Source organism: Rhipicephalus sanguineus, chromosome 8 (genome assembly GCF_013339695.2).
Source record: "Rhipicephalus sanguineus isolate Rsan-2018 chromosome 8, BIME_Rsan_1.4, whole genome shotgun sequence".
Taxonomy (NCBI): Eukaryota; Metazoa; Arthropoda; class Arachnida; order Ixodida; family Ixodidae; genus Rhipicephalus; species Rhipicephalus sanguineus.
Genome location: NC_051183.1, coordinates 60,771,165 through 60,837,308, shown reverse-complemented (window position 1 = coordinate 60,837,308; position 66,144 = coordinate 60,771,165). Strand labels below are relative to the sequence as shown.

Here is a 66,144-nt window from a genome sequence, read left to right as displayed (position 1 = left end):
CCGCCAATGTGTCCGCTGCTTCATTTAGAGTTATTCCAGTATGACCTGGTACCCAAACCAAACGGACAATACGTACATAATTGGGCATATATGTATATAATTCTGACAGGCAGCTCGATGCCTTTGGTACTGTCAAAGCAGCGCAAACTGACCGGTCAATATAACCACTGAAGAAATAGATGCCGGGAGTTTGCGTAATGCCAGAATAATTGCCATTAATTCTGCCTGGAATATTTGCGTAAAATCGGGCAGTCGAAGAGAAAATGGCCAGTTTAATGCTGTTGAATAAATGCCCACTCCTGCCTTCTCATCTGCAACGGAGGCATCAGTGGCTAAGACTGAACTTATCCGTAGACTCTTAAGGTGGTCTTCTTCCTTACAATATATATATTGTAAGGAAGAAGAGAACAGAGGCAGGCAGCACCCTTGCTGCGGGCCGGCTGGTCTTATTCTACTTCGTCTTTCTCCTCGTCGCCCTAGCCGAACATATATATATATATATATATATATATATATATATATATATATATATATATATATATATATATATATATATATATATATATATATATATATATATATATATATATGGTGCATGCCGGCGGCTACGGCAAAAACCAGCCGAGACTGTCGACTGTCCATATAACTGCTATCGCAATAAAACAAGAACACAAAAGGTCGACTGGGCGTAGACGTTCGCGCGCTTGTCTGTCGAGACGACACGAGCGCTAACACGTGATTCCCTTCCATCAATAGGGACGCTGAGAGCTCATCGCCTGCCCTCGCTGGATAACTCTGGCGGAAAGAGAAAATAATGTCACTACCCTTAGTTGTATTCTGGTGGCTTAGCGGCTGCAGCATCAGCTTGAGAAGCTGAGTTCAGTCAACGTTTATTATTTCGCACGGTGGTGTACGATCGCAGTATCTTGTGTCTTAAAATACACAATACATTCTTCAATGTATCGGAAATACAGATACTGATACACGTCTTGCGAAATGTATCGCGATACACATACAATATACCCAATGAGTATCTATGACAGTATCAAAGATACGTACATGTATCGTCGATACTGCCCAGCTCTGCGTGTAATGGATACCTCGTAGCGTACATTCCGGATAACAAAGCATACGCCTCGCAAAATTGCGGTAAAATTCTGCACCCTATGCTTTGCATAAGTATTTGGCGTCCTAAGACCGCCGCTGCTTCGAGTACATGATAGTACAACGCAAAAAGATGGATAACCTGCATCGGTCACGTTTTTCTTCTCGCTTTCTATCCAGGGTCGTCTGCTCCCATTTTCTGATTACAGTAACTTGCATTCTGCGGCTACCTTTGTATCCATTTACGGGGTAGCGTACATCCGCTAAGGTGTTGCGACCCTGTGCTCAAGGACGCGGGTTCGATTGTAGCCCACGACGGCAACGCATTTCTTCGGGCTTGAAAACGGCAACCTGGGCGAGTTGGTAATAGGGAATAGTCTTGCTATTAGGGTAGCGCGACCCGCACGGAGGAAGAAAGGAAACGGACACGAGCGCTCACTGACAACTCGTTTTGTTTCTTTCACACATTTATTGAATAAACACACAAAAAAGATCACATGGCGCCTACATGTCGTGACAGGGTGTCCTTTGATTACGCCATTCAAGCATCCTGATTACTTCGTTATCATGCAAAGCGATAGAGGTCTGGCTGACGCACGCAGTTTACTTCCCATGCATGTGGTAAGACTCCACATTCTCGCGGTTGATTTGGTTATTTGGTTACAAAATCTCGCGATCGATTTGTTTATTACGCTTAAGTTAAACAATTTTCTAGCAGAACTCGTCGTTGGGCTAGTTAGTGCATTGCATCACGGAAATAGACCCAGCCGAAAACAGAACACAGGAAACGGTGAAGGAGACAGGAAAGCGACTGGACTACCATATGTTTATTCACCAGAGCGAATCTGGGCCTTCACTGTAAGCAGTGCAAATGTAAACCGGTACTGATTGAATTGAGAATTTCGGGCCGAAGTCATGAAATAATGGCATGTGAAGAACTAGAGGCCTTTTACATTGCGATGAAGGGCGAAGCGTGTTGCAGTGATAGCTCTGTGGCATTGCTCAGAATGGAACAAGATTTCCTTTAATCTTTTTTATAATCTCGAGAAGCAAATGAGGATGCGAAGATGACACACAGTAATTGCATGCCATGTTTTGTGTTATGCCTATTTGGTTAGTTCGGTTGATGTGAAGCGATTGTGACATGACCCTGCGACCGCATGAGTGTATATATTTGAGCCTCGCTTTTGTGATTAAAGAGTTGGTAGTCTGGCCGCTTTCCTTGTCCTTCACCGTTTTCTTTGTTCATGTTTTCAGCTGGGTATATTTTCTTGAAGTAATAAAGAAATCAATCGCAATGTTCTGTAAGCTTTCCACGTGCACGTGAAGCAAAGCACGTGTGTTATCCAGACCTCGATCACTTTGAATTATAAGGAAGTCGAATTTTAATTGGTGTAATGAAATGACACCCTATCACGACATGTACGCGCCATATCATCCTTTCTTGTATTTATTAACCACTCGTGGGAAAGAAATAAGACCAGTTATCAGTTAGCGCTCGCGTGTGTCCGTTTCTTTTAGTTCTTCGGGCTGCCACCATACTTAGGCCGCGGCTTCAGTGGCACTTGTCCTTCTCTTCCTCGTACTTTCCGTTTCTCTTTTTTTGTTTAAAATATCTTCACAATAACCAGACAAAAAAGGTAGTGTGTATTGTTTGTTCGGGGTTTTTGTTAATGAGTATACTAGTGAAGTCACTGCCGACTCCTGGCGGTAACGTGAGTGCATGAACGGCAGTAGGCCCATAGCCAGGGGGGCCCTAGCCGTCCCCCCCCCCCCCCGTAAATTTCGAGGAAGGGGGTGTTTTACCGAAAATAAATATAGTGGGTGTTTTTCTAAAATAGTCAAGGTTTTCAACAAGTGCCGACCCCCGCCCTTCCCGAAAAAAAACAGAAACAAATTGTGGCTACGAGCCTGAATGGCAGTGAGGTTTCCTATTTACGAATGTTCAAAAATACCCCACAAGTGCCACTTATTTTTAATACGTCATACAAAGTTTCGTTTACCTTAAGATGTAGGATACCCTTAAGTCCATAATCACTGACGCTGCAGCGACTGTCGGCGGTAGGAGTTTATTCCAAAAAACTACCCGTGAATTATAATTGTGACATGCATACACTAATGGGAAAGGCAAATGCCGTGCGGCTGTGGTAATGGTCAACTATAATCATTTCACAAATATAATTCAAATAAGCTAAATGGAACGCCGAAATTGCAGAAAACTCAAATGCTTCCACACCATGAAAACGTTCAAAATAGTCACCCTTGCTGTCAAGTCATTACAGATTTCTATGGAAAACAAACCGTTTGAGAGTTGGCTTGAAAACGTTACAAAAGCTTGAGCGTTGCACCAAGAGGGAACATAAGGAGTCAACAGCGGTGCCATTTCAATTTGCCTGTGCTGCATTTAAAATCGTGCGGCGTACACAACGGCTCCACTTTGTTTTGCAACAGGCAAATTATTCACGCGCGGCTCAATCGTTACGTCACCATGTTTTCGTAAGCTTTTCTGTGATCGATATGCCAGCTGCATGTAGAACAATTGAGGAGTACGTGACGCAGGAAGTGGCAAACCATGCATTGTAAATCATAGTTTGGCTGGTAATAAACTGCGTTCTGCTGCTATACAGACACCACAGTGTTCCTGGGAAGTCTGCGGGGGAGCTGTCTCCCGTGACTTCGTTGTTATAATAATAATAAAAAAACGTTTCCGAGTACTGAAAAGCAGCTACCGTGTTGTGCGGAGTCTTCTAGGACCAGTAATCCATTTGAATTCGAATCCATGTGGCGGTAGCTCGTTACATCACGGGATCGCTAGCTTTCCGTGGCTTTGCCCGCATAATGGGCATGAACGTTTGCGATCAAACGGTGTCTGTGGCTTAGAATACGCATATGATAGTGCTGCAGGCATCCTTGGCTGCTTTCTTTGTGTAATTTCGCGTATTCATTTCTTTGACTATGTCAAAAATGCGGGAAGTTTGCACTAAACTGTAAAAAAAAGCCCAGGTGGGAGTGAAATGCTTGTCATCTATAGCGACCCCACCAATGGGAGTTTTTTATACTCCAGACTGCAGGAGTAAAAAGCTTTTACTCCGGCTGGCCAGAGTTATTGAGTGGTGCCTCCGGAGTATTTTTTGCTGTTCTTTCACTCCGGATGGCCATTGTTCTTGCGCGGCATCCTAGGAGTATTTTCGCTGTTCTTTCACTCCGTCAATCCGGGGGTGTTTCGGGGCACCTCCGGAGTATTTTACGAACTTCCTTACTCTGCCCGAACATAATTTCAGCGAGATGCAGCGCGAGTATTGTTTGTTTGCTCCACTGTTGCAGTTTCTTTACTCTATGCTGATCGTGTCACGCGTTGCTTACATGAAGGAATTCTCTTGCGAACGCTGCAGAGTCACTCTGTATTTTTTTCCGCAGAGCTCTTGCAGACAAAATCAAGAGAACACTTCCTATTATTTCATTTATTCATAATAAGCTGCAGTTTTCGGTTCATGATCCAGCATTTGGGAAAGCATTATAAGAAGAAACAAAGATGGAAAAAGCCACCAAAAGACAAAGCAGAAGACACATCTCGCGAAATCAACGGCACTCAAGTTTTAAGCTCAGCGTGTCGAAATGGAGCCCAGAATGCTGCAAAAGAATGCACAACAAACGAAGGCAGCATAGTCGTCGGAAACTATCCACGAAGGACCATCAATCAGATCCACTAACGACGCAAGGGTTCCGCTCATTGCTTCCTGCATAATTTAGAAAAAAAGCAGTACATCAGAACTGTAAATCATGCCACAGACACGAAAACTGCGGACGCTGAATCCACAGATACTCATTAAATCCCATACAGGATTCCAGTCCATGAGAACAACCAGGTTCTTACAGCATAGTCAATACTAAAATTAACGACGATTTTTGACAGAGCAGCTCTAATTAAACGGACCACACAAAAAAGACAATATCACAAAGAAGTCAATATCAAGAAGCAGATCCCATGTACTCTGGTGTCAGCCAGCCGCTCTGTGATAAAAAGACACCTCCGCACCGCGAACGAAGTGCAGAACGCACGAAACTTTTCCATAAATTTCTAAATTGATACCTCTGCTTCTGCTCAATCTTTGAAAACCATTTTTTTTCAATAAAATGAGCGAATTTTGGAACTCTCGACGACACTGTCAAGAATACCGCTCCCGATTAACTTGCTAATTTGATAAAATATTGTTACTGATCATTACGGTTGCATTTTTATCCGTGCTTATTGCCCTACTTCTCTCATATTAAACGCTTACAGTTTGTATGATTAAGACGGCTCCATAAGAAACGCGCACCTCTATTCTGCTTTGCGAAAGAGGCTTCGGGGCAAGTTTGCGTTCTACCTTTCTTTCTTAATTTGCTGCGCCCGCTCTGTCGTGAAACTTTTCGTTATGGACATTTTTTTCAATATAGTTATTGCAGGATCATGTATAGTTTCCAAACGTACAGCCTCGAGCAAAAATTAAAAAAAAAAAGTTTACTCCCACTTAACAAAATCAATTAACAATAAAAGGCACAAACATTACGCCACCTATGCCAATTGCATCTTCCGTACATACTGACAGAAATGAGGGAATGACGACCAGTGTACTCAACACACAGGTCCTTGCAAACGTCCGGCAGGAGGCCACGGATGGTGTTGCATGCCGAGGCGTCACGACGTGTGCACCAGAATTCCAGGAATTTCCTTTTTCCTTCATTTGCTCACGGCCCAGCGTCGTTGCATCGTCCAGGTCGGAACTATGTCCCCTCTTCGAGCACTGTCCGTCAGAGAGAGAGAGAAGGGTTTTAGTCACAGAGACACTCTACTTGAAGGTAACCATCGTGACAGTTTTAGCTATCTGGTCTCCCCCTCTACCCCTCCCCCTTCACCAAAAAAGCTACATACACGGCCTTGGCAGCAGGACAGAAAAGACGAAAAAAAACGCAGCAACGTAATTGTACCATCCACCTCAGCAACACGGTAAAAACTGCTAAATTCTGAAGAAGCTGCCCACTCTTTCTTCATCACTTTCTTTCACTACCATTTCCGCTTCCCCCAACAAAGCTGAGCCGTGCTCTCTAATGGGTTGCAGAAATACGAGTTTTTTCTTATCATCATACCACCATTACTACAATAACCCCCCTTCCAACGAAAAGTCAAGCGCTCCACAACCCGTTTTTGTGCCAAGCGACCACTGCCTTCCTTTCGCATTCCCCGTCCCACCCAACCTGGTCTCGTCAGCCCCCTCCCTCCCTTTCTTGTTATGGATGGACCACATCCTCCGAAGTGTCAATTACATTTCTATGTTGATATCTGGGATACCACTTACATACCAAAATAATTTTTTCACCAAAATGAGCTCGTACATGCGTTCTAAAAATCTGTACCAAACACCTTTCTCTAGCTAAATTCGCTAAATTTACAAAAAGGTTATTGTGAGTTCAGTTGTTCATGCTCTATTAGTTCAGTTTACGTCAAATATCATGAATATTTACAGGTAATGATAGACCTCGACCTGGCGTTTGCTAATATAGAAAGTGGACAAAAATTACGTGTTATTTATACTAACCAGACCAAAAATATCTCTTTACCAATTAGGTTCGTTTAAAATACTTAATAACTCTTTATTGAATCAACCCACAACTATGATGTTTTCCATTAATGCATATCTCTAGAGTCGCTCCGCGCTGCAAATATTACAGTGGTGTGTTCAAAGTTTCCGCAGTTATTCATATATTTTTTTTTGAAAACACGTGGTCCAAACAACGCGTTTTAGAAATTTTCACTGGATTGTTTACTGCCATCCTGTAATGCTAGCCTAGTCTTGGTAACCTGTTTGGTTATTAACATAACAGTACGAAATCTTAGCATTTTTCGACGAAAGTGATGCACATAATTCAAAAAGAGCCCACTCAACAGTTTTGCGCCGCACCCGCGACCGTCCGCTTGTTTGCCACTCGGGAGATCACAATGCGTCGTTTGCTGCACGGCACCATCACACGATTAAGGTTCCGGCAAATTGCTGCTATCGACGACAACGTTTGCTGACGCCTGTAGTCGCTTGCAATGTCCACAAGATGCACGGAACGATTTCCTTTTTCCGAACGCGGCCGAAGGCTTCGCACAATCCTCGCTGCACATCGGTTCGAGTGGCTTGGCCTGTACCATGTTGGTGTTTATAAAAGGGTTCGATTTCAATAAATCGATGACGCTAGGTTTCCAAATGATACAAAAAAGTTTATCGACATATTTACAGTTGTTAGAAAGCTAAAAAAGGATCCTTCATCTATCGTTGCTTGAACGTCTTTGTTCACTCCTCGGCCGCTGACTCCATCCACGATGGCTACATTTCTGCCTCTTGCCTTCTTGTTAGCTGCACCGTCCGGTCCAGCAAAGGGTGGTACAAGCCTGTTCATCATCCCGTTCCCAAGTGTCGAAGGGAAGGCAAGTGTCAGTCAGAGAATCCGCGATGGTTGGGTCGAAAGGGAAGATCTTTAACAATGGTTTCTGGGGACCGGCCGCCCGGCGAGGCTGCATACGTCACCCATCCAGCAGCCAATTAAAGCCGCTGAGCTATGTGCCGGAGTATCTGGGCATTAACACCGGAGTATAATCAGGGAATGGGTGCCCTTTTCCTCCGTCCGTCGCCTGTGGGAGGAGAACGGCGGTGAATGAACGTTACATTCCGGTACATTCCTATGTGTTCGAGTTGGGGAGAGGTCACCGGAGTTAAGCGGGAGCATCATTCCCCAATACCTTCCAGCTGGGTACATTTTCGTTCGCAGTGTAAATTCCGCAAAGCACGGCACAGCAAAACTTCTTGATCCTCAGCTCGTCGTGCTGCAGCACGGAAATCACAACGGTTGCGGCGATTGGATTCAGCGTGCTTGCCCGAAGAAGCGGCATTGAAGAGACGGCGACGGAGGGATCCGGAATACGCGCATAACTTCCCACTCTTAATGAGTCGAAATCACTATCCCTGAGTTACGGTGTAGGAAACCGTGGCTGTTGCTATGGCGACCACTCGGCGGCGGCATGCCGTATTTACGAGCACATATCTGAAGGATGTTCAATAAAATACCAGCTAATTGGCGACTACTTCTTGGAGCAATTAACACTTTTCATGTTCACTTTTCAGGAGAGTGAGATGCCGAAATTTTTTACATCTTAATCTTGCGGTAACATAACATACGGCGGTGACTACAGCAGCGAAATATTTTTTAACACGAAAGTGTTTTATGCCGGGGTCCACCAAGTACTTCCATTACCGGATATGACGTTCATAAAATGGACACCAACGGGTCAGAAAGAAAAAAAAAACAAGAGAAAGACCCGCCGCTGGGAATCGAACCCACAACGCTGCGGCCGCGACGGTAAGCTCCCGACGCTAAACCAACTAAGCTAGCTTGTTTTTTTTTGCTTTCATGGTATTTATCACACTGAGTATTGCAGTGCACAAGAAGAGCACAAATAAAGCAAGCAAAAGTACAATCACATAACGACAATAAGCGCGCTCAAGCGTTACTAAGTGCACACTCGATGGCTAACACAACGTGCGGTAGAACGGTGAGAGTTCTTCACATCGTGCTATACTGGAAAGGTGGTGAGGCCGAGCACCTCACCAAGAGGGGGTACCAGTCCGGTCTAAAGTCCAGGTCGTCATAAATGTCCTTTAGCTGAATAGTCATGCGAATGAAGTGCATGCTTGAAGAAATGGTGGGTTCTGCGTTACGGTCCTGCATACGTGTCTTCCATAAGCTATGCATACCCATGAGGAAAAACATATCATATGGCACTTCTGCAAGTGATGTTGGTATAAGATAACGTATGGTGTGAGAATTGATAACAAAACGTTTCTTCAGTGCTCTCTGAAGGACATCCCAGAACACAATAGCGTCTTTGCAGCTAACAAAGCAATGTTTTATTGTTTCCGGCACATCACATAGACGGCAGTTAACAGAAGAAACAAAAATACCTTTTCTTTTCAAGCATGTGTTTACCGGAAGTATTTCAGAGTGGAGTTTATAGAGAAATGTTTTTGAATTAGGAGGAATATACATTTTGCGCACACGTTTTAACAAATCGTGGCCTGAAAGATCGGAGTACAATGAATGGTACAACGGAGGCGGGAAGAGCAGAGTTAGTAAATTCTTATATAGTACCTTACGCGAGACTGTACAGGTATTCCATGGAAACGCGAGCTTTAAGGAACCGAACTGCGAGGTAAACTTCCTGCATGAATCCCCACAAACACGGGCGTTCGGAGAAGTTTGATGAAACAACTTAGTCTGGCAAGCAATCAACAAGTGTGACCTGCAATAATGAACGGACTACGGGGTGGGAATTGTCTCGAAAAAAGAACCATGAAACAGTTTGCCACAGATAAAGATGTACTAATCCCAACCCACCCTCACTAGCTGGCCTGAAAATGTTGTCACGACGCATGGGCTCAAAAGTCGAAGGCCATATGAAAGTAGCAAAAATTCGATGAAAGCGTTGTATATAAAATTTTGCGCAATGGATAAGTTGCAATACGTAGTAAAGCTTTGTTGCTAGGAAAGTACTGCAAGCTTCAGCTCTCCCGAATATTGAAAGTCGATGGGGAACAAATGTCTGGGCCTGTCGTTCAAGATTAGGAACGCGCTCCTTCCAGTAATGCGCACTGAATCTATACGCGTCTAGTGGTACACCGAGGTACTTTGGCGTGATTCGTGTCCAATTAATCCCTGCGAACTGATTCGGCATGGTATCGTACGAGCCAAACCATAGTCCTAAACTCTTGTAGGCATTTAAACGAGCTCCTGATACAACGCCAAACTTTTCAATTGCAGATACCAGATTTTCTACACTTGCTTATCTGTGCAAAAGAAAGCGACATCGTCTGCATAAGCTAATACTTTAACTTCACTGCCTAATATACTAAAGTCGCGAATAGAAGTGGACTGTATTATGCTTAAGCACAGCGGCTCTAGATAAAGTGCAAACAGAAGTGGTGACATCGGGCATCCCTGTTTCACCGAAGAGCAAATAGAAACAGGTTTCGAGAGTTGACCATTAACAATGAAACGAGTTGAGCATTCATTATAACAAAATTTAACACCTTTAAAAACGACTGTGCCAACATTGGCATGCTCAAGAAGAGAAAAAAGGAACGAATGACTAACACGATGAAAGGCTTTTGCAAGGTCTACCTGTAGCATTGCAAGCTGTTTTTGATAACCATAGCAGAACTGAAGAACTGTTCGAGCAACGTGTATATTGTTTTGTATAGATCGGCCCCTAATTCCACATGTCTGATGAGACCCAATGAGAATCGACATCGCAAATTGCAATCTATTTGATAACACTTTCGCAAAAATTTTGTAGTCTACATTTGACAGCGATATTGGCCTGTAACCTTCGACGGAGCGAAGTTTTTCCTTGTCAGAGGTTTTCGGTATTAAAATAGTGTTGCTTTTGCAAAAAGATCGCGGGAGTGTCTCCATGTCATAACTTATTTGAAACATATCCAGCAATATGGGAGAAAGCGTTTTTTTGAAAGCTTCGTAAAATTCAGCTGAGATGCCATCAGGGCCAGGCGTTTTCGATAAAGGTAAGTTGTCAATTACCTGCTCAATTTCCTGTATCGTAATGGGTATATTGATGGTTGCACAGTCATCGTCTTTCAAGGGGCTCAAGAGGGACACGAAAACGTCAGGATCATCAGAGAGAGAATTAAATAAACTTTCGTAGTACTTTTCGAACTTCAAAGTGATGGGGTCTCTTGTATCTGTTATATGAACGCCGTTAGAGTATAAGTCTGGAATTAGTTTAGAAATTGCATGGCGTTGTTCATCCAGTAAAGCTTGACGCGTCGGTTGCTCGGAATTCAAAGTGCGTTGGTTTCGAGATCGAATACGCGCCCCTTTGTAGCGGGCTGCATCATATCTTTGAAGTTGACATTTAATATTTTCGATTTCATTAATGTACGTTCCCGGCATTTCGCATTCCATCTCATAAAGGTTGCACAGACTTTTAAGGGGTGCCTTTTCTTCATACTTTATATAGTAAGACTTAACGGCTCCAATTTCTATAGCTATAACACGGACTTCTTGTTTAAAAAGCTCCCAAGCAGCGTATGTATGTAAACCAATTGAAAAAGACTGCCTCATTGTCGTCCGGACACGATTCACGAATTCCTGATCGCAGAGAAGCTTTGAGTTCATCTTCTAAAGGGCCCCCTGTGGGCGGAATTGTTTATGACGGTTTTACCCAATTTGCGCAATAACAATACAATGATCTGAGAACGACACTGCTTCAGTGCTAGAGGATATTTTACGAGAGAGGAGCGATGAGGACACGTAAATCCGATCAAGGCGAGCATAAGAACATCCCTGAACTCTTGTATATGCCGTTACACGGTTCGAGAGACCAATGTCAATTAGCCCGTGTTATCTACAATACCGGATAAAGCTCGCCACTCCTGTCTCGCCTGCCATTAGGATTGTTACGATCATTAGCGTCACATACACAGTTGAAGGCACCCATTAGTACAGTGCATTTGTCGGAGTCAATTAAATTAGACATTTTTTTGAATAAATGAAGTCTTTTCGAAACCTCATTAAACGCATATAGATTGATAATTCGCCTCGACGCTCCTTGCAACAAAAAATCACAGCATAGAAATCTGCCCTCTTTATCAACACTAGTACTGATTGCTGAACAGGGTACGCTCTTTCTCAGGAACAGCCAACAGCCCGCAGATAAAACTTTTACATGCGAAACACACACATTGTACTCAGACAGAAAATGCCGCAGGGCGCTCTTAGTCTCTTCGTCACTGTCGATCTTCGTCTCCTGAATGGCGACAAAGTCGAGACGCTTTCGTTTAAAAAGTCTACGGAGCTGCGCCTGTTTCTGCGAAGACCTAATGCCACGTACGTTCAAGGTTGCAAAGATAAGTCGCTCAGATTGCGCCATGGTGACTACCTTCTATTGCGCTTATTGTCCCATGTGATCAGTCCTGAAGGTTGATGGTGAGGCTTCCCTTGAACCCCCCTCAGGCCTCCGAGATCGGGATCGCCGACACTTCCCATGGTGCGGGGACGTTCGGCGACGGCGTGAATTCCTACTGACTGTCGCTGGGTCACTCTCTTTGCTTGAATTCGAGCTGTACGTCGCGCGGCGCTTAGGTATTGTTGTATCCACAGAAGCCTGCATATCTTCATCTAACACCACACCATGATGAAAAAGCTGCTGCGGAGCTGCAGCGCAAGCAGGTGAAGCAAATTCAGCAGGATCCTTCCTAAGGCCTCCTTCTTGTGCTAGAGGCTCCTCGGTACCATTTTGGGTCAGCGCAGCGTCATTCTTCGTGGGGACTTTTCCTTGCGCTTGAGGCTGTTCGGAGCTATTTTGGATCAGCTGCTTGCAAGAAGCACCTGGTTCTTTGCACTCAGAAGTTGCATCTGTGTCAGCAGCAACTGATTTTCTTGTCACTTCTGGATCCTTCTTGGACGAGCCAGCAGAATCTGAAGTTGACGGAGTGTCTCCTGTTGCATCCTCCTGTTGCACCTCGGTGGCATCCATGATATGCTCTTGTAGGCTATCATCTGGCTGTTGCGTACGCTGCCGCAGTTTGTTAGCGTATGTCACAACACAGTTCTCGGCTGAATGACCGAAGCGTCGACAGTCGTCGCAGCGAGGAGTCCTGCAATTTCGACGGATATGTCCAACCTTACTGCACCGAAGACAAAGTGGTGGACGGCCAGGGATCAGGACGAGGCTTTGCACTCCACAGACATAAAGAATGAGGGGAACGTCGCCAACACGGACTCCATCGGCAAGGGACAAAACAACATCACGGTTTAGCGTCTGCATTTGCTCCATGTCCGCTACTTTCCAGCTTTCTTTTGATATTGTCTTGACCTTCCCAAACACTTGCAGTGCCTCGCGAATATAGGCGTCTTCCTAGTGCTCAGGAAGGCACAGAAGCTTTGTCTTTACTTCCGTAGGCTCCGGGTCAATCACGAGGCATCGACGATTTTTGACGAAAAATTCACCTCTTGTGACCAACTTTGTTTTCGTTATTGTTGACTTGCACGTGAACATCCAAACATGTGACATTTGAAATTGACCTATAGAGCATATTTCCCTAAAGTAGATAATGTCCCAAAGTGCATCTCGGAAGTCTTGAACCCGGTAAGGGCGACCAGCTAAGTCCGAATGTAGAAAAACCGAATCCACAACCAGCTTACCGGTGGGAAGGCGAGGCAGTACAACACGGTAGTCATTGCCGCTGGCTGAAGCCTGAGCAACACCTCGGCCCATGGCCGATAAATCCTTGGTAGCGGAGAACACGAAAAACGCGACCGTTCGGACCGCTAGCGTGGTAGATGCTAGAAACGTTCCGAACGCGCCTTATATCTTTCACACATTCTCTCCTCCACGGTGCTCTGTTGGCAGTGTAGATAAGCGAGGCGGAGCAGGGGTGGTGCCGCCGTCTGTGAGAGTTGAAAAGAAGTAATGTACCATGATCGACACTTACTAGCGCTTACTCCGAGATTGCGTGCGATATCGGAGGTCATGGTTAAAGTGTCTCGATACCAGCGAAGGACACATAGCCGCGCTGGCGTCGCCGAGGCACCGTAGACGCAGTTACGTTCTTTGCCTTTCGCTTCGTGTGAGCGTGCGCCGGCTCATCGGAGTAGTGCAGCTTCCACATGCGCCAACGGGATTTCCCCGCCGCCGACTACTTCGATTGCGAGAGCACCGACTAACAAAACTGCTGCAATACGTGTTGCAGAAAGGACACGATTGCGACGGGCGAATGTCGCGCCTTGGTGGAGCGAGACTGAGGCCAGCGCGACGCACGCGTTTGAGGCTCAAGCTAAGAACCTCTACGAACTAGGCATCAACATGGGTGCATCCACGCCAATCGGCGCTATAGCTGCCGAAAACGAATAGACATTGTACAAGCTCTCATATAGCATTACAGAATAAGCACTACTTCTGTGTAGATAGTTTTACTTTCGTGTTATACCGATTCCTATGACGGAGGGATCTGCAATGTTTTTTATTTGAAAAATAAAAAAAAGCACAGCGTTTTCTTTCAAATTCGAGGCACAATACATCTGGTCGATGTAGGCTGTCCCTTATGAAATACGCTTTGAAATTGGTCAACAGCACTTTCTTACCGTCATCGCTGTGCTTAGGCGTGTCGCGGTGAAGGCTCCTCGCAACCAGCCTACACTAAACGCATGATATTCAGATAGATAACGACACTTTATTCGCGACATTGAAAATAGAGAGAAGAATTTATAACTTAGGGCAAAGCTTCGTTCTCAACGACGACAGGCTTACAATTGACTCGGTGACGAACTTGGACCTTCTCGTTGTGAGGCAGTTCTTTTCACCTAATAACTGTCAACGTGATAACCAGGAAATGCCGCTAACGTGTACAGGCTTTTACACACCCGTCCGATGTTTTTTATGCCCCGATCGCCAACTATCAAAGCAGATACAAGCAAGAAGATATAGCAGCGATAGCAATATGAATCGGACACAAGCCTCCAACAGGGCACCGAATTGGTAGCTTCGCCAAATTTTGCATAGCATCGTGGTTTAGCGCTAAAGAAAGACAGACACATGTGAGAGACAGGACAGGCGCTACTAACAACTGTCTTTCTTTAGCGCTTGTCTTTCTTTAGCTTCTAGTGTCTGTCTTTCTTTAGCGCTAAACCACGATGTTAAGTACTCACCAACTCGCCCAACAACAAGTTCTTATTAAGTAAATTTTGCATAGGTTCTATAGCATAGCCATGTATAGCAAGCGTGCGGGAATGGAAAGGGTTTGAGGGGGAGTGATGTGAGGGTAAGGAGGAAGGAAAGGAGGAGGGGAGAGAGCAGGGCATAGCATAGTCCTGTATGGCGTTACGCAAGGAGAATCATAAATAGCATGGTCATCCCTATTGGAAAACGCAGTGGCCCTGTACCAGTGCCACACATGATTATTGGAGCAGTGTGGCTCTGGTTACTGGGACGCTGCACGAGGCACGCTGAACGCTGGCGCGCTGCACAATGGTACACCCGTTACGGGTAGAAATCGGGCTTTTAACTTGCTTTTAATAGCAGTGGTCATGCCCTGATGGTAATTATGGCTGAAACACGAGCACTGCGACAAAGAAAAAAAAAAGAAAAAAAGAACAACAACCGAGCGGGAGTCGAACCCAGCGCCTCGACGCACCGTAGATACCGAGTCTGACACGTTACCGCTACAATATACCTCTAATACGGGAAGGGGCGTCGTTTTTTTTTTCATGTTATAACTAATTTCGGTAGGCAGTATACTCATTTTTCTTGTTCTGAAACGCAGATTTCAGTCTCTTCGTGCTCGCGACAACCTAACAAAAGAATAGTCAATTTGTTTGTTATGTACTGCCTAGGATCAGAACGTCTGTCGGGCACGTTTTGCCGTAAAACATATTAGCGTAACCGCAAATGTGTTGCGGCAATCGCACTGACTCGCTAAGGGCTTAGTCATACCTATGTAGAAAACAATGTGCATCTAAACTGCACACTGAGCACTTTAGCTTTCGTCACTCATTTGAACATATTTTCTGTCCTTCTTGTTTACGGTTCCGCGTGCTATACAACAGCAGTAGTTCACTCTAGCCAAACCGACCTTTGGGCTTAGAGCTATACTCCGTGCGCCACGATCGCTGTGAAGAACGCGGATATTCAATTACAAAGATTCTAATAACCGTTAAATTGTAGTTTCGATCATACCTGACTCAAGCGAGGTCATATTTGCATCTTCGACTACACAATTCAGAAGCTAAAAACGCCGAGATTGAGCGTTGAGGGTAGAAATTTCGGCTTGTTGGTGCAGCATGATAATTGATGGTAGCGCAGGCTAAGGACAAGGGCAAAAGAAGCTTTCGACGCCATAGAGCGCTATAGCGCTGTGCGGTGTCGAATGTTTCTTTCTTTTATCCTTGTTCTTAGTCTGAGCTACCATCAATTATCATGATATTGAGCGTTACATTGGCTCCCTGCTGCCGGTGACGTGCGGCTTTCAGCGGTACGAGCCCGTATGGAAGGATTGACTGCTAGAGTAGGTTGATGTTGATTATCAGAATAATTCTAACGTTATAATGTGCTGCGAATGATAAGTTCGTTTCATGCAGTTATATAAATTATGTTCACGACACTCGATCACACATGTCAGAGAAAGCGCGCGCACTTGACAGATTATTGCTTTAGCGTATACGTACGTCCGTCGCTTAACTAAAACTAACGCTAGATATGTGTATAGGGCACAGAATAGAAGAATATTTTGCAAATATTTGATAACTTTTTCTTGCGACATCTCGCGATCCAATACCAAATCTTACACGAATTCCACCCAGCGCGCCTATAGTTTTTGTCTAATGTGCCGCCAGTGTTCCCAGTGCGCGGGCAGACACTGTACAGCGTGGCCAGTGCCTACTAGCGCACTGTAAGGCACTGGGTCACACTGTACAGTATTCCCAGCGTCTTTCAGCGCACTGGACGGCGCTGGCCACGCTGTACAGTGTGTCCCAGGGCCTCCCAGCCCGCTGTAGTACACTGGGACACACTGTACAGCGTTTCCAGTGCCACCCACTGCGCTGAAAGACACTGGGGGGCACTGGAAACGCTGTTTTTTTCCGATAGGAATGTATAGCATGACATAGTAAGGGTGCGAGAAAGGGAAGTGAGGGTGAGGAGGAATGAAATGAGAAAGGGTAAAGCATAGCATAGCCATGTACGGAGTCACGCAGGCAAAATCATGCATAACATAGCCATGTATAGAATGATATATCAAGTGGGCGAGAAAGGAAGTGTGATTAGGAGGAGGGAAAGGAGGAGGCGATAGGGTAAAGCATATCATAGCCTTGTATGGCGTCACGCAGGCAAAACGAAGTGTAGCGCAGCCCTGTATAGTATAATATGAGAAGAAGGCGGTAAAGTCAATTGTGAGGGCGAAGAGGAGAGATGTTAGGGTGAGGAGGGTGGGAATGAGCAGGGGCGAAGGTGAAGCATAACATGTTCAGAATAGTATAGCATGGCCATGTGTGGTGTGATATACCAAAGGGCAGGAAATGGGACGTCAGGGTGAGGAGAGATGTGTAGGTGAGGAAGACGCAAAGGAGGAGAGGACGCCACTGCATCTAAAATCAAGCTTTTGTTTCCCGCCATAGACGACGAGCAGGCTGCCCGTTTGCAACGCCAGCGCTTGCTTGCCCACAGCTTTCACGTTGATTGCAAATGCATTCATTTTTCACTGGGGATGTCATGTTAGTAAGTCAGGGACATACTCCATTATGGAGTTTGCTCAGCGCAGAATAGCTCTTGCACGTCTCTGGCAGTAGAGTGCTGGGTTGGTCGTCGATGATCATGGAAGTGTGGACTCGTTAGGTACAACTAATGGAATATCAGCCAACACGTACCTGCCGCGTTGTTGCAAACGCGGTTCAAATGATCAGCGTCGTTACAGGACAGCTTTCATTTTATGCAAAATACATTCCTTTTCACAGCCAGCTTCATGTAGGCAGCGCAAGGTTAATTAGTTTGAGCCACTTAAGTTCTTGAAGTTGGCACTATACGCCTGTAGAATATAATCCGGTCCTATCCGGTGGACTAATAAACCTAGGTAGTCGTGCGTAGAGCAGGAGTGAATGTTTTGAGTATATCACTGGGCGTGTGATGCCCACATCAACGATGTCATACATCGTCGAGGTGGACGGGACTCGAAATATTTTGAGAAATCGCGGAGCGTAGGAGGCGGGAATAGTAGAGAAGGCGATTGGTATAACTTGAATAAGCAGCAATCTAGAAGCCAAATTGCCAAGTCTCAGCCTGTGTAACGCCGCAGAATCAAGAGAAACATTCCCTCAAGAAAAAACAAAAAACTGACAGCGTCTCTTTTGCAATCACCTAAGACGACTCGAAAGCGAAAGCCGTCGTCTATTTGTTCTCAGTCGCTGCACTGATCCTCTGCCCCGTTCCGCTCTCCGAAAGCTTCCTGCATACAATGTGGTTTTGCACTGCCTCCACGATCGGAGGCAGTGCAAGTTTTCTGGATTTAATCTAGCATTGTATTGCCTCCGCGATCGGCCCACCTTTGGTCAAGTAATGATGCCATGCGATGACGTCATCTATCAGTTACATCATGTACTATCGTAGTGCCGTCATGATGACGTCCCAAACCTCGGCGATCTGTGACGTCATCATGGGAAGATTTTTTCATTACTTGTGTTGACGCCGCGGTTGCTGCCGATGGTCAAATTATGCGTTTCATCAGGCATACAAGATTTTCGCCTTTAAATGCAGCGTACAATTGTTTTTCTTCAGTGGCCGAGACTTACGCGCAACGGAACTACCTGTCTACGTTGTTGGAAGTACGCTACCGCCAGCGAATGCTCTGTAACTAGCGACGTGTCGTTAGCCAACAGCCGTCGCTGCTGACATAAAGATCATATCTCAGAAATTGATGACTGTGCTCGCTATTATTATAGTGTTGTAACTCTTCTTATTCAATTGCTGGTATCAAGTTCAGGTTATGAATAGCCGGGTTGGAGCTAAGGCTGTCACACTTGTATTCTCTACAACGAGAACGTGGCGGTATTTTTCACCCACCATATTATGTTAACATTTTGAACAATGTGTAATACATCGCAGTGTGTACAATTGTTTGTGCTTCAGCAATTATTTAAACGTAACGAAAAGTCAGGGTTCAGTCTTCATTTCCGCTACAGTCAAAAGGATACACTAATATACGCACGTACGGCCAGTCTAAACGTTTTCCAGGGAATGTCGCAAGGAAATGTTAAATGTATGAAGCAGCAATAGATGTGCTGTAACGCACGTCATGTTGTTATATATGGCATTGTTCAATCTTTATCGCGGCATGTTTTATGCCTAGAAGTCAAAGTTCATGAAACTTGAGCAGCGAATTGTGGACGTACCGGAGTTCGCTCATGATCGGTTGAAGAGTATAAAAGAACGCGGCTGAGATATTCCTGCAATGGTTTTGGTTAGCGTGCACACTGAACGACAGTCTTCTAAGAGAAGTACGCTGCAATTTTCGTGTCTTACAGAACACCACCAGGTTGACGGAACTTCAGGTAGGTCACGTGGCACATAAATAAAGCAGTCAGGCTGCTTTACAGGCAACAGATTGTGGACGAAAGCACGGTTTAACATTTGTCTACGCTCTAAGAAAAGAAAGAGTATGTGTGACTCTTTCGCGACTCATGACTTTCGACGTCTATGACCTTCTTTAAAGAGGCACGTTCTCTCTCTCTTGGGTCTCACGACTCACCGAAGAGAGTATAAGGATTACCTAAAAGATAACAGTTGTCTCCTTAAGAGAGTCACACATGTGGCAAGTCAGAACTCCCCAAAAAGAGTCAAAGGACTATTTTTTCTCTTAGAATGTAGGGTATAAGGCAAAGCTAATACCGAAATCACTAACGCTATGTATATTCGTGATCTGTTTTCTTAAGAAATGCCTGGTTTTTTATTTACATAGTTTAGAAAGATTCATAATTATAAAGGAAGTGCATATACCTAGGTAATCAAGGGCCATATCGAGACAAGTAAATAGATTAGTGTGCAAGTACTCTAGAATCCTGTAGGCATTACAATAATCCAACTTGCGTGTTCAATTTTCATTATGCGTGCTTCAGCACAATGTATTATAACAAAGCGACGCCCACTACGCTAAATCTTGCAAACATTAAGTCGTATTTTTATAGCTCTGTGCTCTAGATTGACATATTACATGGTGTGGTCCCATTTCAAGTGACTTTGTTGTATTTCTTTCCGGAAGTGCGTTCCACGCGGACACGTGTTGTGATTTCAGGAAACGAATTTGTGAACTGTCAGGGAAATCATTTTTTTCTCGCTGCTGAAAAAAAATAAACCACGGTCAGTTACCCCAATTGGCGCAACTGTGGAGTGATTCTGCAGTAGCCACTTCTAAGTATATGCATTTTAATTCCTTGCCCTGCTGAGACCTTTGGTTTTAATAACATAAGTGAAGCTGGAAATTAATGCACGTGTACATGCCTGAAGAACAGCATGGGTTTAGATACGGGTTACTTGCAGCTGAAACTTAGAATACATGGCGTTCAATGCATTACGCGTGATTCACTAACACATTAATCTTGTCATTCAAAAAGGTCAAATTCCAGTGCCAATCGTAAGATGCAAGACAATTGATTTTGCGCAGGTAACCAAAAATAGAGCAAAAATATAGGCCGATATCTTTGATACAAATTTTCCCGGAACACTAAAACATAAGTTTTTTTTTTTCATTTCACTCAGTTTGCTGAAAAAATAACTCTGCCTTCTGGCGTGCTGCTCCACTCAACCAGCTTCACTGACTCGAAATGTCCATGCGCGACCACACATTCAGGAGCACAAGAGCTCTGTTGCGTTGGAATGTGTTAGTTCCCGTGCAAGCAAAATTAGGAATATTTTTTTCGCACTATTCATTTTGCAAGGAAACTTTACAAAGATTTATTTTTACAAAAGAAAGCGGACGACAACTCAAACATTCCATGTTTCACTGTGTTATATCTCGTTCCATATAACACTATTAAAGCATGGAATGAATTTTGTGCTTTTTGTAGATTCCATGTATTTTAAATCTTTTTCAGCCAATGTGTTACTTAAATTACATTTTGAGCAGTATAGTATTATTCAAATGCGCTGCACTGACCTATCGCTAATACTCCTCTTTCCTTCTTTTATTTTTAAATTGCAGTATTTGACACACAACCTTCCATTAATCCATATTAGATTAAAAAATGCAGTGAACACCACATTAAATTACAACGTAAAGAATTATTTAGTTCCCAAATACGAGTGTTTTGCCATTAGGTTGCAAGTACCAACGATTATTTATGAAATACATACATTAATTCTGGCTCACTGTATCAGCTAAATTACACTGCACATTCGTGCATTACGTCGTAGTGTTTTGTACAGTGTAGTCATTTTTCTGACGTAGAACACAGGGTTATTTTTAAAAAAAGGACTTTTTTAATGGCACAGCACGTATGTGTCGTTTCGCTGACGAACTCTACGTTCAGGCGGAAATAGATGGCCGCTGCTAAAGTTACTTTGGAAGGACAGGCTAGCAAAAACTTTTTAATCACCTTCCTCGTATTGAATTGACGAAAACTGTTAATTCAGAAAGCCATTTGGTGTCACAAACTACCGCAGACACATTCCTTAGAAAACCAAAAAATTAAAAGGCTTTTCCCATTGTGAAGATAGAAGGCCACCGAAGTTGTTTGGTTTACTTAATCATATTTAAAATTTTCTTTAAAAAGTCACCGACGACTACGATACTGTCTAATGCGAACTCTAAGCGCAACTTCATGTATAGGCAACACCAACTGTGTTTGAAGTTTGGCTATCCGCATTTGTAAGAATGTAACATTCGTTACATATTGCCACAGAAACTGCCAGCGCTTGAGTGCTACGCACACCACTCTGTGCATTGCATGCGTCGCGAACCAAGCAAAACGCCGACAGCCCGGTAACGAAAAGCAAAGCCAGCCGCAGTGCACGTGCCAGCCCTGCATGAGCACGAGCTCCGACCGAGGGGCCGGTGCGCGTGACGGAGGAAGAAAGCGAGGTTAGAGGCCAGTGGCTCGTAATATCAACAGACTCCGCGTTCGCACTTTTCGTCCTCGTTTGCTCTATCGGTTACACCGCCGACACCAGCCAACGGCGACTCCGCCTAAGAACTGCACTTGAAAAGTGCCCTGAAGATACTCCCATTCTTTCGTTCTCACATGATATATGCATTTCCCTAGCAACGTTATCAATTGCCTCTTAATACCACATTAGCCAATGCAGTGCGTTAAGCGACGTGTGTACATGAACGCAATGTTTGGTGTCATCAGTCTTTCCACGTCGATATGTATTTTTTGGAGACCTTCTGGCATAGGGGGGAGGGTACACGTAGCCGTAGGAGGGGCCAACCGGGGCAAAGCTTCGTTAAGCGACGAGTCGCGTCATGTCCCGCTCAGCTGCCCTTGCTCGGGTCACTCCAATGACAGCCGCTGCCAAGTCATCATGCAACGATTGGTCACGTACGCCGGAGATGGCGGAAAGGTGTTGGGTAAACCACAGACCATCAAACACGACACAAGGGTACCCCAAATGATTCCTGGCTAACTTTCGTTGAAATCTTGCCGAGGCTCGCGGGAAGCGCTTTTCTAGGTTGTCACCAGCACGCCGACGGACATTGTCGGCTTGGAGATACCGAGGATCATGGCAGACGACGCATTTGCGCTAAACCTCGTTGGCCCGATCTTCGTCAATGAGTTTAGCCTGGTGAAGTCGATTGGACACAGCCGCTGGAGCTTTAGACGGGCGCGTGGCATGGTCACGATATCTCCCGGAGGTGGCGCCACTGCGTCTGCCCTAAAACGCACTGGCAGATGGTAATGTGTTTTTGTCAACATCTAGGACAGATTTTTCTCCAAATCCTAGCCATAGGCAGCATACCTGTAAAAAGTGCATTTAGCTCAAAGTTCAGTCATCATATTATAACTCTACGTGCTTGCTGAGTTAGGACGACTAATGAGACAATAAATGCATGTAACAGCAACTGACATCACATTAGAGAATGGGCCTTAATTGGCTAACTAAAACGTCTTTTCTGCAGAAACTACAGAATCTAGGATGGCCATAGCAATGGTACTGGTAGCGCATCTCATCATTTGTGCCCTGTTTACAATGAAGTAAGTACAGTAAAACACCACTTAAACGAGCGTCAATTAAAGGAACTATTCAGTTGCGAGAACTTTGTTTTCAATCCCCCTCGGGAATGCTATTGAACCCAATGCTAAGTCACTTCAGTATGGGAAAACTCTGTTCAAAGCACATTTAAAATCTTTGAACATTTTCACTGATACCATCAGATGCATCAGATGTTATGTTGGTCATTTCATCAAATGCAACTACTCTTTTTGTAGCATAGTTTTACCGTACCCTTCGCGATCAGCTCCGCCAAGGGCGCGCCACCGGAGCTAATCGCAGAGGCCACGATAGCCGTGCAGTGATAGCTGCAGCCTTAGAACAACAACCACGTGATGATTATGAGCGCCAAGCGAAAGCGCGTGTCTATGAACGAAAGACTGGATACTTTACGTAGAGGAATTGATGCGTTTGCAGAAACTGAACTCATTTTCTACTCAGAAGATGAGAGCTTGGCAACTCAACTCGTGACCACTGCAGCTTGAAGGGCACAAGCGGAGCAAAGGAATACTGCATTCCTCAGCTGGTCCTTAATACGCATAAATTCATATGCAAATCAGCTGCATGACAAATAAATGGTTAAGATTTATTTGAACACGGGATGTTTTCTTCAGCTTGTGATATCTTAGCTGTTTCTGATAAGCGACGTTTCACTTGAAGAAACTTTTACTGGGGTCCCTTTAAGATTGTTCAAGTGAAGTTTCACTCTATATTACTTACACATGAACATACTTAGTAAGAAACACATACCGTCAGCATGCTGAGAACTTTCTAGGATTGTGAAAGCGGCAACCTGTAGTTGGGCCCATAGCGACGTGGAATGAGGTTCTGAGATAATGCATGTTTGGCACGGCTATCGCCGCAGGACCGGTGCCGAGCGCACGTCTTATCCTTCTTTACGGTTCTATTGCGCTGGTGCTCGCGCAACGGAGGAAAGCCGAGGTGGACGCGCATCTCGCGCGCTCACGTGTTTTTTTAAAAGGGAAAACCTCGAATGCATGTTTGCCTATGTCGTATGAGGTACGGAAATGTAAAAAAAGAAAATGCGCTACCTTGCATATACTAATGTGTAATTATTGGTAAAAATATTGTTATAGAGTTGCAATCAATGGAATCCTGCTCAACACTGCTTTGGCTGGAAATGTCATCTGAATTTCAATGACACAACCACTTTGGCACCTATAAGGGAAAATTTAAAGAACAGTTGTGCAAGCGTGCTGTATGTTGTCAGAAATTTCGACGCATGCGTGATCTCGATCTAGTGCGCTTCAAAACAGGCAGTTGACCAAGGTAAACCCCACTGATTTTGAGTGCCGCACATGTTTGATCTAGCATTGTGATAACACATGTGTGTGCTAATAATGTTCTACCAGATAAAAATGCATGGATTTGGACCAGGGTTTGCATCTCTGCTTGCCCATGCGCTTTTTGCTCGCAACGTCCAGCTCATTTTGTTTTTCATTTTCTTTTAATCAGTTGCCAGATGCGCTTCTTACCTGATGTTCTTGGTAAGCCAAGCCAGCCGCAGTGCACATGTCAGCCCTGCATGCGCACGAGCTCCGACCGAGGGGCCAGCCCGCGTGACGGAGGAAGAAAGCGAGGTTAGAGGGCAGTGGCTCGTGATATCTCCAGATTCCGGGTTAGCTCTCTTTCGTGCTAATTCGCTCTATCGGTTACGCCGCCGATGCCAGCGGCGACGCCGTTCAACGCTGGAACGGGTACCTCAGAGCTGCGCTTTAAAACCTTATATGGTATTTTAGTTGGTAATCCCTCTTCTATTAACAGCCATACTTTTGTGGCTTGTACTTGAAATGAACCAACTAGCCCAGCAACGTGTGCTTCTATTCTATTTTCAGTTGTTACTGTAGGCCACGGAGCCCAGCTGAAAACGTAACAGTTGAAGAACGAGTGGGTTTAGGGGAATGTTGGAGACATGTAAGTACACAAAGCAAGAAACAAACTGCGAAGCGGCACTGAAAAGTTGATAACGATAATTGATGGAAGTGGTTCACCTTCTGTCTCTTCGACGCGCTTTTTTCGACAGCCGCGTGGCAATTTTATGCTTGATAGTCGTGCTATAGCACCGTGGGTACTCCAGGCACAAAAAAAAAAACCTTTCGCTTCTTGTTCATATTATTCGAGGAAGTTGTTATTCTGCACACCGCGAAAGCTAACAGCTGCGCCGTTAGATGCAAGCTTGGAGTTTCTGTCCGGGTGGTTCGGCAATGGCGACTGCAGGCCGACGAAGTTTTCGCATGTGACGCCATGCACCGTTGTTTTCGTGGGCCAAAGTCGGTATCCTTTCCGGAGCTTGCGGGATACGTTACCGAACGAAGCGAACGGTGTCTTCTGGTGACATGCGATGTCGCGCAGTGACGCCGTGTCTTCGACTCGAAAGCGGAAACACCGAAGATGCGCTTCAAAGCCACCAGGGCCTGGCAATCAAAGTTAATACGATTGGCTTGAAAATAACTAGGTAGGACTAGTAGACAGCAAGCGACTACGTGATTGAATTTCTGTTCTCTTGCTGAATGCGCGTGCGTGTATGTTTCAAGTGAGTATAGCACTTTAGGGGCCCGGCTTGTGTCCATGCGTAGATCTTATGTGGCGGGACCACGCTCACAGTCAAGGGGTCAATACAGGCAGAAAATAAAGCTAGCATTGATCAAAAGCGGGTTGAAATGAACGAACAAGGTCTAAAATCATATAACAGAGATAACCAAGAAATATTCGCAGTATTTAGCTCAAAATCTCAAAACGCTGCGGAAACATCCGGTTGAAACCCGCGCCGTGCAAGAGAGAGCGCCACCGCATCGCCGAACGAACGATAGCTCCTCTCACCGGCGCTTCGTCGCTACATCTTTAGGGGCAAACAAACTGATGGAAGTCGCTGCAGACACCTCGCATCTCAACTGCTGTAACAGGCAGGAAGTGGATAAAGCGCACCAAAAGGTAGCGCGCAGGTCGCGCACTGAATTTGCGGATCTCCTTAACAAGATTCTACTCGTGCCGGGGAAACCCTACATGCTTAACTCATCGACGGTTTGGCATGCGTAAGAGTGGGAACTCTACGAACGGGAGCCTCTGGGTGCCCGTGCTACCCACTTCCTCAGGTTTCACAATAGTGGAGCTGTATTTAGCGCAAGATTAAGTAGTACACCAATTGCTACACAAGCTTTTCCTTTTTTTTTCTGGCGTGCTCCTAGAAGTCATTGTAAAACTGATGCAGGCATTGCAAAACTCTGTGCTGATTTCCGTCGACTGATAGGTGAATGTTCGTGGTCTACACTTTCTCAACGCAGTTTACGCTGAAGTAAAACGATATAACATTTATTCTGGTTAAGGCGAGCACACCGGTTTTTCAAGGCAATAAAATGATGTGGGGTGATCAAGCGTCTTTTGTAGTGGTGTTGTCAGGGGAATCGTTTCATTATATGATGCATGCTACTGTAAAGAGAGAGATAGACAAATCACTTTAATGAAAAACAGATAATTCTGCCAGCGTATATATAGACGCCTACATGCTCTGTATGGGGGAAGGGGATTGAGGACAGAGAGGCCCTAGGAGGAGGAGGAGGGGAGGAAATGAGAAAGAAAAAAAGAAGATATTATGATCATGGTATGTACATGTGACAACGTAATGGTGCTGATGTAAGTCACATTGCAGTTTATCAATTAGATTCTGATCATAAATTTTAAAATGTGACGTCACTGCGAAGGACAAGACGTAGGTCCAAGTATTTTTCCTAAATCTAGCGGTGCTTGGGAAGTTTAGCACATACTGCTTTGGAGACGAGTTCTTTCTTCTCTGTATGTCTGGCAATGTAATAAAATATTTTATATTTAAGTTAATGTACCGCACTTGTCACAGTATGGGTCAGTAGTCAAATCAAGGCGGAACGTGTAGCTACTGGTGAATGCTGCGCTGACGAGCAGTCGATGCTACTGTAATGCAAAATAAAGTGTGTTATGCCGGATCTATCTCTTCAGAAGCGTGACTGAGCAGCTCCAAGCCTGCTCCAAAACTGTACTGTACCGGCTATCAAGAGCGCACCTAGACACATTGCGTTTGTCCCGAACCTGTGAATAGAAGTAACGGTTATGTCAGTAAAAGAGCCTTGAAAATTTCACACGGGCAAAATTATTCGTTGGGGCACTTGGCACGTTTTTATTTAGGCACGAACGCATGGTGCACCACCAGCTTGGTACCGAATATTCGTGTCGTGCTACAAAGATTCGCGCAATACCTCGTCGGTGGACAGCTTTACTGATAGACAGTACTCTGTAAGAATGAAGCCTATGGTTAGGGCATTTGAAGTCACTACAACAATGAAGAACCGAAACTGTCTTTCAGGATTGCGACGGATGGTTATCGTGCCCAGGTCATTGTAGCTGCCCGAACCTAGTGCTTCAGCTACTTGGAAAGCGCAGTTGTCGCTAGGAAGAACCCTGCTGGAAGTCTCACGAGCTGAAAATAAACTATTGTTTTCACGCAAATCTGCTTGTCTAACCGTTTTATCAGTGCGAAATCGCAGTCGCTTTGACAGCAGAGCTGTTATGGTCGAGGTTTGCCGTGTGTCGTAGATAGAAAATTATCGTCATCGTGAACCGACACACGCTCTCTTCGAGCGCTTTTTCATCTTCATCATCTTCTTCATCTTCTGCTTCGCTCCCACAACAGGCGGGCTAACTTGTCCGGCGTGGGATGGAATAACCCTGATGGGCGAGAGGACGAGTACAGAGAGAGAAAGAAAGAGAGAAGGAAGAAAAGAGAAAGAAATATAGAGCAAGGTAGAATTTCTTGGCGAAAAAAAAATTCTTGGCGAGGTGGGGCTTCGAAGGCGAGAGTCGTAACCTCTCGGCTATCCAGGCACGCTAGCAGAGCATAGAATAGTCTTGTATAGTATAGTATTGCAAGGGAATGGGAAATGGAAGAGAGAGTGAGTAGAGAAAGGAGGAGGTTATAACAAGTAGAGGGAGAGACACTGGCTTGCAGCAACGTGGCTTGCAGCAGCGTGGCTTGCACCATACAGTGGTGGAAATTAATGGTGATAGAATTCATTCATCAATGAGTGACAAGGCTCATTACATACTGTACCAAGACTTTCCTGCAGAACCCACGCACTGTGGTAATCAACGATGCGCGAAGCAATGAGCAAGGAGCTGCTACGCCGCCATGTTTGGGTTTTAGCCAAGTGTTACGAGACAGATCGGTGTGTTTGTGCGAACTCAGTAATTTTATGCGTGACGTGAGCTGACCGAGTTTGGCCACTCTCAAAGAAAGAAAAAGTCGACAGAGAGTCACTGCACCCTCGCTCTCTAAGTTCGCCGCTTGACACCTCTTAGAAGGTAACAGAAAATAAGTAAACACGTCTGCATGGGTAACTTGACACTTCTAATGCTTCGCGAAAAGTCGTCGTGAAAGATTGTTACTTCCATGTAGTGGGTTTCGATTTGTCCCGGTGTGCAGTACATCGTATATATCATGCATACAACCCGTGGCTGCCGTTGTGGGATAGGGTAGCAAGTAGGGCAGGTTGGGAAAATACTTACGAAGGCCAGCGCTAACGCAACACGGACGAGAACACAGACGTTCTGTGGCCAGCTCAATAGTCAAATAACGCCGGTGGTGAATATGGTGAGTGCGTAACACGTGTAAAGGCTTGAACAACTGCCTAAAACCCACAGAGGTACTGAAATTCTAGTCCTTCCACGCTTTCCCGAATGAGTGGAAGAAAAGCAATTGTCTTATTGTAAGCGCGGGAGTCATGTGACAGCAGTTCGGGTCTCCAGGGGCGCGAGCCCGCCAGCCCGCGGCTGTCACCCACCGACGGAGAGGGTAGTGCGGAAGAAGAAAAAAAAAAGATAGTTGATCCCTCTGTTATAGGAATCGTTATAACGCGAAAGTGAAACGTGTCGGCAGAGAAGTCGTTGATTGTTTTAGTGCATTGGTATATCTGAGCTTGCATAATGTCTATTGTTGTTTGGATGATGTAGCACCGCCTGATGCGGACGCACTCACGTTGACGCCTAGTGACGCATCTCCGTACCGATGACTAACGCCCATGGTCATGATTTAACCCTTGCGGTAGCCGAAGTTCTTAACATCTACGTAGATAGTGAATATAGTGAATCCCGCATATAGTGAATCTCGTGGCATCAACAAATGGCATCAACAAGTACATAATAAACAATGACTCTCGATATGGACTCCTCCAAAGCGTCGTGAAACGCGAAGACAAACGCTACGCGCGTTGTGTCTTCCCTCTAGCCTGACATTTAATTCTCACAGGGCGAGCGGGGAATGCGGTGCGACAGACAGGCGAGCGTCGGAGAGCTATTTCAGGGGCGAAGCTCCTTAAGGCGGCACCCGTTCGTCCCTCGTAGTTGTCGTAGTCCTAGTGCGTAACCAGTCGTCACGCTAGTACCAGATCTTGACCTCCAAGGTGGTGCCGGTGGGAGATTTTTTCTGTGCGTTGTTGAACAATAGAAAATTCGCAGCGTGCCCGTTAACTAAAAGCCGAATTCTTCTGTCTCTCATTCCCCATTAGCAGCCATTGGCATGTTCCAGTAGGAAACGTTAGTAGAAGTAGAAGTGTAGGTGTTAGCTAAAAGCCGACTTCTTCTGTCTCTCATTCCCATTAGCAGCCATTGTTTACCTCCAAGGTAGTGCCTGGTGAGATTTCTCCTGTGCGTGATTAAACAATAAAAGTTTTGTTCAAAACGCCGTTGATTGATGAAATAAACCAACGAAAGACGCCATATGTTTTCTAAAAGCAAAACGAAAGAACGCCAGATGTTTCTAAAGCAAAACGAAAAGACGCCAGCTGCTTAACGAAAGACGCATGATGTTTTCTAAAGCAATGGTTTTCTAAACAATGAAAATTCACAGCGTACATGTAAAATTAAACTGAGCTGCAAGTCGTCATAACTCATCGAACCTTTAGTATAAACGCGCCCGATCTCACGTCGATGATATGTACTGGGCTGAATTCACGGAAGATTCACGGTTTACCGATGAACCTCCGCAGCTTCGCCCACTCATCATCATTCACTCCGTGTATATGATGTGATTTTTTTTTCGATATGAATGGATGCTATGAGCGAAGCTTGGGCAAGCCACCACCTCGCGATGTGTTAAACGAAATTACACTTCTATTGGAAACGCGCCGAATAGGACGGTCAGAGCAAGGCGCGTTTTTTAGGGGCGAAGCTCCTTAAGGCGGCACCCGTTCGTCCCTCGTAGTCGTAGTAGTCGTAGTGCGTAACCAGTCGTAACGCTAGTACCAGATCTTGACCTCCAAGGTGGTGCCGGTGGGAGATTTTTCCTGTGCGTTGTTGAACAATAAAAAATTCGCAGCGTGCGCGTTAACGAAAAGCTGAATTCTTCTGTCTCTCATTCCCCATTAGCAGCCATTGGCATGTTCCAGTAGGAAACGTTAGTAGAAGTAGAAGTGTAAGTGTTAGCTAAAAGCCGACTTCTTCTGTCTCTCATTCCCCTTAGCAGCCATTGTTTATGTCCAAGGTAGTGCCTGGTGAGAATTCTCCTGTGCGTGATTAAACAATAAAAATTTTGTTCAAAACGCCGTTGATTGATGAAATAAACCAACGAAAGACGCCAGATGTTTTCTAAAAGCAAAACGAAAGAACGCCAGATGTTTCTAAAGCAAAACGAAAAGACGCCAGCTGCCTAAGGGAAGACGCCAGAAGTTTTCTAAAGCAATGGTTTTCTAAACAATGAAAATTCACAGCGTACATGTAAAATTAAAGTGAGCTGCAAGTCGTCATAACTCTCATCGAACCTTTAGTATAAACGCGCCCGATCTCACGTCGGTGATGATGTACTGGGCAGAATTCACGGAAGATTCACGGTTTACCGATGAACCTCCGCAGCTTCGCCCACTCATCATCATTCACTCCGTGGATATGCTGTGATTTTTTTGTTTTGTTTTTCGAGCCTGGTGGCACACATGTCACCACCCCTTTATAAAAGGTACCCTCATAGCATCCACCCACCCATCCACGCAAGAGCACTGTGACAGGAAAGCGTGAAAGATAAAAGGAGTGTTCATGTAGCCTTCGCTACGTGTTTGGTGGTAGCTCAGTGGGCTAAACGCCCGCCAGCCATCGTCGCGGATCGCGAGGTCATGGGTTCGACTCCTGTCGACGGAACTTTTTCTTATAGTTTTTTTTCTTTGCCATTTGACGGCGTTAATTTTGCTGACGTATTTCCGTGACGGAAATGCGTCAAGAAAACCTTGGTGGACCACGGCATAAAACACTTTCGTGTTAAAAAATCTGCAGCCCTTTCCCTAGCGAATATGCTGACAAGCGAAGCTTGACATGTGCCTACCTCACGTACTACCTTTCCTTCTTTCCATATGACAGCCTTTGTCCGCAGCGTGAGATGGGCGCTGATACGTTGCTTTGCCACCACGATTTGTGGCGGTTACAGACACAATAATTAAATACACATGATTCACATGCGAATTAGGATTGCCCTATCACGTATCGCATTGACGGAGAACGTGCCGTACAAACGCAACTGTTTTATTCTTGCCAATAATAACGCAATCAGAAACAGAATTGCGTTTGGCTGCGCAAGCATGTGGCCTGCTGAAATCTCGAAACTTCCACTTTGCTGCAACCAGCTTCTGAGATAAAGTATAAGTGTGCCATTGACAGCGTTGTACAAGGGGAAGGATTCAGCGGTAGCCTGTCTCTGAGCGACCATATCTGGATTCTGTTATGTCACGTCCGGACTGGAAAGGCGCGCGAGCGTTTCGATAGAACGCTCGCGTGCCTTTCCAGTCCGGTCGTGGTTATATATACTCGTGGAACGGCCGCTGGATAAAAAAATGGCCGCGTATCTGCGTGCTTCGCTGCAAATTCAGCCATTCTCCATCACAATATGCATACTCCTCAACAACATCGCAGTTCCCCGAGCACAGACATACAAATACCTTGGCGTTATGTTCACATACAACATGCAATGGTCGCATCACATAGATTACATTACATCTAAAGCATTAAAAAAGTTAGGTTACTTAAGACGTACATCATCTGCATCGCCAAAATCCACCAAATTACTAATGTACAAAACACTGATCCGCCCTATATTAGAGTACGCTTCGTGTGTGTGGAACCCATACAATGTGTGTGACGTGAATAAAATTGAATCTGTCCAAAGGAAATCTGTTCGCTTCATTTTTCATCGCTATGACCATGATTTTTCGCCCTCATCTGCAATGAAATCTTTGAAGTTATCTCCATTGTGCGCTAGGCGTGATATTGACTCTTTGAAACTTTTGCACTCTTATGTTCATTCATCATGCCGGCTATCTAATGATAATTACATCGTGTATGCTAATGCTCTTGCAACTAGACGCGGTCACAATCTTAACATAAGGCCATTCTTCGCACGTACCAATATGTTCAAATACAGTTTTTTTCCGAAAATTATTGTCTACTGGAACGATCTACCCGGTTCTGTTCGTGAAATGAATATGTCAGATTTTTTGGAGGCACTTGAATGACATTGTTGTCCTTTTTTTTTCTTCTTCTTCTTCTTTTCATTTATGTACCCGGTTGTGCTCAAGAGGTGGCGATATTTGTTCTGAAGAAGAACTTGTTGTGCTGTTACTGTTATTCTTTCCTATTGTATGTACCCCACTCCTGCAATAGCCCTGCATTGGGCTGCAGTATTTGAAAATAAATAAATAAATAAATAAATAAATAAATAAATAAATAAAAGTGTCGTCTAAAGACGATAGGAGAGGCGCTGCGTGAGATATGGACGCCATCTGGCAATACGTCGAGAAACATGAGTGCTGTGTTGCGGGCTGCTAGTCCCGGCGCAGCAGCAGGCGAAGACCGGCGGTGACCAACGCGACCGGCGGGGACGCCAGCCAGCCCGAACACGCGGTTTGGCGCGAAGCGTTGAAGCAGAAGAAACGTCCGCACTCAACGAGTACTCTCAACACACTGTTTTATTTACACGTCACCTGGGTAAAACAGGAATGCCAGAGCGGCGGCCTATCCCTATCGGAAAAAAACAGCGTTTCCAGTGCCTCCCAGTGCCTTTCAGCGCACTGGGTGGCACTGGAAACGCTGTACAGTGTGCCCCGGTGTACTACAGCGCGCTGGGAGGCACTGGGACAAACTGTACAGCGTGGTCAGTGCCGCCCAGTGCGCTGAAAGACGCTGGGAACACTGTACAGTGTGGCCCAGTGTCTTACAGCGCACTGGGAGGCACTGGCCACGCTGTACAGTGTCCGCTCGCGCACTGGGAACACTGGCAGCACATTGAAAAAAACTGGACGCACTAAGTGGAATTATATAAGATTTGGTATTGGGTCGCGAGAAGTCAAAAGAAAAACTTACGGAATATCTTGAAAATATTCTATTGTGTGTCCTGTACATATCTAGCTTTAGTTTTAGTTAAGCGACGGAGGTTTGTATACGCTGAAGCAATCATCTGTCGAGCGCTCGCGTGCGCGCTTTCTCTGAAGTGTGTGATCAAGTGTCGTAAATGTAGTTCATATAACTGCATCGAAACAACTTATCATTCGCAACACAATATGACATTAGTATTAGTCTGATAATAACATCAACCTACGCTAACAGCTTGTCCTTCCATATGGGCTCGTACCGCTGAAAGTCGCACGCCACCGGCAACAGTGAGCCAATGTAACGCTCAATCTCGGAGTTTTTAGCTTCCGATTCATGTAGTCGAAGGTGCTAATATGGCCTCGCTTGAGTCGAGTATGATCGAAACTACATTCTAACGGTGATTAGATTCTTCGTAATTGAATATCCACGTTCTTCACAGCGATCGCGGCGCACGGAGTACAGCTCTAAGCCTAACGGCCGGTTCGGCTAGGATGCTGTACTGCGGCTGTACAGTACGCGGAACGTAAACAAAAAGAACAGAAAATGTGTTCAAACGGGTGACGAAAACTAAAGCCTTCAGTGTGCAGGTCAGATGCACATTGTTGTTTACGTAGGTATGACTGACTGCTTAGCGAGCCAGTGCGATTGCCGCAACACATCTGCGGTTACGCTAATATTTTTTGCGGCAGAACGGGCCAGACATACGTTCCGATCCTAGGCAGCACACAAAAAACAAATTAACTACCTTCCCTTAGGTTCTCGCGAACACGAAGAAACTGAAATCTGCGTTTGTAAACGAGAAAAATGAAAATACTGGCTACCGGAGATAGTTATAACATGAAGAAAAAAGTACCAGTGTCTCGTCTTCCAGGTGTGGTGCAGCGGTAACGTGTCAGACTCAGGATGTATGCTGCATCGAGGTGGTGGGTTCGACTCCCGCTCGGTGTCTTCTTTTTTCGAGGTTTCTTTTTTTTTTGTCGCGGTGCTCGCGTATTAGCCCTAATTACGATCGGGGTATGACCACTGCTTCTAGAAACAATTTAAAACCCCGATTTCGGCCCGTAACGGGTGGCCCAGTGTGCAGTGCGCCAGCGTCCAGTGTGCCGCGTGCAGCGTGCCAGCGTCCCAGTATCCAGCGCCACACTGGTCCAATAATCAGGTATGGCACTGGGACAGTGCCACTGGGTTTTCCGATAGGGATGGCATTCGTACAGTGCAATACTGAACCGAAACCGAAACACAACAATGAGCTCGTGCAGAGGGCACGGAGGAAGGCAAGTTTCAGCGTAGTCGCATTTTCAGCGCAGCTTAAGAAACTAGGGTCTTTAGAATTACGTATGTATGCATTTTCAATTAAAGGAACACACCCCATAATACTTACCTAGTGATTTTGCGCCTCAGGTATGCGTAATGTTTGCTTTTTGATCGACAATGTACACAAGTATGAACCTAGTCAGCCGTTCAAGATGGCTAGCCCTTGGACAAGTGGTTCAACTTTGGCCGAGTGGCTGAATCGAGTGACGTGCCGACAAACAGAAAGATGGAAAGACTGACCAAAATTTCTTCGTTTAAGTATCCCAAGAAAGACTATCGTCTTTAAAAGAAGGTGGGACCTGTTGCGTCGCGCTGAAACACACGGGCTCAAGAGTGAACGCTGTGTTGACAGTTCCGTGTGCGTTGGCGCTAGTAGACGTACAGCCACGGGCATTCAGAACAAAAATGAGACAAAAAAGCATGGTTGTGGTGTTCGCGAGACGTTGTATTCCGCCATATATGGGCACACGGAGCAGCCGCTGCCTTTGATGCTATCTTTGAAAGCCAATAAAGGATGTACCACGAATTTTTCTGTGACACTGAATCACGTTAAAAGTCGTTATGATAAAATAAGACATCGTTGTTTCCAAAGAAAATAGTTCATCCGTAGGAGTATTGACAGCATGTTCCCCCCAAAATTGGAGGACGCTTGAGCTTCGCCTTCAAGAGCAGAACGCGACAGCGTAATCGGGCCCCGTGCGCATCGCCTTCTCAATTGCTAGCCTCGCTTCAGCTCTCGGTGGACGCCTCAACCATGTCGCAATGAAACGAACGTCTGTGCGCGTAACATCGGCCGTTTCAAAGTACCCTCAAATGCCTACTACAAGTACACCTTGCGAGGTGCCCACTACGCCATACTTCATCGTTTTGAATCAGCGAAGGGCTCACTACGCGTCCGTAAGGCAACACGCGAACTACGCAGCTTTGTTGATGCTTTTGCTGCTGATGATGATTAAATATATCTGGGCACTTTTTAACGAGTAAGCTTTTAAAACACCGCCTCGTTGCGCAATTCACATGTTTTTGATGCTTAGCGTGATTCTACGCTTCTGCCACGCAATATTACATGCGTTAAGGAGACTGCTCCCACCACATGACATTCATATATTAAGGTACGCATTTGGGCTGGTCGGTTCATGATTAACTATACAAAACAGCGCTAAAAAACGGGACGAAGAAAGGACACAAACCGCATCGCCGTGGTTTGTGTCCTTTCTTCGTCCCGTCTTTTAGCGCTGTTTTGTACATTTATTCATATAATTTTTTTTGAAGCAGTTTCAAGCGATGGCATAGCTCTATGGTCGAACACCAGCTTGCCACGCAGTAGGCCCGCGTTCCATTCTCACTCGAACTTCCGATTTTTATTATTTATTTTATTTATGTGTTATCTCGATTTTCGGTCACAACCAACGATGCCGACGCGGGAATTTCTGCGAAATGAGCTTATCGCGTTAATATCGAGGCTCCTGAAAAAAAAATCACAGCATATCCACGGAGTGAATGATGATGAGTGGGCGAAGCTGCGGAGGTTCATCGGTAAACCGTGAATCTTCCGTGAATTCTGCCCAGTACATCATCACCGACGTGAGATCGGGCGCGTTTATACTAAAGGTTCGATGAGTTATGACGACTTGCAGCTCACTTTAATTTTACATGTACGCTGTGAATTTTCATTGTTTAGAAAACCATTGCTTTAGAAAACATCTGGCGTCTTTCGTTAAGCAGCTGGCGTTTTTTCATTTTGCTTTAGAAACATCTGGCGTTCTTTCGTTTTGCTTTTACAAAACATCTGGCGTCTTTCGTTGGTTTATTTCATCAATCAACGGCGTTTTGAACAAAATTTTTATTGTTTAATGACGCACAGGAGAAATCCCACCAGGCACTACCTTGGAGGTAAACAATGGCTGCTTATGGGAATGAGAGACAGAAGAAGTCGGCTTTTAGCTAACACTTACACTTCTACTTCTACTAACGTTTCCTACTGGAACATGCCAATGGCTGCTAATGGGCAATGAGAGACAGAAGAATTCGACTTTTAGTTAACGCGCACGCTGCGAATTTTTTATTGTTCAACAACGCACAGGAAAAATCTCCCACCGGCACCACCTTGGAGGTCAAAGCGTAAGAATGGTTACGCACTACGACTACTACTACGACTACGAGGGACGAACGGGTGCCGCCTTAAGGAGCTTCGACCCTAAAACCCCGCAACACAAGGACGCCCGCACGTTCTTTAAGCCACCTTGGTGCGACCTAAAGTCACTTTAGTGCGACCCGTCTTATGGCGCCGCAGCGGCAATAAGTCCCACAATACAGCTCCCGCTGTTTTCTGGGCACGCAACAAGCCGCACTTTTTTTGTTTACCGAGGGGTCGCGCTCGTGCTAACAAGAAGCGTTGGATCACACTGAGTATGCAGCTGTGTGCACCAGATGAAAAAAGACAAATAAATCGAAGCACACATTTAGATAGCCCGCTGCTGTAAAATGATCATTTGTTACACCCGCATGTTACACTAGGCCAAAAGCGAAGATCTTAAATGAAGTTCACAACAGAAGTCAGTGTTAAAGCAGCGAGTCTGTACCTGTGGGTTTCGTAAATTATGATCCCCGTTTATTTCTCTGATCATCGACAAGTAGCGCTCGAGGCTTGCTTTCCTCTTTCTTTGTCAGTGAGACCATGGCGTCTTGACATCCGCGTTCTGCATGACACGCGTTCGCGCTCCAGTTTATCGAGAGCATTACGTGCTTCCCTGTTCGGGTCCGGTCCAGAGTCGTGGGATGCGCTAAAGGCACAGCGGCGTCTACACTGCTCCGGCGAAGGGCGTGCCCTTAGACGGCGCATGTCGGAAGAACTAGCGGACATTGCCACAAAGCTACGCATTGCGCTTCGGGTCGATCGACTAACTCCATTGATGCGCACATGGCAGAGAGAGTTACGGGGACGTTTCCAGCGCCTTGGTGCAGTATCGTCGTTGTCGGCGGCTGCTTGGCGTTGCAGACGTAATCCATGTGCTCACCCCGAAGTACTTATGTATAAGATCACTTATGTGATCTGATAGAGTGTATAATACCCCCCCCTCCCCCTCACACAATACTCCTGCAGGAGCCTGTGGGGGTTTTGTGAATAAATAAATAAATAAAGTACTGCGCTTTGCGAGAAGCTCTCTTCTCAGACAGTCGAGCCCGCTGGGAACTCAGGCCGCCAGAGCCCTTCCCGCTGCGTTGCCATCCAAGGGGGTTAAAAAAAACTGCTGGAGTGGTGATTATTGCGCGAGAGTGAAGCCGTGCCCACCAAAAGATGGCGGCTGCGCCGCCATCTTAGTAGGGGCACGATAAACCACCGGCGTTTAGCGAAGGAAAGCGCGCGTTTTCCCCGCACGTCAGACTAGTTTAAAATGGCAACGTTTACCGGTCAGATACTGCTCCAAGTGTGTCTTTGTGTTACTAGTTTTCATAAATAAGCCTCAAAGTCATGGTGAATTTTATTGGAGATCAATAGTTAATACACCTCAAATTCATGGTGAATTTTATTGGAGATCAATCGTCAATACTCTTCTCGACGGGTTACTTTTGACGGCAACAACGATCTTTTATTTTATAATTAACGTAGTATTTACACTAACAGATCAAAGCCATTTGATCTTTAAGTAGGCACCGCCAGAAAAGAGCATGTTTCCGCGTTCTTTGGTGGGCAAAAGCTGGCTTCACTATTGCTGGCAAGGTGTTGCGATACCTTCCACTGCAGAAATTTTTTTTAACCTCCTTGGTTGCCACCTGCGCATGATCGATCAGTTTTCGTAGCTCATTTTGCAAACATGGCTCGCACGACTGTGTCAGCGCATCATGGTACGGCCGATACATTCACAATGCTTAGTGGGCTGCCTCAGATTCCACCAGAGGCTGGTGTAAAACTTTTTGCAACTCCGTCAGCTGATGAAGTGAAAGATGCATTGTCTTCCATTAAGCGTGGTTCGGCTGCTGGGCCGGACGGGTTTCCCGTTGAGTTCTAGTTAACCTTTTGGGATGAAATTGGTGCCACTTTCACTTCTGTTATTGGCCGCTGCTTCGAGTGCTTTGATTTCCCTGATAGCTTTCACGATGGTCGAATTGTGTTAATACCTAAACATGACCCATTGTCAGTTCGCCCAGAGGAATGGAGACCAATTACGCTTCTCAACGCTGATTACAAAACTTTTGCGGCAGTTTTCACTTGGCGTTTGAGAAGCCTCATGCCTTCCTTTATAGGACATCATCAGGCGTGCTCGATTCCTGGAAGAGAAATTCATAGTCTCTCCTTTGTTACGCGTGATATAATTGCGTACACGTTGGCGAGATCAGCACGTGGGCTTTTGGTTGCTCTTGATCAAGAAAAGGCATGCGATCGACTTCAACATAGCTACCTATTTAACGTAATGGAAGTGTTTGGGTTCTCGCGAAACTTCATTGGGCTTCTGCGAAATATGTTTAGAAATATACACAGCAAGTCGTTTCTTGATGGTTATGAAAGTGCCCAATTTCCTGTTATCCACGGTGTTCGCCAAGGTTGTCCTCTATCCCCAGTACTTTTTGTACTCAGCCTCCAACCATTCCAGCGCTCCCTACATAAAGATCCATATATCCGAGGCCTTCCACTACCTGGTAGTGATACTCTGAAGGTGACAGCTTTCGCCGATGACATCCCGTTGTATCTAAAGAACGAGGACAGCTTATCTCGTTGCCTACGGCTTTTTGCTGAGTATGAGCCTATTTCAGGTGCTGCGTTAAATTTTGGACATGTCGATATTTCTTCATTGGTTCCCCAGATATCTGCCTAAGTCCCTTTTTCGGTCTTCGAAAAAGCGACTCTATTCGCATACTAGGGCTTGATTATACCTACTACGGCATATCAGCCTCCGTGTGGGTTTCAGTACTCGAAGATGTAAAACGACACGTCCGGGAAACGATTTACCACTGTTGGAAAGAAGGTACTTAGCACAAACGGTATTTTGCAGCCGCGCATGGTAAATTTCTCATGTCTTACAGCCCCCATTGCGAATAACCAGGTCGTTCCAATCCCTTCTTGGCTCTTTTTTCTCGTCAGGTGGAACTGAGCTGGTTTGCCGAGCGGCGCTTGGGCAACCACGCAACAGAGGTGGATTCGCGTTCCCATCCGTGTATGTTCGCTGCCGGCTGCTTGCTGTGCGATTCTTGCTTCGCTTGTTACACGGTGATCAGTATCGCGCGCGTGATCTTGCCTGCTGTTTCTTAGGCACCAACATACGCTATTTGTTACCGGAAGCACGGCTTAACTCTACGCCGCAAGCACTTAACATGCCTGCATTTTGCTCCACGGCAGTAGCGTTTTATCGCCACGCTCAGCAGGTTTGCCCAGATGTAAAATATTCTAGAAAACCGTGTTGTAGATACAACGGCGGCACTGCTGCTCCCTCTGGTTCCTCCAGCTCGTCTAGCGCGTTGCAGTCGTGTCTCGTGGAGCGCGATAACGGCATCCTTTCTGCCTGGCCATCTCCGCGACTTCATGTGGCGGCTGGGATGGAGAGTACTCCCTACACGAGACAGGCTGGAGAGGTGGGGCATGGTCCGATCTTCCACTTGTCCGAACCGTCTGCTACAAGAGTCTAACCAGCATGTGCTGCAGCAATGTGTAATTGCAAGAGTATTTTGGAGAGCCGTTAACACTAGCTTCCGTGGCCTAGGAGTTAATCGTTTTGTCACATCTGATCGTTGCTCGCGTAGCCGCCTTTGCTCGCCTTGTAATTGCTGCGGGTGCTTTTTGTTTGTGGCGCAACAGGTGCGAGGCTGTTGCAGCAGGTCACCGTCGTCGTGCTCTCTTTCCGATTTTGGAACGGTTGTACTCGGAACAGCTGTCCTTTTTGTCGGAGGAATTGTTCTTCCTTGGGGAAGAGGAATTTCTACGGCAGTGGTCGCGCCTCTTCCTGTCGGTAGTTAATGGACGTGTGCGGCTAGTTTTTCATCTGACCTGGTTCTTGTAGCCCAGTTATCACACATTGAATAATAATGCATATAGTCTGTTTGTATTTATTATTTCTGTGTGTGCATGTCCCCGTAGCCATGTAGGTTCTTATATACACACATTTCATGCTAAAACTGTAAATTATGTAAATTACATGTACCATAACATCTGCTGTACATATTTGCTCGCATGTTCATCAAGTCATGTGTATTGTGTATATACATCGTCATGTACATTGTACATATTGTGATAAGTGTGCGTATGCTAGTTCTTAGTAGCATGCGTTGGGGACACCCTGGGACTTGGACATTTCTGTTAAAACGTTTTATGTATAATGTGTTTCGCCATTTCTGTATGTTAATGTTCTTGTTGTACGGACACTGTTTCTAAATGTTCGTAGCGTCCTACGACGAAATAAACTTTTCCTAAACACTGTATTGAGGCGAAGCTTTATTTCACTTTGTCCCGGAGTTGGGAGGGAGACTGTTTGGTCGATTTTTCTCAAGCCTAATTAAGCCGGGTCACAGATGGTGTATAATTCCGTGTCAATTTGTCGATACACGCGAGAAAAGAGCGTCGGGGCAACGCCTCCAGAGTGCAGGAGCTGGTAGAAGTATGGTGCACCGGCGAGGCCGATGATCTGGAGGCAGCATGATTAGCGTGCATCGGCGCGCGTGCCCCCTCTATGGGTGGTACAACTCTTTGAACGGGATGATGCCGTCGACCGTTGTCGTCTTCTTGTTCCCGCCTTACCGTGGCGCCCTCAGAGAGAAGTGAGACCAAGGATGCTTAAAAAGATCGCTGGAGTGGATTTATGTCTCACGAGTGAATTCGTAACCATTCTAAGGCGGCAGTCGCAGCCGCCATCTTAGCAGGGGCAGGATAAAATAGTTTCAGCGAAGGAAAGGGAGTGCTTTCATCCCACGTCATGCCGTGTTTAATGTGGTAATGTTTTCCGGGGAGGTACTGCCGGATGTGTGTCCTTGTGTTACCGGTTTCTGCAAGAAGCCTCAATGTCATGGCAAATGCTATAGGAGATCACGTAACTAATGCTAATCTCGATATGTTACTTTCGTCGGGGACAACAGTAACTTATTTATTTTGAATTTTAACTAGTGTTTACCTTAATAAAGCTAAAGAACTTGACCTCATGGCGCGTTCACACTGAGCCATTCGACGGTGAGAGCGCGAGGAATCCGCTTCGGCAGCAGCGAGATCCGCCGAAAAAGCCCGTTCCGCGCCTATCGGTCCCGGACCAATTTTCGCGGCAGCGGCTGCCAGATTCCATTACAGCGAACCAATCGGAACGCGAGTCGAACATTCGAAAAATGGCGGCGTGCTTGTGATGTCGCAGTCGTGGGCGCCCGTAGCGACTGCGAAGTCTTTCGTAATCATCCTGTTGTTCTCGACAACTGCCACGTGTTTTCGCGATCAGCATCTTTGCAATGCACCATCGCGATCTCGCAGAACGGTTAGCATTATCACGGCTCGACCGAGCTTCTCGCGTCTTGCAAATCAGGACGAAGCAACCACAACTGCTTGCGTTGTTTCTTGTTCGGCGAATGCATGTTTCTCCTCGTCAGATATCGCCAGAAAGTTGCTTTCCAGCAGGCCCAGCAGTTTGACGACCCTGCTCCTGTTTATGCGCTTCGCTATGACGAAACGCGAACACCACGCAGAGCTCGTCGATGCCAGCGTTCCTTCGCGCGAAGGAAGGATGACAACTAGGCGCCCAAATTTCGGTGGTGTGGTTGGTAGGTAGTGGGAAAAATGAGGAATTACGGCGGCACGAAAATTCCGGTCGCTCTAGACGGCGGATTCCCCAGTGTGAACGAGGATTCAGAGAGAGCACCATCCGGCAAAACGCATGTTTTCGAAATTACGGGTGGGCAAGCGCTGGCATCATTTCGCCGGTAAGGCGTTGCGAGAGCTTCCGATCCAGAGAAGCTGTTCTCATTCGACCTCTCGCCGTGCCGCCGTAATGGCTCGTTCACACTGGGGAATCCGCCGTACACAGCGACCGGATTGCTCCTGTCGCCGAAACACAGCGTCGTTCGCACTGCACGCGCACCGCGCCGCCGGATAGCCATATTGCGTCATCTGTCGAGTAAACTCTCAACCACGGGTAGCGCGGGATAAATTCGCAGTTGCCCGGATGTTGTCGCGGCTCGCAACTGCGCCATGCAATTTTGCGGGTCTTCAGCGCTTCTATAAACGACCATGCTCGTTTCAACGTTCTTTGCGACTATAGGTCGTGCAAGGTGGCTACATCGCAATGCTCAAACTGGCGCTCGCTACATCAGAAACAAAGCAACATAGACAGCAGTACTCGTACATACCAGTCAATTCAAGCTCGTTGCCAATTTTATTCCACAAATCGTCCTTCAGTAAACTCTCCTTGTGCTTCGGGTGGCGTTTGTCCTAAAGGACGAGGTAGTTCCGCACCATTTCGATTAGCAATTCCGCTGTGTGGATGTTTTTCGACTGCGACGTGACGAGCGTGTCGGACTTGGCCGCCATTTTTTCAAGTTCCACGGCGAGCGGATCCGGCGGCGGTTGCCGCAAAAATTGGTCCGGGAACGATCGGCGCGGAGAAGGCCGAATCAGCGAATCTCGCCGCCGCCGAACCGGATTCTGCGGCTCTCCGGTCGCCGGAATGCTCAGTGCGAATGAGCCATTACGCTTAGTGTTGGAGGGGAGCATGTGAAGCATAGCAGCAGCGCTTGCAACGCGTATTACTACGCGAAACGCGTAGAAATACGCGTTTCGCGTGAATGGGCGGGTGGAATTGGCCATGGCCGCATTGGAACGCTACCGTATATCGTTCCAGCGCAGCCGTCAATGAGAATATATCGTCACGCGGGATCCATACCGCTTAAATTGAAGAATAAAGAAAAACAAATTAAAAAACATTCTTACTGAATAAAAAATCTTGTGCAGCGATGAGTGTAGTTCTAAAAACTACACTAAATGCAGCTCCGCTACTGTGAAACCCGAGGAAGTACGTAGCACGCGCGATCGGCACTGGCAGCGCGCAGTTGCTGCGGCCGGCCCATTCGGCGCGTTTCCAAGAGGAGAAATGCAATTTTGCCAACGTCCTAACACGCCGTGAGATGGCGACCTTGCCATGTGAATGATAACTCGATGAATGCTATGGATGCATTCATCTGGATGAATGCATCCATAGCATTCATAGCATTCATCTGGATAATTGCTATGAGCATTGCTCATAGCATTCATCCATGATAAAAAGAGTCACAGTTTAGCCGCAACGGCGAAGCAATGAATGCGATAGCAACAAATTAGAATGTCACACGAAGAACGGCAAGCAGCTCGATACTTGCAAAGCGCCGCTCGAGCGCAAAGCACTGGCGAAAAGAACACACACAGGACGACCGGGAACTCACAACGGTCACAGCTCGACACTTGCAGCGCTCTGCTCAAACACAAGGAAGGACACTCGAAAAGAATACACAGGTACGCACAGGACGAGCGCGAACTGTTATGGTTGTTACTTCGTGTTTGAGCAGCGCGCTAGAACCCAACGCTCTTAGACTCGTTTTCCTTTAAAATTGCGGCGCGTGGAGTGCCCCACAGCGTCTCCTGCCGCGCGGTGGCGTTCGACGCATCGTTTACTCGGTGTTCCACATCGCAAGTGGGTACGAAAATAGGCCACTTTTTAGTACGCCCCTGAAGAAAAACGTAGGAGCGTGGCTTTAAAGCGCGCCCTCCTGGCGATCTCGAGGGTGATACTACAAATACTGAAGCACCTCCAAGCTCTGCGTTTAGTTAGCGTGAAATGGTGTATATAAATAGCTCGCTGTTTTCATGCTAAACAGCGGGTGGTGCGTGGCCGAGTTGGTTTAAGGGACCCTGAAACGGTTTTTTGAAGTTTTGTCAGCGTTCAGGCAAGAGCATCCCCAAATCTTTCGCACCAGAAATTAAGCGACGCACTGTGTACCAAGGCCGCTAGGGACAATTATATCGATGCCCTCCTCCTCCGCACTGCCTTGCACCCTAAACTCACAGACACGCTGGCATCGTCGGTGATCGCAGCGCTCTCATGAGCGCACTCGACGGTTTGAGCTTCGCCCAGTCATGGCCTCCGATATTGCGCGCCGATAGGTTGCGCGCAATCTCGGAGGCCCAGTGTGCCCGGCAGCACGCCGTCTGGCAACAAAAACGAAGCTCTCGGAGTGGTTGATATCTGCTCTGACTGGTGCTACCACACTACCAGCCGATCCTATTTTGTTCTCCTGTACGGCGACAATCTGTAAAAGCGTGCGGACAAACAAAAAGAATTGGAGAACGATCACCGATAAGCGTAAACTCGGGAAATGTGGTTGTGTCTTCAGGGATGAAGTTACAGCCGCACACACGTGGATCGTGGCGTTGAACGGATAGCGAGAGCGCGACGCTCATTGCAGCGACGAGCTGAAGGGATTCCGCTGGCCAGATGCCTCACAAACATTGCACCATGTCGCAGCTTTACAAGTCACCAACTGCCAGATGTGTGGTACACCACGGCGAGGGTAATTCATTGAGTCCAAGAAAAGAAACCTCGAGATATACACTGTCGCTCAGCTCACGTGAACAAGACGTTGTAACACAGGCAGGCGACGCTCCCCACAGGAGGTTCAGTGACGAGGACTGGACATATCCAATCGGATCAGCCGCCTGCCTGACGTCGCGCTTCCAAGAGGACGTGCACTAGAAGTGGGCGGTTTGAAAACGCGTTTGGCTGAACCGCTGTGATCGGTGGCAATTTTACGCATTTTACTCACAGATCTTATATCGGTCTCACAGATCTTATATCCTTTGGACTTGCTCTACCGGGCCAATGTATTCGTACAAAATCGTCAAAAGCGTTTCAGGGCCCCTTTAAAGCAGCGCGCTGCGGAGCGAGGGGATGAAGGTGCGCTTCGGAAATTTTTTCTTCTGATTTATTTTTTGTGGCTTTTCTTTATATACATACATATACATATGCCGTCGCCGTCTTGCCAGAGGCAGCTGCAAAACTTTTTGCAACTCCGTCATTTGATGAAGTGAGAGATGCATTGTCTTCCATGAAGCTTGGTTCGGCTCCTGGGCCGGACGGGTTTCCCGTTGAGTTCTATTTAACCTTTTGGGATGAAATTGGTGCCACTTTCACTTCTGTTATTGGCCGCTGCTTCGAGAACTTTGATTTCCCTGATAGCTTTCACGATGGTCGAATTGTGTTAATACCTAAACATGACCCATTGTCAGTTCGCCCAGAGGAATGGAGACCAATTACGCTTCTCAACGCTGATTACAAAACTTTTGCAGCAGTTTACACTCGGCGATTGAGAAGCCTGATGCCTTCCTTAATAGGACATCATCAGGAGTGCTCGATTGCTGGAAGAGAAATTCATAGTCTCTCTTTTGTTACGCGTGATATAATTGCGTACACGTTGGCGAGATCAGCAGGTGGGCTTTTGGTTTCTCTTGATCAAGAAAAGGCATGCGATCGACTTCAACATAGCTACATATTTAGCGTAATGGAAGCGTTTGGGTTCTCGCGAAACTTCGTTGAGCTTCTGCGAAATATGTTTAGAAATACACACAGTAAGTTGTTTCTTGATGGTCATGAAAGTGCCCAATTTCCTGTTACCCACGGTGTTCGCCAAGGTTGTCCTCTATCCCCAGTATATTTTGTACTCGGTCTCCAACCATTCCTGCGCTCCCTACATAAAGATCCATATATCCGAGGCCTTCCACTACCTGGTAGTGATACTGTGAAAGTGACAGCTTTCGCCGATGACATCCCGTTGTATCTAAAGAACGAGGACAGCTTATCTCGTTGCCTACGGCTTTTTGCTGAGTATGGGTCTATTTAAGGTGCTGCGTTAAATTTTGGAAATGTCGATATTTATTCATTGGTTCCCCAGGTATCTGCCTAAGTCCCCTTTTCGGTCTTCGAAAAAGCGACTCTATTCGCATACAAGGGCTTGATTATACCTACTACGGCATATCAGCCTCCGTGTGGGTTTCAGCACTCGAAGATGTAAAACGACACGTCCGGGAAGCGCTAGAGTACGATTTACCACTGTTGGAAAGAAGGCACTTGGCACAAACTGTATTTTGCGGCCGCGCATGGTACATTTGTCATGTCGTACAGCCCCCATTGCGAATAACCAGGCCGTTGCAATCCCTTCTTGGCTCTTTTTTCTGGTCAGGTGGAACTGAGCTGGTTTGCCCAGCGGCGCTTGGGCAACCACGCAACATAGGTGGATTCGCGTTCCCATCCGTGTATGTTCGCTGCCGGCTGCTTGCTGTGCGATTCTTGCTTCGCTTGTTACACGGTGATCAGTATCGCGCGCGTGATCTTGCCTGCTATTTCTTAGACACCAACATACGCTATTTGTTACCGGAAGCACGGCTTAACTCTACGCCGCAAGCACTTAACATGCCTGCATTTTGCTCCACGGCAGTAGCGTTTTATCGCCACGCTCAGCAGGTTTGCCCTGATGTAAATATTCTAGAAAACCGTGTTGTAGATACAACGGCGGCGCTGCTGCTCCCTCTGGTTCCTCCAGCTCGTCTAGCGCGTTCTAGTCGTGTCTCGTGGAGCGCGATAGCGGCATCCTTTCTGCCTGGCCATCTCCGCGACTATGTGGCGGCTGGGATGGAGAGTACTCCCAACACGAGACAGACTGGAGAGGTGGGGTATGGTCCCATCTTCCACTTGTCCGAACCGTCCGATTCAAGAGTCTAACCAGCATGTGTTGCAACAATGTGTAATTGCAAGGGTATTTTGGAGAGCCGTTAACGCTAGCTTCCGTGGCCTAGGAGTTAATCGTTTTGTCACATCTGGTCGTTGCTCGCGTAGCAGCTTTGCACGCCTTCTAATTGCTGCGGGTGCTTTTTGTTTGTGGCGCAACAGGTGCGAGGCTGTTGCAGCAGGTCACCGTCGTCGTGCTCTGTTTCCTATTTTGGAACGGTTGTACTCGGAACTGCTGTCCTTTTTGTCGGAGGAATTGTTCTTCCCTGGGGAAGAGGAATTTCTACGGCAGTGGTCGCGCCGCTTTCTGTCGGTAGTTAATGGACGTGTGCGGCTAGTTTTTCATCTGACCTGGTTCTTGTAGCCAGGTTATCACACAGTGAATATAAATGCATATATCCTGTTTGTATTTATTATTTATGTGTGTGCATGTCCCCGTAGCCATTTAGGTTCTTATATATACACATTTCATGCTAAAACTGTAAATTATGTAAATTACATGTACCATAACATCTGCTGTACATATTTGCTCGCATGTTCATCAAGTCATGTGTATTGTGTATATACATCGTCATGTACATTGTACATATTGTGATAAGTGTGCGTATTCTAGTTCTTAGTAGCATGCGTTGGGGACACCCTGTGGACTTGGACATTTCTGTTAAAACGTTTTATGTATATTGTGTTTCGTCATTTGTGTACGTTAATGTTCTTATTGTACGGAGACTGTTTCTAAATGTTCGTAGCGTCCTACGATGAAATAAACTTTTTCTAAACACTGTATTGAGGCGAAGCTTTATTTCACTTTGTCCCGGAGTTGGGAGGGAGACTGTTTGGTCGGTTTTTCTCAAGCCTAATTAAGCCGGGTCACAGATGGTGTATAATTTCGTGTCAATTTATCGATACACGCGAGAAAAGAGCGTCGGTGCAACGCCTCCAGAGAGCAGGAGCTGGTAGAAGTATGGTGCACCGGCGAGGCTGATGAACTGGAGGCAGCATGATTAGCGAGCATCGGCGCGCGTGCGCCCTCTATGGGTGGTACAACTCTTTGAATGGGATGATGCCGTCCACCGTTGACATCTTCTTGTTCCCGCCTTCCCGTGGCGCCCTCAGAGAGGAGTGAGAGCAAGGATGCTTAAAAAGATCGCTGGAGTGGATATATGCCTCACGAGTGAATTCGTAACCATTCTAAGGCGGCAGTCGCAGCCGCCATCTTAGTAGGGGCAGGATAAACTAGAGTTTCAGCGAAGGAAAGGGAGTGCTTTCATCCCACGTCCTTCCGTGTTTAATATGGTAATGTTTTCCGGAGAGGTACTGCCGGATGCGTGTCCTTGTGTTACCGGTTCCTGCAAGAAGCCTCAATGTCATGGCGAATGCTATTGGAGATCACGTAACTCATGCTAAGCTCGATATGTTACTTTCGTCGGGGACAACGGTAACTTATTTATTTGGAATTTTAACTAGTGTTTACCTTACTAGAGCTAAAGAACTTGACCTCATGGCGCGTTCACACTGAGACATTCGGCGGTGAGAGCGCGCGGAATCCGCTTCGGCAGCAGCGAGATCCGCCGAAAAAGCCCTTTCCACGCCGATTGGTCCCGGACCAATTTTTGCGGCAGCTGCCGCCAGATTCCATTACCGCGAACCAATCGGAACGCGAGTCGAACATTCGAAAAATGGCGGCGTGCTTGTGATATCGCAGTCGCCGACGCCCGTAGCGACTGCGAAGTCTTTGGTAATCATCCTGTTGTTCTCGACAACTGCCACGTGTTTTCGCGATCAGCAGCTTTGCAATACACCATCGCGATCTCGCAGAACTGTTAGCATTATCTCGGCTCGACCAAGCTTCTCGCGTCTTGCAAATCAGGACGAAGCAACCACAACTGCTTGCGTTGTTTCTTGTTCGGCGAATGCATGTTTCTCCTCGTCAGCTATCGCCAGAAAGTTGCTTTCCAGCAGGCCCAGCAGTTCGACGACCCCGCTCCTGTTTATGCGCTTCGCTATAACGAAACGCGAACACAACGCAGAGCGCGTCGATGCCAGCGTTCCTTCGCGCGAACGAAGGATGACAACTAGGCGCCCAAATTTCGGTGGTGTGGTTGGTAGGTAGTGGGAATAATGAGGAATTTCGGCGGCACAATCATTCCGGTCGCTCTAGACGGCGGATTCCCCAGTGTGAACGAGGATTCAGAGAGAGCACTATCCGAGTGGCGTTTGTCCTAAAGGACGAGGTAGTTCCGCACCATTTCGATTAGCAATTCCGCTATGTGGATGTTTTTCGACTGCGACGTGACGAGCGTGTCGGACTTGGCCGCCATTTTTTCAAGTTCCGCGGCGAGTGGATCCGGCTAGGTTGCCGCAAAAATTGGTCCGGAAGCGGTCGGCGCGGAGAGGGCCGATTCGGCGAATCTCGCCGCCGCCGAACCGGATTCTGCGGCTCTCCGGTCGCCGGAATGCTCAGTGCGAATGAGCTATTACGCTTAGTGTTGGAGGGGGGCATGTGAAGCATAGCAGCAGCGCTTGCAACGCGTATTACTACGCGAAACGCGTAGTAATACGCGTTTCGCGTGAATGGGCGGGTGGAATTGGCCATGGCCGCATTGGAACGCTACCGTATATCGTTCCAGCGCAGCCGTCGATGAGAATATATCGTCACGCGGGATCCATACCGCTTAAATTGAAGAATAAAAAAAACTAAAAACATTCTTTGTTAATAAAAATATCTTGTGCAGCGCTAAGTGTAGTTTTAAAAACTGCACTAAATGCAGTTGCAGATGTGATGCTATGCGGCGCAAGAGACCGGATTTGTGGTCAACAGGAAATTGGCGCGTCTCTCACGACAATGCTCGTGCACATTCTTCGCCCTTGATTTAGACTTTTTTGGCGAAAAACCAGACTTCTATAGTTCAACAGGCTCCTTGCTCTCCCGATATGGCCCCTGCGTCTTCTGGCTGTTTCCCAAAATCAAGAGGCCATTGAAAGCAGCGCGATATCAGAAAAGAGAGGACGTTATGGCTACAGCGACGGCTTAGTTAAACTCCATTCCGAAAGAGGCCTTCTCGGAATGCTTTCAACAATGGCAGCACCGCTGGGAGAAATGTGTGCAGTCCCAAGGAGACTACTTTGGCAGTGATGAGGCATCAAACGCTCCAGGTTATGCTAGTTTTCTTATTCTTCCAAAGGTCGGATACTTTTCTAACAGACCCCGTATATAGTAAAACTTGCAAGAACCATAAAAGGGATAATTCCTTTACTGAAGCGAAGCCATTTACGACATATTTCGCCTCAAGGATCACAAGGCATCCTATCCTGCGAATGACGGTGCTCACCTGCCAAGCGATTGCAGGCTGTGCGGGTGCACTCTTGCGTTTGAGAATGCTAGCATTGTAGGCTGGGGAAGGACGAATACCCAAAGAAAAATTTCGGAAGCGTTCAACGTAAAAGGGGGAAAAACGAGGAAAAAACTGCGTTAGCGACATGTCGTTGCACTTCTCTCGTAAAGAGATGGGCTTTCCGAACGTCATGATAGCTACTTAAGATTTCGTTTAATGCGACGCATGGTTATTTACGCATGCGTAAGGTGGTTGCCGGCGGGTGCAAGTTAGCATTTTGAGTGCGGTTTTTGATTAGTTGGAAGTGCCAGCCTGTCCCTTCGTTTGTTTTCGCTGTGCTTTGTGTTTCCGCCTGCTTTTTTGGCTATTTTGACAATGTACCAACTAGCCCTGCCAATGCTTTGGTATATTTTCTACGGTACGGGAAAAAAATCTTTGGTCGGTATTCTTGACTTCTGTGGACGGCAAATGACCGTCTCAATCGGCACAAACGTTCTCTCAGGCGTATTTTGGCCCTCATGCAACGTGGTAGTGAAGCTTAAAGTAGGCTAGTGGTTATTAGACGTATTATACATGTATTATTACAAACGTATACGTGTTACATACGTACGCTATTCCTGCTGTCATTCTGCTGTGTACGCAAACAATGTTGGGTTCTCATTCTGCACGGTTCGTTGGCATTTCATCTTCTTGCGGAAAATTTCGATACAACTGAAAATTGCCTTTTATATACTGTCCTCGCTTTTTTCGAGCTGCCCATTTCAAGATACATAATCGACTCCAACTTCCCAATGTCAACTTTTATGCTGCAAGTAGTGCTTGTTCCAGCTTTTGCAGCACCCGGTCTGCGCAACACACCGCCACTTTGCATTCCGACACTGCACACGTAGCTGCATTCTGTTGCAATCGATTTATTTCGAAGTGATACAGTTAGACCAATGAGTTCGCTAAATAAAATCCATCGATAACCTACGAAACAGTGGGGCTAAAGGGGCGACGCGCGCGTTCCTTCTTACGGCTTGCGCATGCGCTCCGAGGCTATTGTTCCCGCAGTTCACCGCGGCTGTAGTTCGTGCTGCTGTTACCAAAACTTCGCTTGCCCCGCCACGGTAGTCTAGTGGTTATGGCTCTCGACTGCTGATCCAAAGGTCGCGGGATCGAATTCCGGCGGTGGCATTTTCGACGGAGGCGAAAATATTTGAGGCCCGTGCACTTAGGATTTAGGTGCACGTTAAAGCACCCCAGGTGGTCGAAATTTCCGGAGCCCTCCACTGCGGCGTCTCTCATAATTAAATCGTGGTTTTTGGACCTTAAACCCCAGATATCATCATCATGGCTAGGGTGCCTTGATGCGCTGTTTGCGCGCGCATCGAGGTACCCTAACCCTCTCCAGTTGATCTGACAGAACCGAATGGCCCGTCCGTCTGTGCAGACCAGACAAAAAGTGATATTGCCACGCCCACTTTTTGTCTTGTTTTGATGTATTCAGGTTTGACCGGCAGGGACGGTTATCAACGCTCGACGCTGTCGGCGAAGTAGTGTTCTAGAAGCGTCGCGATTGTAGTAGATCGGTTTGTTAAGATTGCGCCCCGCACGCGAATGTTCCAGCTTTGTCTAGAGATTACGCCGCCACCAGCGATATCGCTGGAAAGTTCGATAGCGCCTGTATAAAAGCCGACGCGCTTGACTGCTTGTCAGTTGATCGACGAACGACGCCCTGTTCGCCGCTATCATTGTACAGCGTATATTGCTGTAGTTCCAGTTCTCATTTTCCGGCCACAAGTTCGGCCAAATAAACAGTTTCATCCTGCAAACACCGACTGCTGTCTTCGTCGACGTCACGACCACGTGACATCTGGTGGAGGTGCTGCTTCATGATCCGGACGCCACCGCGGAGCGCTGACCCAAGCCCAAGCCGCGAAGAAGGCGACTCTAAGGACAACCCGGATCCTCGAACCAGTCGCCGGCAGAAGGGACTACAACCAGAGTACGGACTCCTTCCCGAAAACGCCAGGAAGCCGAAGACCGTCACATCGACCGCCGAGACGATGACAGACCCCCTGCCACCTACAACGGTCGTGATGCAGCCACCCAGGGAGCCGCCGACGTTCCGTGGTTCGCCATGTGAAGACCCCGAGACCTGGCTCGAGACCTTCGAAAGGGTCTCCACATTTAATAACTGGAACTGCGAGGACAAGCTGCGCTACGTGTACTTCTACCTAGAAGACGCCGCGAGGACGTGGTTCGAGAACCGAGAATCCGCCCTACAAACATGGGATCTCTTTCGGACGACGTTCCTAAGCACGTTCACGAGCGTGGTCCGCAAGGAACGGGCCGCGGCTATGCTGGAGACCTGTGTGCAGCTGCCCAACGAAAATATTGCCATCTACACGGAAGAGATGAATCGCCTGTTTCGACACGCCGACCCAAGTATGCCCGAAGAGAAGAAAGTGAGGTTCCTTATGCGGGGTGTCAAACAGGAACTCTTCGCTGGATTGATAAGGAACCCGCCGAAGACGGTCACTGAATTTGCATCGGAGGCTTCCAAGATCGAGAAAACGCTTGAGATGCGAACGCGGCAATACAACCGCAGCTTCTCGGCTACAAGCTACGCCGACGTTCAAGCCCTAGGACCCGCCGACCTGCGTGAGACGATTCGAGCAATCGTGCAAGAAGAGTTGCGAAAAATTCTACCTTCGTCGCAACCTCAAGTAGAGTCCATCGCCGACGTCGTGCGCCAGGAGATCCAGCATTCACTCGGCGCGCCTCAGCTAGCAGAGCCGCAGCCGCAAGCTATGAGCTATGCTGCTGCAGCCCGCCGTCATGCTCCTCCTCCACGCCCGCGCCAAGACTCCACACCGCCGCAGTACCGTCGCCAGACGCCGCCGCCGCCACCGACGCCCTACCGACCACCTGTCGGCCAGCGCAACACCCCGAGGAAGACCGATGTCTGGCGTACCCCCGACAACCGCCCGCTCTGCTACCACTGCGGAGAGGCCGGCCACACGTACCGCCGCTGCCAGTACCGACAGATGGGACTACGCGGATTCGCCATCAACGCGCCGCGCCCGCAGCCAGGCGAACGGCCGCGCGACATTGACGACTACCTCACCGGAACACAGTGGCAAGAACGACGACCTTCCCGCTCGCCGTCGCCCGGCCGCTACATGTCACCGCACCGCCGACCGTACACTGGCCCAAACCGGGGCCGGTCGCCTAGCCCGTATCCGGAAAACTAAGGGCAGCAACCGATGGAGGTGCGGTTGCTGTACGACGAACTACCGAAGATCCTCCGCCGCCGACGACGACGCCGCGACGAAACCTTCAGAACACGACGCGAACCAGACAGACCCCTGACGACGAAATCTCGCGGACTGAAGAAGACCCGACGACGCAAAATGGAAGCAGCGGAACACACCGACGCAGCCGTGACCCCACGCCACGACCTAACTGCAACGCGAGACGACGAACTAGCGACCTCGACGTTCTTATCGACGGCCACAGCGTCACAGCTCTCGTCGACACCGGAGCCGACTATTCTGTCTTCAGTGGACCGTTCGCCACCAAGCTGAAGAAAGTAAAGACCGCTTGGAGTGGACCCGAAATCCGGACAGCTGGAGGCCACCTGATAACGCCGATTGGTGTCTGCACGGCGAGAGTCACCATCAATAACCGGACTTATCCTGCGAGCTTTGTAATCCTACAAAATTGCTCTAGGGATGTGATACTTGGAATGGACTTCCTAAGTGACCGTGGCGCCGTCATCGACGTGAGGTCTGAGTCGATAACGCTAACCTCAGACAAAGCGCTCCCGCCCCACGCGACGCCAGGGAACCATGCATTGAACGTGATAGAAGAGCAGGTGACCGTTCCACCGCGCTCCAGTGTCATTATTTCCGTCGGCACCGAAAAACCTGCGAACCTTGAAGGCGTCATTGAGGGCGATCAGCAACTACTCTTGAACCGTCAAATTTGCGTCGCAAGAGGTATAGCCAAACTGCGTGACGGTAAAGCAAAGGTAGTGCTGATAAATTTCAGCCACGAATATAGGCACCTCAACATTGGTACGACGGTCGCCTACATCGACGAATGTGTGGCCAACAGCAATGCTTTCGCCCTATTCGATGCTGCCGAACCTGCTTCAACGAATCGAGGTCCCGAACCAGATTTCGACGTCAACCGGAGCCTTCCGAAGGTCAAGCAAGACCAGCTGAAAACCCTGCTCCTGCAATACAAGGACTGTTTCTCGTCGTCATCGCGGGTCCGACAAACGCCCCTTGCTAAGCACCGCATTATAACAGAACAAAATTCTCGACCACTCCGACAGAGCCCCTACAGAGTTTCGACGCGAGAACGTGAGGCCATAAAGAAACAAGTCGACGAAATGCTACGCGACGACATCATCCAGCCTTCAAAGAGTCCGTGGGCGTCACCCGTGGTGTTAGTGAAGAAGAAGGACGGGACACTGCGCTTCTGCGTTGATTATCGGCGCCTGAACAAAATCACGGAGAAGGACGTGTACCCCCTCCCACGGATAGACGACACCCTGGATCGACTACACAACGCGACGTACTTTTCGTCGATGGACCTCAAGACCGGCTATTGGCAGATCGAAGTAGACGAAAGAGACCGAGAAAAGACCGCTTTTATAACACCCGACGGCCTCTTTGAGTTCAAGGTCATGCCTTTCGGTCTTTGCTCGGCACCTGCGACGTTCCAGCGCGTCACGGACACAGTGCTGGCTGGCTTGAAGTGGCCGACTTGCCTTGTTTACTTGGACGACGTCGTTGTGTATTCCTCGAACTTCGACGAACACCTCCAGCGACTTCAATCCGTACTTCAAGCAATAAAGAACTCCGGGCTCACCCTGAAGCCAGAAAAGTGCCGCTTCGCGTACGAGGAGCTCTTGTTTTTGGGTCACGTAATCAGCAAGACTGGAGTGCTGCCAGACCCGAAGAAAACAGCTGCCATCGCCGCTTTCCCGCTACCCACCGACAAGAAGGCCGTGCGCCGATTTCTCGGCTTGTGCGCCTATTACAGAGGTTTTGTCAAAGACTTTTCACGGATCGCCGAACCACTAACGCAGCTCACGAAGACCGACGTCGAATTCAGGTGGCAAACAGCGGAAGTCGAAGCATTTCACGAACTGAAACGACGCCTGCAGACGCCTCCGATACATGCGCATTTCGACAAATACGCCGATACAGAGATTCACACCGATGCAAGCAGCATAGGACTCGGCGCCGTCCTTGTGCAGCGGACGGGCGGACTGGAAAGGGTTATCAGTTATGCTAGCCGGTCGCTGTCTAAAGCAGAGGTCAACTATTCCACAACAGAAAAGGAGTGTCTCGCCATCATCTGGGCTACGTCAAAGTTTCGCCCCTACCTCTACGGCAGGCCCTTCAAAGTTGTGAGCGACCATCACGCCTTGTGTTGGCTAGCTAACTTGAAGGACCCTTCAGGTCGCCTCGCACGGTGGAGCTTAAGACTTCAAGAATTTGACATTACTGTCGTGTACAAGTCCGGAAGGAAACACTCCAACGCCGACTGCTTGTCTCGTGCCCCCGTCGACCCGCCACCGCCCGACGACCAGGATGATGACAGCTTCTTGGGAGCCATAAGTACCGAAGACATCGCCGAACGACAGCGAGCCGACCCGGAACTGAAGGGTCTAGTGGATTACCTGGAGGGCAGGACCATCGCTGTCCCAAAAGTATTCAGGCGAGGATTGGCATCATTTTTCTTGAAAAACAACGTCCTCGTAAAGAAGAACTTCTCTCCGGCCCGAGCCAGCTACCTTATTGTTGTACCTTCGGGACTGCGACCAGAAATTCTGCATGCCCTGCACGACGACCCGACGGCTGGACACCTCGGACTTTCCCGAACGCTCGCACGAGTACAGGAAAAGTACTACTGGCCGCGCCTTGCAGCCGACGTCACTCGCTACGTAAGGACGTGCCGAGACTGTCAGCGACGGAAGACACCGCCTACAAGACCAGCAGGCTTCCTTCGGCCGATCGAGCCTCCTCGGCGACCATTCCAGCAGATCGGGATGGACCTCCTGGGGCCGTTCCCAACGTCGACTTGCGGAAATAAATGGATCGTCGTGGCTACCGACTACCTCACCCGCTACGCCGAAACAAAAGCCCTGCCCAAAGGCAGTGCCGCTGAGGTAGCCAAGTTCTTCGTTGAGAGCATCGTCCTTCGACACGGCGCCCCGGAGGTTCTCATCACCGACAGAGGTGCGGCGTTTACGGCTGACCTAACTCAGGCGATCCTGGAATACAGTCACACAAGCCACCGCCGCACCACCGCGTACCACCCACAGACCAACGGCCTCACCGAGCGTCTAAATAAGACCATCGCCGACATGCTGGCCATGTACGTCGACGTCGAACACAAGACGTGGGACGCCATCCTTCCGTACGTGACCTTCGCGTACAACACGGCCGTACAGGAAACGACGCAGATGACGCCGTACAAGTTGGTCTACGGACGGAACCCGGCAACGACGCTCGACGCCATGCTACCAAACGTGACCGACGAGGAAAACATCGACGTGACCACCTACCTACAGCGCGCCGAAGAAGCACGACAGCTCGCCCGCCTACGGATCAAGAACCAGCAGACGACTGACAGCCGCCGCTACAACCTTCGACGACGCCACATGGAATACCAACCCGGTGACCGTGTATGGGTATGGACGCCAATACGCCGACGAGGACTTAGTGAGAAGCTTCTTCGACGATACTTCGGACCGTACAGGGTACTTCGACGCCTCGGCGCACTCGACTATGAGGTTGTCCCTGACGGCATTACGAACTCTCAGCGGCGCCGTGCGCGACCTGAAGTCGTCCATGTCGTGCGCCTTAAGCCGTATTTTGCGCGTTAGCGAGCTGGGGACTCTATTTTTTTCCTTTGTTATTGTGATTTATTTGTGTATGCACTTGTTTTTTTTCTCTTCTATGTTCTTTCACAAGCATCGGGACGATGCTATTTCAGAGGGGGGCAATGCCACGCCCACTTTTTGTCTTGTTTTGATGTATTCAGGTTTGACCGGCAGGGACGGTTATCAACGCTCGACGCTGTCGGCGAAGTAGTGTTCTAGAAGCGTCGCGATTGTAGTAGATCGGTTTGTTAAGATTGCGCCCCGCACGCGAATGTTCCAGCTTTGTCTAGAGATTACGCCGCCACCAGCGATATCGCTGGAAAGTTCGATAGCGCCTGTATAAAAGCCGACGCGCTTGACTGCTTGTCAGTTGATCGACGAACGACGCCCTGTTCGCCGCTATCATTGTACAGCGTATATTGCTGTAGTTCCAGTTCTCATTTTCCGGCCACAAGTTCGGCCAAATAAACAGTTTCATCCTGCAAACGCCGACTGCTGTCTTCGTCGACGTCACGACCACGTGACAATATCTCTTAACGCTGATTCATGTTCTATTTCGGTCCTCTCTTTTTGTCTTCTGTGACTTGCACCTTAATATTGAGCTAATTTACGCTCTCTTTATCATGGGCTACCTGATATGTGACTCGCTCCCCTTTACCCCTGGAATTCTTGCCTTATAGGGCCGAACACGATTACATTATCTTTCAAAAGTGACGACGTCTAGAACAGCGCGCTAACTTAGGGTATAAGAAAGACAGAGCTCAAAAAGTCTGCTCTTTCAAGTGCGCTGCACTTTAGGGGCCCGGCTCCTCGTCCATCCGCAGATCTCATATGACGTGATCACCTTCACGGTCAAGTGGTCAATGCAGGCCTAAAACAAAGCTAAAAATGGTCAAAACTGGGTTAAAAAACGAACAAGGTTGAACATAATATGATTAACAGAAATAACCACGAAGTAATTGCAATAATTAACTTGAAACCGCTAAAAAAAACGATTCGGAAAACATGCGGCTTACACTCGCGCCTTGCGTGAGAGGGCGCCGCCGCCACACAAGCTTTTTCTACTCTCTATTTTTTTCCTTTACGCCACGGCGGCGCTTATATGTCACTCCAGAAAACCAACTGCCCACGCTCCTCCTCTTGTATTCTTCGATAAACTTCGAATCATCAACATTGGGTAGCAATGTTTCAACAGAAATGATATGAGGCAAACAATGCGAAATAATAATATTAATTTATTTATTCGCAAGGTTTCCGCTGGCTTTAGAATACTCCTGCTGCCGTAGCATAGTCACACAAGCATGCAAACAAGGCCTAACTGAACTGCCTAATTGGAATGAACAAGCCAAATTTTCGCACTTCGTGTAGTACTTCGCACGAAAGCTCTGCGAGTTATTTTGATGAGTTTGTAAAGCGACGGTAAATTGGGAATTTCAGACAGGAATGCGCTCTGTCCTATCTGACATTTTTTCCTCAAACGTTTTGCGCACAAAAAAAAAGGCTTTTTTTGCAATGCAGTATCAACCAGCCAAAGCAGCCTCCTTGTTGCGGTAATAATGAGCTCTCTTTTTTACAATCACCTGGCACAACGGCAAGTGTCATTGGACCTAATTAAAATGAATACTTCACGATTTCAAAGGGTATAGTCACGCGACGCTACTGCATGAATCAGTTGACTCACTTCAAATAGGTATCCTGTAAAGCCTCTTGACACTATGACTCATTTAGTGAGGGTATCTGCAAGAGTAAGCTAACCCCCTCAAGAGTGGTTATGCGACCTTGTAGTTAAGGAGTACTCGCACTCCTTATAAGAGAGTCAAGGTACGCTCCTACAGCGCATTGACTCACCACAGAAATAGAGGGCACGTGTTTCTTTTAATACAGTTATATACTTGGCAAGTAAGGACTCGCAAAGAGCACATGATCTTTTGTTTTTTAGCTTCCAGCATACAACGCCTATGTGATACATGGGAATGCCACACACATCAGTGAACCCTGGATGTAAGCTTCTGTCTTGCATGTTTGTTTCGCTGTTCTCTTTTAAGAGCGAAGCTGTTCTTAGTCGACTCTGTGCCGCCCACCGGTGCTCGCTCAGCGCTGGCTGTGAGGTCTTCATGCGGTGTCTAGCCGAGGGAGTGGCGAGGGTGACGATCAATGGAGAGGATGAGCCTATCAGAAGCGCTCCTCGAGTGGCGAGTGTGACTCTCGGTGTAGAGGGTGGGACAATGGGAGGCTCTCCAGGAGGGGAGAGAATGATGCTCGGCGGAAAGCACGCAGAACGCAGCTGTCTGCAAGAGTGGAAACTCGTTCAGAACGCAGCTGTCTCTTAGGCGTGAGCTCAGAGATGGGCAGTCATGGGCACGTTACCAGTAAAAAGTAACAGTGTTACAGTTACAGTTACCTAAGCCAAAAAAGTAACTCTGTTACAGTTACAGTTACAGAGTTCCCGAAAGTAACTCGTTACAGTTACAGTTACTGTGCAAAAGTATCCGTTACTGTATAAAATAATAGATCACAAATCAAATTATAGAATTTATTTGATAAGGGTTGCACGTCGTAAAACCCTAGACGAAGGAAACATAAAAGGGGGCCCATCACCAGCAATCACTTTGAACGCCTCTTACTTGAAGTGGAAAACGTGGTTGATGTACTGGAACGACGGCAGTATATCCTAAGACGTTTATTAACTATACCCAGAAGCGCATGCGAAGAGCAGCGGGGAGTGCATCACGAGTTGTTACGACGTCCATTATGTCTGCTCCATATGTTTAAGGTGTGTCAGACTTTGTTCGGAGAGCTTCCTGTCCGCTAGGCATAAAAACCGTTTTTAAGTCCCGTTATTATACCTTGGAACATGACAACGTGTGTTCACGAAATCCTAAGACTGCACACCTGCGGATGATCATGGCAGTATCTAAAAGAGCGATGCTGGGATCGGCGAAACGGGCAGGAAATGATCAACGAGGCCTAAAAAACTCAAGCGGAATGTCGCTAAAGCAACCCATGCAACGCGTTCTAAGACCGAGCTTGTTGAGCACTGCTGGATGACAGGTCATAGCTTTGACCTAAACAATGCGACGACGCCAGTTTGTGAACGAAGGTGGGGGAAAAGCAACTCCTGGAATCGTGGTTCATTCGCCGCGGCTTGCAAAAACAGCCGCGGCCCCCCACTGGACATTTACAAGTCATGTGTGACTAGTGGACTGGTTGACCTCGGCTCATTTTTGTTTTCTTTTTTAGGATGCCACCTGCATTGGAGGTGAAACGTCTGTCATTTTGTTAATAATTGTTGCATTAAGTCGGAGTAAACATTTTACAACCAGTTACAAAGAAGTCGCTTCGCTAGTTCACGGAATTTCTGGCCTTAGCCGTTTCGCGTTCTGCTGTTTTCTAGCCACCTGTCAAACACAATTAGCTCGGAGCCTATGACTATAAACATGGCATCCTAATGCTCCTCCACCTGTACACCAAGAACATAGCTAGATGCTCAAGTGACGAAAAGGATATATATGCTGAAAAAAAAAAACGGACGCGAACGTAGCAGCCTGTTCAGTTGAACCACGATTGATTTACATGTTGCGTTAATGACAGACCTCCAACCTCGGTCTTCTGCAGGGAAGATAATACGCTTAGTCACCTCCTCTCCTAAACTGCGAGGGGAGCCCTACTCTGGAAAGTTGAGGGGTGGAGAGGATATATGGTAAAGAAGAAAGTTCGAAAACGTGTTGCTGTTGGATAATTTTTCATAAAGACAGAAGTAACTGTAACGGTATTTTCCGTTACAGTTACTGCGAAAGAAGTAACAGTGTTACAGTTACAAGTTCCTCCAACTTAAAAGTAACTAGTTACAGTTACAAGTTACTGAAAAAAGTAACTAGTTACCGGTAACGCGTTACTAGTAACTAGTTACTGCTCAAGACTGGAGATGGGTTATGAAGGCGGATGACTGTTTCACATGCGAAGCATCTCTCGCTCAGGGGTATGTCCCGCGGCCTTGGCCTGGGCGTCCGCACTCACACTACGCATGCGCAACTCTCCTCCTTCCCTCTCTCCAACAGCTGCGCGTTACTCTCTCCACTTATCTACCAGCACCTGCTTGCGCTTCTCCTGCGTTCTCGAATCTGCTCTCGCGGCGCATGCGCTACTCTCCTCCTCTAGTCTCCTCTCCTTCAAGTGGTAGAGCACTATGCGCGTTCAGTCCAGCGCTTGCTTCGGTTGACTCCACTGAAATGTGGGCTCGATATGCCGAAATTCTCTCTTGCGCAACGCCGCGATGAGCGCCCCTTCCCCTCTCTCTCTCCTCTCTTACGCTGCCCGACTCTCGCGCGCCTGTCGACCGCGTTCCCCGATCGCCCTGTAAGAATTAACGGCCAGGCTAGAGGGAAGACACGACGCGCGTAGTGTAGTTCCACGACGCGAGGTTGGTAGCATGCCCAACGAACGCCAACGGAACGCGATCCTGCAAGTGCTTCAGCTTTGCATCGCCTCATGGTCCCCTTTAGCGGGAGATGGTGCAATTGTTTTTGCAGCGCTCGCTCTTCGAGAATAGACGTCAGACTCTGGAGCTTCCAAGATGTGTGGCGCCACCTGTCGGAGAATTATTGAGTAGTGCTTAGACCGACTCTCTCGCACAGTTTGCTATGGGACCAGGTGCAACTAGCGAGTGCGAAACAAAGATTGAGCTTAATATCGCGTGTGTTTGTGCATTTAGCACTCAGAACGAGAGCTGTGAATTGTTCTCCGCTAGTCGGACGCGCCACCGAGCCGTCGTGAAGTGCTTGCTGGATCACTCGCCTGAACGACGGCGAAAACAGCAGCAGACGAGAGCCCTCCGCAAGCGACGAAGAAACTCCGCAAAAGACGCACTGTTGCGTTGTGAATTGCCACGGACGTAAAAGACCGAATAACAACGTTCAGTTTTACCGATTTCCATAGTTGTCGTACGAAGAAGGCGAGATCGCTGGATATGGGATGTTGCGAGCGTGTTGGGTAAGCGAAGTACCCGCGTGCTCAATAGCCGGTGGCATGAATGTGTGGCTTTGCTGTTGTTTTGCGTCATGTTTTGCGTAGCCCTGACGCAAAACCGTGGTAACCCTGACTATGAAACTCAGCAGAGGCTCTGACCGCGGTGCTTGTCGTGTAACACGAAGTGAGCAGCTAGAGCACTGTAAGCTAGAGGCAGACTGGAGACGCGTGATACGCACACCGCGACGAGTTGGTCGTCACAACACAGCATCGCGGACGTATGTACGTTTTGAAGGCTCAGAGTTCTGGTTCTAACTAGCTAACACCACGTGCGTCATACAAGTAAATCGCAGAATGTTGGTCGTGACCCCCTTCAGGTTTGTTTCGCCCGTGTCCTCCGCGGTTGCCGTAGCTATCTCGGAGGCCACGGTTTTGCCTTTGGTTGTACCCCGCGAAGGTGGACACGCACGTATCCCCATTTGCAGTACATACAAACGGAAGACGACTATCAAGAGACCATTTGAGGATGCGTAATAAAAACACTCCAATGCACAGGAAGCGAGAGATGAATTAAGGGAGAATGCAACTGAAAAGGCGAAAATCGCCGGAGCCATTCGCCCCTGATGAACCGAGTTTTGCACCACTGATCGTAAGATGCACAGCTAAGTAAATTGATCGTGTGTGTATTTTATCGCTGTGGCATACGTATATACCCGATTTTAACGCATTTGGGCTCTAGAGAACGGATGTCGGAGGGCTTCTCTCGAACTCGGTGTCGTGTGATGCTCGCTTGTACTTGCGAGTTGCAGCGAGCGGGAATAACTAAAACTTATTTTGCATTGTACTCGCAGTTCGCTTTGATCAGCTTCCTTTGTTTCTGAAGCGTGGATTGGCGGAAGAAGCTTTCCAGGTCCTTGATTTTCAGGAAACCGCGCCTCGACACCAACGAAAGAGGGTTGTTATATTGCGGTCTATGCACATTCGCTTGCGGGCGGCTCTCTTTGCACTACCCAGTTAGTGCCACGGCTACGATGAGGGTGCTGGTGGCAGTGTTTTTCGCAGCGCCGCCTGGGCAGAGTCTGACGTCTATAGTCAAGACTACTCGCACTCCCTACCCCGTAGCTTTACATAGTGTCATGTAAAGAGCAATGGCACAAAGCAGAAATACTTAGAAAAAAAGAACTAGCAAAACATAGAAATACTTAGGATGATTTGCAATAACATAGAAAAGCAATAGGCTGATGAAAAGGGGCGTCAGCTTCGCCGTTTCGAAGGCTTTTACGGAGTGGAGCTGGCTGCGGTTTTTTTTCGGTCATCTTGAGTTATGAATCAACTCGGCCGAGAAGGCGTTTCGGCATGCCTCCACCGCAGTCTTCCTTCTCACTTGACATCCTAACTGCTTCTAAATTTTACTTGTCACACTCAGTCTTCCTAGCTTTTCACGCATAAGTAACCAGAATAGAAACATCGATATTCGTTCTTAATAAATTATTCAGATTACTTCCGTTGTATCGACGGCACTTTCCTCAAGTGCGGAAAAATAGCAAAAAGAAAGATGGCTCTTTTCTCAGAAGTGCCATAGTTTTGCGGAATCACCAGTTTTAGCACTGTTCTTGCGTCAAACATGTGTGGCGTAAAATCGGCGCCCATTCATTGGCAGGATGTTTTATTCATCGTCCTGCCTTCCTTTTTTGGTATATTTGTCAATTGTTGCTTTCAAATGCAAATGGGTGTCTTCCGCGCGTTTTTGAAGAATAGTACAAAAGATGTCAAGGGAGAGCGCGAAGGGCACAGAAATTTTGCTGCCTGCACTTTTAAAACCGTTGTTCGGAACTCTAGGCGCCGCACGTCAGAAGCGTAGAAAAATTTTTCTTTCGAGATGCGAAACCTTTCTTTTCAGATCGCAAATTTGTTTATCAAGAATTCACATCGTTTCTAATTTTGTAACAAAGCAATAAACATTACATATGTTCTCCTATGATACAGGCGTCATGCCGGGTTAACATCGATTGTGGTTCCAGTGTTGGCTCTGCTTTTACAGAAGTCTATTAAACATTATATTTGTATTTCTCGATTCAGAGAGCTATATTGAAGCGTTTCTCGACCCCGAAGGAATACGCTAGTGAAAGTTATGTATGCTATCCGCATCATCGCACCATAAAGTGCAATTCGTTTCGATAATGCTGACGTCTGTGCTCTACAGTGAGTGCTGACGTTACGTCAGACCATCAGTTACCCTTTTAGCGCCGCCCCGCCACGGTGCTCTAGTGGTTATGACGCTCGACTGCTGACCCGAAGGTCACGGGATCGAATCCCGGCCTCGGCGGCTGTATTTTCGATGGACGCGACAATGTTTGAGGCCCGTGTACCTAGATTTAGGTGCACGTTAAAGAACGGCAGGGGGTCGAAACTTTCGGAGCCCTTCACTACGGCGTCTCTCATAATCATATGGTGGTTTTGGGACGTCAAACCCCAGATATTATTATTACCCTATCAGCGATAGTGTACTCGACGTGCCTGGTCAAGCCACGATGAGCACACAACTACTACGCTCACAGAAAAACGTCAATTCACCTCAAAAAGCTCCAGCTCAATAGCGCAATACCTCCACCCGTAGCCACATAACTTATTAGCAGAAGTGGTCTTCTCGTGCCTTCCAGCGCCTAATTAAAAAACACCATAAAGCGTAACTTTGAATATCCGGTATAGCACGTTTATATACGCGCACAAAAAATTGGGGGACGCTTAGCTTCGCCTTTAAGAGCTGAACGCGATAGCGATATTCTGTTCCTAGTGCGCAGTTCGAACACTACGAGGGTTTAACAGAATGCGCCCACTAAGGCGTGTGCCTTATGTAATGGGTAGCATGCTTTAAACCAGGAGCAATTATGCGCGAGAAACTTCTTCGAAGTTGCGATGTACCCACTACGTGGTCTTAAGGGAATACGCGCACTAATGTGTGCGCCTTTTGTAATGGGCGGCTGTCTTTAAACCACGAAGTCGTTATGATATTGGCATGGTGTGACACCCTATGGCAATGTGCACTTGTACCACGCAATACTACTGCGATATTACATCTCGTAGTGTGACACCTGTATACAGGACGCGTATTTTTGGGAAGCACGAAAGTTACTTTCAGTGCAGCTCGAAGCAGAGGCGTGGCTGTCTGGTAGAGCACCTGCTTGCCACGCAGACGGCCTGGGTTCGATTCTCATTCGGACCCAACATTTTTATTATTTATTTTATTTGCAGCTTTTTCGATTTTTCGGTCACGGACATGATGATGATTTTTCGGTCACAACCAACGGCCCCGACGCCGACAGCGCAATTTCTGCGATACGAGCTCTTTAACGCTATCGCGTTAATACAAACACAGGTGGGAACGTGCATAACAGCGATTACACAACCCCCCCCCCCCCCGCCCCGCCAAACGAAAAAAAAATAAATCTGGCTACGCAGCTATACTGCGATGGCTAAAACGTTGGAACAAGCAAAAATTATTCGTTGTTAGTTGCAAAATGGTTGTCACAAGAAAGCTGATAAAGTTATTGGGCAAATGCTTGTAGCTTTTCAGGCTGCTGGTGCAGACGATAACAGTATGACGACAGAAACGCATTCATCATGAACAAAACGTGAAGTGAACCG

General features: G+C 47.3%; 1 protein-coding gene across 4 annotated transcripts; it reads left to right on the top strand.

Annotated features, from left to right (window-relative positions):
* Positions 1 to 19,014: 19,014 nt before the first annotated feature.
* On the top strand, positions 19,015 to 27,388 carry LOC119402006 (uncharacterized). Of its 4 annotated transcripts, XR_005185599.2 has the most exons (5): positions 19,109 to 19,236; positions 22,800 to 22,875; positions 24,368 to 24,492; positions 24,748 to 24,826; positions 27,246 to 27,388. XR_005185599.2 is itself a non-coding variant. In XM_037669039.2 (4 exons), the coding sequence occupies exons 1-4, from the start codon at positions 19,137 to 19,139 to the stop codon at positions 27,281 to 27,283; spliced, it is 339 nt and encodes a 112-aa protein (XP_037524967.1). In that variant the 5' UTR covers positions 19,015 to 19,136; the 3' UTR covers positions 27,284 to 27,388. The 4 variants fall into 4 exon arrangements, 1 of the variants encoding a protein (XP_037524967.1); XM_037669039.2 differs by lacking the exon at positions 24,748 to 24,826 and having other exon boundaries at positions 19,015 to 19,236; XR_005185598.2 differs by lacking the exon at positions 24,368 to 24,492 and having other exon boundaries at positions 19,111 to 19,236.
* Positions 27,389 to 66,144: the final 38,756 nt, after the last annotated feature.

Excerpts from the sequence above, each read along its gene's own strand:
- LOC119402006 (XM_037669039.2), top strand. The coding sequence starts at position 19,137 with ATGGTTTTGGTTAGCGTGCACACTGAACGACAGTCTTCTAAGAGAAGT. Across the intron at positions 19,237-22,799 it reads CCAGGTTGACGGAACTTCAG|AAACTACAGAATCTAGGATG; the intron begins GTAGGTCACGTG and ends TCTTTTCTGCAG. Across the intron at positions 22,876-24,367 it reads TGTGCCCTGTTTACAATGAA|TTGCCAGATGCGCTTCTTAC; the intron begins GTAAGTACAGTA and ends TCTTTTAATCAG.